Source organism: Buteo buteo, unplaced genomic scaffold, assembly GCF_964188355.1.
Source record: "Buteo buteo unplaced genomic scaffold, bButBut1.hap1.1 HAP1_SCAFFOLD_76, whole genome shotgun sequence".
Taxonomy (NCBI): Eukaryota; Metazoa; Chordata; class Aves; order Accipitriformes; family Accipitridae; genus Buteo; species Buteo buteo.
This window is the reverse complement of record NW_027439240.1, coordinates 45326-114273: the sequence shown is the minus strand read 5'-3', so window position 1 is coordinate 114273 and position 68948 is coordinate 45326. Positions and strand designations below refer to the sequence as shown.

General features: G+C 51.0%; 3 protein-coding genes across 3 annotated transcripts; 2 read left to right on the top strand and 1 right to left on the bottom strand.

Annotated features, from left to right (window-relative positions):
- Window positions 1-16632: 16632 nt before the first annotated feature.
- Window positions 16633-21246, bottom strand: LOC142027870 (T-cell activation Rho GTPase-activating protein-like). Its single transcript, XM_075022067.1, has 9 exons — window positions 21186-21246; window positions 19012-19262; window positions 18818-18927; window positions 18465-18660; window positions 18120-18237; window positions 17824-17966; window positions 17287-17378; window positions 17036-17200; window positions 16633-16657 (listed from the first exon to the last, which is right to left on the bottom strand). Exons 1-9 carry the CDS (start codon window positions 21244-21246, stop codon window positions 16633-16635), a joined length of 1161 nt encoding a protein of 386 aa, XP_074878168.1.
- A 12259-nt stretch (window positions 21247-33505) lies between these two features.
- On the top strand, window positions 33506-52355 carry LOC142027869 (maestro heat-like repeat-containing protein family member 2B). The gene is made up of 19 exons (XM_075022066.1): window positions 33506-34123; window positions 39877-40282; window positions 40806-40945; window positions 42193-42315; window positions 44099-44264; window positions 44651-44749; window positions 45328-45479; window positions 45807-45950; window positions 46469-46561; window positions 47056-47125; window positions 47237-47350; window positions 47810-47883; window positions 48208-48327; window positions 49340-49447; window positions 49641-50321; window positions 50500-50641; window positions 51330-51382; window positions 51822-51929; window positions 52178-52355. Exons 2-19 carry the CDS (start codon window positions 40207-40209, stop codon window positions 52304-52306), a joined length of 2592 nt encoding a protein of 863 aa, XP_074878167.1. The 5' UTR covers window positions 33506-34123; window positions 39877-40206; the 3' UTR covers window positions 52307-52355.
- A 1148-nt stretch (window positions 52356-53503) lies between these two features.
- On the top strand, window positions 53504-60468 carry LOC142027880 (maestro heat-like repeat-containing protein family member 2B). The gene is made up of 12 exons (XM_075022073.1): window positions 53504-53614; window positions 53842-53964; window positions 54293-54360; window positions 54707-54842; window positions 54948-55043; window positions 55501-55942; window positions 56878-56984; window positions 57426-57578; window positions 58688-58833; window positions 59080-59242; window positions 59537-59712; window positions 60327-60468. Exons 1-12 carry the CDS (start codon window positions 53504-53506, stop codon window positions 60466-60468), a joined length of 1863 nt encoding a protein of 620 aa, XP_074878174.1.
- Window positions 60469-68948: the final 8480 nt, after the last annotated feature.

Below are 68948 nucleotides of genomic sequence, written 5' to 3'. Positions count from 1 at the left end.
TTATTGGCCTTGGGACCTGAGCTCAGACTGATGCATGAAAAAAACCTGCAGAAAATCACCTTATACAGCTGGAATTGGAATCGATAACTTATCAACACTACGGAGAAGGGGGGGGAAAATCCCAGTTCTCTCTGGCCTAGTGGTTCTGCTTACTAACTAGGGCTATTCTGTAGCAGTCAATATTTTTGCAAACTGGACGTAATTCATGCACAAGTACAACATGGATTGAGGGTGGCTGAGGAGAAAGGGAGATAACAGAACAAAACCTTTGCCTGGACAGTATTTGGATTTGGAGAAGTTCTGAAGCACCTCCGTCAGATGACACAATTTCTTCCTCTATGACAGCCCAGAAAAAAAATGGTGTCACAAGGTCACCATGAATTGTACTCCCAAGGGGAAAAACAAAGGTTGTCATCATCAATGGTAGGTGAGACTAGGAAAATATTAAGTGCTGCCTTTGTGTGTTGCAATTGTTATTATACCTTCCCAATATGTAATTTGATTTCTAGAAGCAAGTATTACATAGTGTCTGTTTTGAGAAGAAATTTTCTGGCATACTTCAAAAACGCAAAATTCACAGAGAATTGTTTTTTAAAGAAGTTAATGTGTCTGAAAACTCTGTTTCATTTACAGTCTAAAGGAAAAACATAAATACCTTATCAACCCTTAAATTGCATGCAATTTGATGCACCAGTATCAAGTTAAAAATGAATAATTCCATGCCTAAAGGAAACAACTCTCACTTCATGTTGAGGGTCATTTATGTGAGTTGTGCGTATTTATCCAGATGAGGAGAAAAGTATAATACACACTCGCATTGCGGGGTGGGGGTGGGGGGATTAAAAAAATAATAACTATTTTTGTAATTCTATTGAGTTTTCATATTGTCACGCAGACAAATTGGTTCTATATTCCTGAGCCATGCTGCATTATGCCAGGGGAGGAAGGCACATCCCTGCTTCACTAAATTGTGGGGGAGTAGACTCAGTGGAATGAAGAAAGAAAGAAAAAAAAAAAAAAAAGCTGATGAACACAATCCATTCTCAGCTGAAGTTGTGGGTGGGCTCCAGGATATTTTGGTAACTCACTTGCACAATATACTGCTGCAATGTGCAAAAAAGAAACAATGCCAGCGTGCTGCACACACCACAGTTTTAACCTCCTGTAAACCGAGTCACACACCTTGGCCACACGGTGTTCATCTGGATGGAAGATGCAACAAGTGAGCCGGGGTGCCCCATCCTGCTGCCAGCAGCAGGCTGACCCCCCCGCCATGGGACGGCAGGCAGCACACCCCCAGGCTTCTCCACATGCAACCCCAATTGTAGCAGCACAGGGAGTTGCCACCCTTCCTCGCCAGCACCAAACCATGGGGGACACCGCTGAGGCTCTGTACACCCACAGCCGAGCTCAGGTGCTTGCTCCGCATCTCTCCAATGCCCAAATCACGGCTGGCAGTGGCCCAGGGCTGGCCCTAGGAGAAGTCCAGCTCCCAGGACAGGCCCTTGGCTCCCACAGCCAGCACCAAAATTGCACCCAGGGAACTTGCTCCCTACACAAACAGATGCACTCACTGAAAATATAAACCCATCTCCCTGCCTGCCCTGGATGCTCCAAGTTACTCCTAGAGAGGTCCAAAAGCCCACAAAACCCCATCTCCCGCCCAGGTATTAATACAGACTCTCTTGTACACACGTTTGATAATTTTCTGCAGTGAACAGTGGAACACGCATTGCAAAACGTAAAGGTGAAATAAAAGAAAATAGCATTTCTCTAATGGTGAAAAAGCGGACAGCCAAAGGCTGTAAATTGCTTTACAAGGTCCCACCAGGCATGATGGGTTGCTGCTGTCTTTTCTCAGAACTTAACTCCTCTTTCCTCTGTGAGCCTATAGGCAAGGAAGCAGGTTTTAAGGCAAATCAGAGACCTTCTGCCACCCTCATTCATGCAAGGGACCCCCTCTCCCCTCAGCTGGACCAGTTAGAAGGAATTTATCCGGCTACTAAGTGCAGGTTCAAGGTCCCTTAATATGTTATTTCTTACCTTGTGATAGGCATTTGTCATGGTTTAACCCTAGCCAGCAACTAGGCACCACGTGGCTGCTCACTCACTCCCCCCCCCCCACCCAGTGGGATGGGGGAGAAAATTGGGAAAAGAAGTAAAACTCATGGGTTGAGATAAGAACGGTTTAATAGAACAGAAAAGAAGAAACTAATAATGATAATGATAACACTAATAAAATGACAACAGTAGTAAAAGGATTGGAATATACAAATGATGCACAGTGCAATTGCTCACCACCTGCCGACCGATGCCCAGTTAGTCCCCAAGCGGCGATCCCCCCACCCCCACTCCCCCCAGTTCCTATACTAGATGTGACATCCCATGCTATGGAATATTCCTTTGGCCAGTTTGGGTCAGCTGCCCTGCCTGTGTCCCCTCCCAACTTCTTGTGTCCCTCCAGCTTTCTTGCTGGCTGGGCATGAGAAGCTGAAAAATCCTTGACTTTAGTCTAAACACTCCTTGGCAACAACTGAAAACATCAGTGTGTTATCAACATTCTTTGCATACTGAACTCAAAACATAGCACTGTACCAGCTACTAGGAAGACAATTAACTCTATCCCAGCTGAAACCAGGACAGCATTTTTCTCCACATCCTGAGTATTCAAAGAAAGCTAGGTAAATCCGACTTAAGACCAAAATTCACCTCTGAGCTCAGAGCAAGATTATCACGCTATTAGGATTCATTCTGGGGACCATTACACATACTGAGAAAAAAAGTGGCTATACAAGAGCAGAGTGCTCTCAACCTTCTCATCTCAGTGAACTTCAGCTATGAGAGAAGAATGGCCCAACATTGACAGAGAAGAGACAGTACAATAGAAAGGTGTCCAAACACAAAACTCTGTTCCAAAGTTTCTATGATGGTTTTGTTCAGCCCTGTGGAAAATACGCATATATCTGGGTTTGCTGATTTTATTTTCTTTGACATTTGAAACTTATAACAAATTGGACTCAATTTAATACAAGAATTTCTAAGCACGTACATGTGGCATTTCTTTCCAAGTAATTTTCTTCTCTTATTATCAGAATAACTCATTACGTACGTGACAAAGTCTCTGTGTCAGTACATTCTAAACCTTACAAGAACAGGATTGTACCAGAATTAGGTATTCCGTATCAAATGCATCTTTGACAGACTCAAGTAAATGAGGAACAAAAGTTTAAGGCTGTCTGAAACTAAGTGCAGTTGTCAGCTGCTGTTTTTCAAACAAGCCATGTAGTACTCACATCCTTGGAAAAGCAGTGATACAGAGCCAGAGAAATTAACTGTATCCCAGGGGCTTGAGATTGAACGCTAAAAAAAATAAAAAATAAAAAATTACGTGGTTCTTCCTATATAGAGATTCAAGAAGGTAGTGGAAAAAAAATTATTAAATGCTTGTTTGGGGAAATTTTTTGAACCAGAAAATTGCGTAGAAGATAGCTCAAAACAGTGAAAATTATTAGCATAATAAAAACAAAAACGTGCATATGGTACAGTCAGTTAACAATAGAATTTCATAATTGCACCACCATAGTTACTCTTAGCAAATACCAGCTCTAGACTCAACAAAAGAGCTCTTCCTTCTCCCACTGACTCGAACATAGCTACACACATGAATTTATCTAGTTATCTATCCTAAGTTTGTATAATTTTGGAAAAAAAAAAAGGGAACCCAACACACACACACACACAGAAACCCACCCTCCATCTGCAAGGTCAGATCAGAGAGCCAAAGGGTGCCCCACACAACAGAGCATCTCTGCCCCCATGCTCCCCCTGGCTGCCCCAGAGCCAGCTCCGCTTCCCAGCCCTGCTGTGCTCTGTGGCAGCATGCCAGCCTTGAGCAAGTATTGAACAGGACCTGAGTATTCAGTATCTTTTGGTTTCAGCTCATCTATAAAATGATGACAAAAAGCAGACTTTTTGTTGGGGGGAATTTTCAGCTGGATCAGGCCTATAACGTAGTACTGCAAAAAAGCCAAGCAACCGGAGGGGGGGGGGCAGGGGGGGGGGACATGACAACCCAACAAAAAAAAAAACCAACAAAAAAACCCCAAACACCACACCAACCCAGCCACTATGTATTCAGTAAGAGTACTACATCTATATGCCATCGCTTCTGAGAGGAGTGCAGGCAGAGGAGATCATCATCCGTGTTGGGCTGCAGGTTTCTCTCTGTTCTGAGCACCTCACCACATGCAACGTGTGCATGAAAAGGCATGGTGTGAAATGGAAAACCCTGCATAACAACATAGTGGCTTGGTTGATACAGCTTAACAATTGGCCATGAAAACAAACAAACAAAAAGACAGGACTGTACTTGAGAAATACCTGTTTGCTAACTTAATTCTTATCATACAGTCAGATCAGTCAACTGCAAACACAGTTACAGATATCTGTAATAAAATATTAATAGCTCTTGTATACTGCTTCCACAAGGTAATGTAGTGAAAAATGAATGTTGCTAACACACTTCCACATTTTCTCTTCTGTTACGGCTGAAAGCTTACACTGGAGAAAGCCAGTTTACTGCAGCATTATTCCTTTTTTCTTCCAGGAGGTATTTTTCCTTTAAACCTTAGAGAATAATTAAAATTCCTCACACAGGACAATGGTAAATAAGATTAGGGCATGCATTTCAAATGTAGCATACTAATGGCATTTTTGGACCTCATAATAAATCATCTCTATTCTCTGCAAGCAGTAGAGAAAATGGATAAAATATCTGAAATATACATCCCAATATATGAGTCCCATAACTTCACTCTTATCTTTCCATGTCTCTGACTTGCCCAGACATCTTGGCATTGTAGACAGAATATTAGCTTTTTTTATACATCACACAACAACCCAATAATCTCATTAACTGCAAATACTGTAGGAATGCAGCAGCCTGCTGATACCCACAAAACCATTTCAGCTTTTGCCAGGGCCAGTTGTCAGCAATAAGCAGCCAAACATACATTGCTCTATCTGATTCACTTTATCATTTCATTTTACAGCTTCTGTTTAGCACTGAGCTGATAGAAGAGAAATGTTTTAACATTCAATATGAGGACTGCTTATGTCAATACACTGAAGCTGCTTTGGTTTTGTACCTAACCTTTGGATGATCTCATCTCTTCCATAGGTTTCTGACTTTTATGTTTGTTCTGAGTAGCTGCAGTTTACCCTACTGCAAACAGTAGGATCATGACTGGATATTTCCCTTATCTGATAGGTTTTCTCTCAGCTTGCTTTTCTTTTTCCTTCCATATAACATCAGCAGAAACCATTGCAGTGTTTTCCACCTCCCCTGGGCTATATCACACTGTATCTATTGAGACAACTACAAACCTTGTTTCCTGGTTTGGGGCAAATCCATTTCTCCTGATTCAACTTTGAGTTCAGGTAAATCTCAGCCCTCTGTTAAACCCTGGGAGGGTGAAATGGCCATGTGTATGCTATGCCTGATAAACCCTGTCCTAGTTTGCAAGAAATCCTGCTGGTTTTGCACATTAGACATTTCTTAATATTTCTTTCCTCTAGGAAATCATTTTGGCTAAACAAGGATAACAAATTAGTTTGTCTTCTAGTTTTCACAACTAGTAGAAATGAAAAGAGGAATAAAAGATTAAGGAATATGGAGTGTGGGTGCTTTTATTTTCAGGAAATTGCATAGATAAAAGAGAATTTTTTTCTTCCAACAGACATTCTCCAAATCCCCTTTAAGTTCAATTTTCTGCTGTACTTCCCAGATAAGCATTCAGTACTTCTTGGTTTTAGCTCATGCAATCAATATAAATCAGAAAATTGTTACCCTCTGAATGCTAACTAACACATTTTCTCTTTTCTCTTCAATAACTTCAGGCTAGAGCAGGTACTCCTCACGCGGGTTGCTGTTTGCGGTCTTCAAAGATGAAATCTTTATCATGGACTTTTGTTACTTTACAATCTTTACTATTGACTTTCAAGTTCCTGTGACAATGGAAAGGCTGTCACTTTGAGGCCAGCCTTCAAAAAACTTCAGCTTATTTACAGCAGCATGAGCTGAGCGTGCCAGCTGACTCGTGCCTTATTTCTGTGTCTGTGGGAAGGCTCCTTTTCTGCACCAGATGCACCACCAGCATCACACCAGCCATCACAGCCTGAGGGCAAGCGCAGACCCCCATGGGGTTGGCATTAGTGCTGGCTCAGCTCCCTAAACCTACTGCCAAGTAGGCAGCTGGAAGCTGTGAAGTTTAGTCAGAAATTTTGATGGAAAATGCCAAAAAGATAACTAAAAGCTGCCGAGGCTTTTCTTACATCAAGGACTCAGAAGTTCCACTTACAGAAAGCTTAGAAGTGAGATCAGCAATTCAGGGAGCTGGAGAATTTGATTATATGATAGCTCAGTTATTGTGATTGTAATGGCAACTCCACCTGAGGCTACAACCACTTCCCAGGTCAACTCAGCTGTTCAGGATGTATCTGGTCTGGAGGATCTTGTTTAGAAATAGCTGTTAACTCTTTTGGGGAAGATTTCCACGGCAAGCCAGCAAAATCAGTGATACAACAATATTAACAAATCTCACTCACACAAAAATCCAGTTAAATGGAGAAATAAATGCACACTCATTTCCCAAAGTACAGCACACGTGAAGTCCTCCCCTAATGGATGAGCACCAAAGTGGGTGCCTGAATCATTCCAATGACTTTCTAGCAGAAAGTATCATTGTATGCAGGACTTGGTCACCATTTTCAGTTCAGCACTTGGAAAAAAGCAGTAACCTGCTTTGAAGGGGAGTCAATCCATTAATTAATAATGGGAGACAAATTAAAATACGGTAGCATTAAAACAGTATGAGAAGGAAGGTGTGACTGAGGTACTGTTCACCTAGACACAGGCAGCTCCCACACAAGCACAGAATTACAAACAGGCTAAGGTGACAGCCACACAAGTACACCCTTACCCCACTGCCCAGGGCACTGCACCTCTGGGGGTGTCCCCACAACACTGTGCCTCCAGTGGTGCTCACAAGCTATTTCAGATTCAGCAAACCCCATACACTCCTCCTGCAGCAATTCAGCATTTTTTTGGACCCCAAAACGACTTGACATTACTCTTGAAGCTATCCAGCTCTCCAGAAGCTGTTAAAAAACAGACACTCCACAAGCACAAAAACCCCTCCAGATTTCCTCAGTCAGCCACAACTTTTCCAGTTTGTGACACAGCCTTACTCATCGTCTAGCTACAGCACGTTTTTACAGCTACAATCCATTTAGCTACAAAATATGGGTCCAAGCCACTTCCAGATTTTTCCCCCCAGAGGAAAACCTTCTCATTTAACCCACTTCTCAGCTTATCCTTCCGACAACATAGCCACACTGCTTATCAGAAGGAGCAGAAAAGACAGGAATGAAGAAAACAGACAGAAATAACTCTTTTTCTTCCAGAAATTTCAAATGCTATCCTTCTCTTATTGCTAGGCATCCTGCTCACCTCCTCCTCCATGCAAGTGTGAGCACCAGCAAGGGTACAGGTCTCAGAGGTATTGCACATAGTGCTGCTTTATAGCTGTCGTTTCTGATTAAAAGCTGCAGGTGTACTCCACTCGAGCGAGGCTGGATCTCTCTCCGGGACTGCCGTCAGTCCGCATAAGGCCCCTACATAAAACAAAAAGAAAAAAAAAAAATGAAACGCTGCAGCTCTTTGTGTTCATCTGGCTCAGCAATGAACATCTAAATATAAAATGTTTATTGTCACTTAAGGTGAGCTCTGTGTCCCAAGCCAACGAGTTGGCATCCTGCAAAGCCAGGCATATATTTGCAATTGTTGCCATCCAACAGTTTGCATTGTTATGAACTAGATTTAATGGTTACACTCTGTATCTATTACCCATTTAAATTACTCTTCCAGCATGTGAATATTAAACACTGGAAAAGGCAGATGAATGCCTGTACAAAACTACAGTAAGAAAAGAAAGATTCTAACAAAATGTTTAATAGAAACAAGTGGCACCCTGACTCCAGTGATGTTTCACTCCTCTCTGCTGAGCCCAGAACTGGATGACATTGTTCCAAACTTGTTAGCGTAGAATCATAGAATAGTTTGGCTTAGAAGGGGCCTTCAAATGTCATCTAGTCCAACCCGCCCCCCCCCCCCCCCCCCCCGCAATGAGCACAGGCATCTTCAACTAGGTCAGGTTGCTCAGAGCCCTGTCCAACCTGACCTTGAAGTTTCCAGGGATGGGGCATCTACCACCTCTCTGGGCAACCTGTGCCAGTGTTTCACTACTCTCACTGTAAAAAATTTCTTCCTTATATCTAGTCTGAATCTACCCTTTTTTAGTGTAAAACCATTACCCCTTGTCCTATTGCAACACTCTCTACTATAAAGTCTGTCCCCAGTATGCCAGTAAAGAAAACATTTCCATCCTTACTATTGTCCTGTTTGAGTCTTGATTTATGAGATCTAAATTTTACACATGAAAGCATTCTTAAGAAAATCATACAAATTAGTCCCTCTGACCTAAATGGCAATAGGAAAAAAAAAAAATAAATAAATAAAAAATCACATCACCAAGCTGCTTTTGATAACTTTTTTCCCCACAAAAACTTTCCTGCAGACCAGGTGTTCTTCCATGTTTATTTTCAAATTTTTCTTCCATCTTTCAAACTTAAGGGGAAGAGATTCAACATTTTTGAGCATGATTCCAAGTGCCATGAAGAATTATTGCACTGGGGAGAAAGGAGGACTTTCCGCTCAAATTTTATTTTCTTAATTTGGGTTTGTTTTTTTTTTTTTTTAAATCTCATGCCCAGGACATGGACATCTTTCCATAGACTATTTCTAAAGCTGAGTGCTTGGAAAAGTCCTGTCATCAGGACACTGCAGCGGTGTTCAGATCATTCTGCACTGGAGAGTCCAACATCACCAAAAACTTCCTGAGAAATTTTGAAGGAAAAAAAAAAAATCTCTATTTTGAAGGAAAAAAAAAAAACCTCTATTTTGAAGGGAAAAAAAAAAATCTCTATTTTGAAGGGAAAAAAAAAAATATCTCTATTTTGAAGGAAAAAAAAAAATCTCTATTTTGAAGGAAAAAAAAAAATCTCTATTTTGAAGGAAAAAAAAAATCTCTATTTTGAAGGAAAAAAAAAGTCTCTATTTTGAAGGAAAAAAAATATATCTCTATTTTGAAGGAAAAAAAAAATCTCTATTTTGAAGGAAAAAAAAAATCTCTATTTTGAAGGAAAAAAAATATCTCTATTTTGAAGGGAAAAAAAATCTTTATTTTGAAGGGAAAAAAAATCTCTATTTTGAAGGGAAAAAAAAATCTCTATTTTGAAGGAAAAAAAATCTCTATTTTGAAGGAAAAAAAATCTCTATTTTGAAGGAAAAAAAAAGTCTCTATTTTGAAGGAAAAAAATATATCTCTATTTTGAAGGAAAAAAAAAAATCTCTATTTTGAAGGAAAAAAAAAAATCTCTATTTTGAAGGAAAAAAAATATCTCTATTTTGAAGGGAAAAAAAATCTTTATTTTGAAGGGAAAAAAATCTCTATTTTGAAGGAAAAAAAATCTCTATTTTGAAGGGAAAAAAAATCTCTATTTTGAAGGAAAAAAAAAATCTCTATTTTGATTTTAAAATACACCATTGTCAGGAACAATTATCCCTCATTTTTCTCATTCTCTTCTTTTGCTATAGCTTCTGGGAGGGAGCTATCCAGCTGTCATTTCCTCCTTAGCATGACACTGCATTTCTTTGTTGCAGCCAGCTCTAGGAAGTCATTTGGACAGTTAGTGTCCAGCCTGTAGAGGACAAGTCCAAGTCTCCCCACCAAGTGACACTGTAAGGACATCATGCTGCCATGGTCCATCCTCACCATGCAAGGAAGAAAAACAAGTCAAAAACGTTTTACTAGTTCGGGTTCCCCTGAAGACAGGGAAGGGGGCCAAGATTGTGCAAAGTTAATCGTGCCAGGGTGCGTGTACGAGGGGTCCCCGTACACGAGGGTATGACAGTCCCTTGGTACAAGACCCGGGCACAAATGTCCTTCATAGCACTGGGGTGGGAGGGAACAGTCATCATTCAAGCACATCCCTGCGTGGCTCCTTTGGACTGTACCCCTGATCCCTCCTATGTACCTGAACTGCTCGTCTGGATTTCTACAGCAGCTGTTGACACCCTTCCTTGGCCTCCTCCCAGCAGAGCTTCCCTGCTCCTGCAGGGCTGGCTGGCAGAAAGGGCCACAGGACCTCCTGCCATCTTCCAAAGCAACAATCCCCGTAAAATGCAATGGATCCCAGAGGTGTTCAGTGGCAGCAGGAAGAAGCAAACAAAAAAACAAAACAAAAAACCCCAAGAACTTTCTAGCATGAACAACTGAAAAAAGATCCTTTGAATCACCAGATCTTCTCTGCTGCCCATAGTCAGTTCTCCTAAACTCCCCTAAAAAAAAACCACAAACCACAAACCAAATCAAAAGAAAGAGAAAAAAAAAAACAAACACAAACCACAAAACCAAAACAAAAAACCCCCAGTGAACAAAGATCCTCACATTCAGCCTCCAGTGAATAAGGGCAGGGAATGAATTATGGGATAGCAGATCCTTCACAGACCAAGCCTGCCTGCTCTCTGCTCTCATTTTATTGCGCAGCATCTGCCTGCTGCTCCTGGCCCAGCAGTAGCCACTGCCACGACGCTACCTGTCATCGGAGAAGGGTGGCAGCTTCTCATAGGGCTTAGAGGCACAGTCTGACACATCATGAAAGTCATTCCCTTTCTTAGTCACTAATTGAAGTTGGTATTGCAATTTTCCTCTCTGACCTTTGGATTCTTGCAGCACGGGCATTACTGTAAAAATCTCCCAGCATTGTAGTCTGACCATTACAGGCTCTTATTTCCCATAACCTGCTCCCAGTGCAGCCCACTGACAATCCTCCCGATGCGGCAAACGCCAGAAACATCTGTGGTAGCAGATTCCCCCCAAGTTAAGGGAGAAGCTGGAGAGTGGATCAGCCTGGTTTGGTGAGAGCCCCTGCTAAATATTGCTAAATGCTTCTCTTCCCTGTCCCTCTGCTCCTGCCCTTGTGGGTGCTGTGGTCCCAAGAAATCTTCAGACAAGGGGTTTCACAAACCCTGGCCCTGGCTACAGCCCAGTCCCAGGGAGCTGCAGGAACACCCCAGATAAATGTGTGTGTGTGTGCACACACCATCCTCAGGCACTGGGACCACCGAGGTCCCCAAACACTGTGGTCCTCCCTCGCAGGTGCTGGGTAAAAGGGTGTTTTAAGGTGATTCCAACCAGTCTTGCACGAAGGAAACAGCCTGGAAAACAGCCTAAACATTTATGTAAACACCATGGAGAAGGGGTGCATGGGTATATACAGAGAGATTTTAATCTTCAGCTTTTCCAAAAGAAATAAGCACCGAAAACAAACAAAACCCACCCCAATTAGATGAGGGGTAAGCTTTCAACACCTCTGATTTGACCACACCACCTAAAAATAACCGACAACCATCACACCCTAGTGATCATCATAAAAAAAATTGTATTGAAGGCCTCCCCAGTACTAAGTTCCAATCAGATAGTTCAGAAACTCAGATTAAAAATAGACAGAACTCCACTTTTTGTTCTGAAACAAGTGCAATCATTTAAACTACTGTTAATAATATGTCATTGCCAGGTAGTTGCCCTCACAAGATATCTGACACCTAATCTACTACCATCAGCTTATATTCAACTAAAAATGAGATGCAACAGCATTTAAAGCTATACAGAGCTCTTTCAGCTGGATAAAAAAGCATGAACACATTTTCTTCACTCCTCTCAGTCTGGCTCATACCTCAAGGTCTGCATAGGTTGCAGAGGGTGATTTTTAAATTCCTACAGTCTTCTCAGAGTTTAAGCTTTAAGTTAACACGAAAAGATAGATTTGAGCTTCCAACACTGCAAGATACCGCTGTAATATGGCATCAACAGTCATGCCATTTTAATCAACAATGTTCCTATTCAGTGAAGCACATTTCTGATCTTCAGCCAAATCATGCAAGAGAAAATTGCATTCATACTCCCTGGTACTGCTGCTTCTCAGTAATCCATTACTGCATTGAAGCAGGTCAAAAAACCTGTCTCAAAGACACTTCTGCTATCAGATCTTCAGAGGAGGGGCAGAAGGGGCAAAAAGCAGCACATCTCCAGCCCACAGTCCCACCAGGGCTCTTTTACTCACAACTAGGGACACTCATGGACCTCAGCAAAAATGGGACAGTGGTGAAACACACTCCCAGAAGGCAAGCCTTCTTGCCTCCCCCGAAAAATGAAGCCAGACCTGCCTAAAGCTGAAAACAAGGCTGTAGAAAACATTATTCTCTGCAAACCGCAGAGAGCCGTGCTCTGCAGAGGGAAAGCTCCCATCTAGCTGCCTGCACAGGCACGTACCTGGGACAGAGAGCAGAAATCACAATTTGGCATCTCAGACAGGGACACAAGAACCCCCTTCCCTGCCTGCTACTGATATTCAGCACGATACCGAGATGATGAAGAGTCAGGCAATGTCCGAGATTCTGATTCATCTCTGATAATCAGAAAGTAGCTTTACCTGCACCCTGGGACCAGCAAGCAGCCAGCTCCTTCAGCACCTAGACATTTTGTTGGCAGTGAAAAGCTTCATAATCTTAAGCCTTTACTTCCAATTCAAATACTTCATTTACAAACAGCAAATAATATTTAAGTGCTGTTAGTACTGGGCAGATAAACATCTAGTATCTTTGGAAGAGAGGCAATCCACAATCTGAAGGAAATACAGCATGGCTTCTTCTGCCTTTTTATTTATTTTATACTTAATGCATTATTATCATCCTACAATATGTGTACTATTTTGGTTCAGTAATTAGGTTTCTTCTCACAGTTGCATCCAGGAAGACAATCTCTTCTGGAAGTTGTCTTTTCTGTCGGTGAATAATTAAAGGAGTATTTTTGGCAGGACATTTTTCTCTCTTCCATCATCTTGGGTTTTGGTTTGGTTTGGTTCTTTTATGCCTAAGCTCTTGTTTCCAGCTTTTGTATCCACCTGTGTTTGCACTGTGCTTAGTCAACACCAAAGCCCAGACATCACATATTTGCAGTCTTGGCAAGTTTTATGAGTCCTGACAACTGTGTAGCTGAATTTCTCACTAATCTTTCAGCAGGACCATAACCCTCAGAACCTCTAAAAGAACTTTTACCCCTAAATTCTTGTGTGCCATGCGCCCATCGACTGAATAGCACTCCACAAAGCACTGTTAAATCTTTCAATTTCCAGGAAGTACATACAAATTTTATGCCACATTTGAGATAAGAAAATCAGCTCAGTAGTAGAGACAAAACAGAGAATTGGTCAGATGACAGGAGTGATTTAAGGTTTCAGCAGATCACTAACTGCACTCAAGTCAAAATCTCAATGAAAGCAAAGATAAATCTCTTTTTGGACTTATTAGCAAGTGTGTCACCAAAACAAGAGTTCTCAAACCAAATCCCTAAACCTCAAAAGTGTTTTGGGAAAATGTATTTTCCCCCCCCCCCCTCAATGTTGCTTCTTTACTTACAGTTGTGTCTCATTTTTTTAGCTTTCCCCTCTACCACAGGATCACAACCCTAAGAGATGCCAATACCCTGACACAGATTTCCCCAAGAGCTTTGGCATTAGCACCAAATGCCACAATGCCAGTAAAGTCATGAGAGTCAGCAGAACCGATAAGCAGTGGAGATCCCTTAAATTACCTTTTCCTGGCACCCTGAACTGCCTCTCCACACAGAGAATGAACTGGGGCGACAGCTGGGGTCGACAGGTGGCGACTATTCCTGCAACTCCATCCCGACTGCTTGCTTGATTTCTGCCTTTGGCTTCCCGAGGGCAGGCAGATGTTTGGCCACTGCCAGGGAAGCAGAGCTTCCTCACGCGTAATGGTGACCTGGGAAGAGAAGCACCACAACCCTCAATGCCCACCCTTCATCCTTGTCTCCCTGAGCGACGGACCTCCCCTCCCACGGCATTCCTGCGAGCAGTCCTGTCCCATTCCCTGCCCGCTGCAGACCACCCACCTGCAATTAGCAAGGGCGGGCACCAAATGAACTCCTCCTGGAGCCTTGCACAAGTGCTTCCACTTCAAGAAGCACAAGAAGAAGCGGGAGGGCAAGACGGGTTCCCGCCGAGCCCCCCTCGTCCAAATGCCTGCCGCTGGAGAACGCCCAGCTCAGCCGCTTGCCCTGCGCCTGGCACACTCAGCTCCCAGGACTGCCGGAGCCCTCGGCACTGCAGGTGCCTAGAGGAAACTCCTGGCCCCAGGAGAAGGCCCCACCTTCTTCTCCCATGGGTCAGCACAGCTGGGGAGGGCTGCCAGTCTCCTCCCTTCAGGCGGTGCTGCCTCGGAGGATCGCTCCCCTCGGCTGCCACTGTGCCCTGCTTTGGGGCCCGCCCTTCCCTGAGGCGATGTTTCCTCCGATTGGCTGCATGAGATCGCTCCTCCCATCCAGTGATGGGTCAGGCGGCTCATCAGTCATCTCTGCTTTGCTCTTGCCAGCTGTGATTGGTGGAGCGGGCATGCCCCGCCTCCAACCAACACCCCCCCCCCCACACACACCCGGCAGGGAGCCCGGCTTTTTCCCCTCTTGCCACCTCTCCTGCAGGCCTCGAAGCTTGACTGGTGGGTTACCTATCGATCACATGCCTTGCCCCCGCCTCCTCAAATGCGATTGGCTGTCCTGGGCCCACTGACTCCCCAGGGACTGCTGGGTGGAGGTTGCCAGGCAACGAACTCCACCTTTAGGGCTGAGAGCCTCAGCATGGAGCTGTGGGCCCTGAGGAAAGGCTGGGGGTCATCAAAGGCGGGTTTGGACCCGAAAACCGAGGATTTCGGCCCGAAACAGGAGGCTCTGGGCACTACAAAGGATAGGCGCGATGCTACAGCTGACGCTGGGGACCCTGCGAAGGAGGGGAACCTCTTGGTTCCTCTGCCCTTTGCCCCAGGGTGCCGTGTATGGGGCAGGACTCTGGACTCGGGGAGAGGGAAGCTTCCCCTGGGTCACGGGCAAGGCTGTGCCAGCCCAGAGCACGCAGGAGGTTGCCACCTCTGAAGACCGGGACGAAGGAAGACTGGCCAGCTTGGCCCTTGCCGGTGCCCCCGCCACAGCAGGAGCCCCCCTCAGCCTGCTGTTCAACCCAGAAAGGGGCTCCGTTCCCGCTTACATCCTCACCTTTACCAAGGAACACCTTTAGGAAGGACTGGGCAAGGCGGAAGCACGTGCTTCCTTTGAGCGAACTTTGCAGAGCGTTCCGTTTGGGTCACGCGCGTGTGGTGGGACCCGCGGGACAGGGGGCTGAGGCTCACGTGGGCTCGCAGCCGGGCCAGCGTGCACAGCAGCCCAAGGGACAAAACCACGTCTCTGCTGGTGGCCTCCCTGTGTGGAGCTGCCCCTGCCCCCTGCAGATGTGCGGAGGCTCGCTGGGGGTGAGGAACAGCACCAGTGGGGCCTGGGTTAACGGGCAGGGGTCCGATGGGCCAGCCAGATGCTACTCTCCGTCCCTCTGCTCGGCCCCTGTGCCGCTGCTGACCCTTTAAGGTCCCCCCGCCATTCCCCACTCGTCCCCCAGTGCCCCCCTTCCGCCCCCTGCCCACACACCTGTAACCTCCTGTGACCCCCTCGGTTCCCCCCAGTGCCCCCTACTCCCCCCAGTGTGTCACTGGGCAGTGCTGTGGGGGGTCCCAGCGTGATGGGACACCGGGAGGGCGAAGCCTGCTGTGGCGATACGGTCGGGGCTCTCACCCTTCCGATTCTCCCCCGCCATCCCCCTGGGGGGCAGGGAGCAAGCGGCTGTGTGGTGCTCAGCCACCGGCCAGGCTTAAACCACCACAACCTGTGAGCAAAAGAGTTACCTACCCACGGACGGACGGACGGGGAGAGTGCTCATCCTTCCTCCTCCCTCAGGGTGCAGGCATCCCCTGTATCACACCGGGGCGCACAAAAGCCTCAGCAGTCCGGCTGCTGTTGGAGCCCCTTCCAAAGCTTTTTGGGGCGAGCTGACGCATTCCTACCGCCCAGCACGGCGGTTGGGTTTATACCGTTGCCATGAGCGAGGGGATTCTGCAGAAACTGCCCGGCACTCGCTGTGCAAGGGTGATGGCCGCAGGGAGCAGCAAGCTGCAGGTGACGGTGGCTGCATACGGACCTTCAGCCCTTCCTGGCCACCGTGTCTGCCTACATCTTGCCCTCGCTCGGAGCTCATGGGGCTGCTCCTCCGAGGTAGCCCAAACGCACCAGGACGTGGTCCTGGGCAACCTGCTCTAAGGGAGCCTGCTTGAGCAGAGGGCTTGGACGACCTCCACAGCTCCCTTCCAACCTCCACCCTCCTGTGCAACTCTGTGCCTTGCTTTCACTCCTAAAGCACCTGAACCCAGCCCTCATGCGCGCCGGCAAGGATGCTGGGACAAGGCACAATCCCAAACTCCTCCCCGAGGGGTCATCCTCAAACAGCAGCTGCCCGCTCCAGAACAGCCGATGGCGGACACAGTCAGAAGAGAGAAAAACCGTTTTATTGAGAACATTAACTGCGGTGGGGGGCGGGCCCAGGGCTCACAGGGGTTCAGCCAGTAACAGGAAAACGGCACCTACAAGGACAGAGTCAGAGAGCGCTGCTGAATGCACAGCGCCAGGAAGAGGCAGGGTTTGGTTGCCCTCTCTCTGGGGAACACCGTTGACGAGGAATTGCTCATAGCCCAGAAGAGAGCGAGCTACGGCTGGCATTGCCGAGGGGAGGGCTCTGGCGCCTTATCCCCACGGGGAATGCCCTTAGAGAGCTGTGCGCGCGCAGAGATGCACAGGGCCCCTGTGCCACGCAGCAGGGCTCGATGGGGAGCCCCTGGGGAGCGGCCACGGGGTTCTTGCCAGACCCTGCGCAGCACCATCCTTCGCCGTGCCTTGCCAGCGGGTTGGCCTGACTTAGAGCAGTGCTGAGAGTTGGATGGGCAGCAGAGCCTGGTACACACCTGGGCTTCTTGACCTGCCGGACCTTCCTGCATCTTTTCCGTTTGCGATCCCCCAATCTGTTTTCTCTCTTCCTCCTCTTTTTTTCTGCACAGCTTTCATCTCCCCAGGCCTGTTTCCTCCTTCGGTTCCTTCTCTTTTCCTTGTCCCGAGGAGAGCCTGCAAACCTTTCCATCCCACAGTGTGCTTAGATAGGTAAGGCCACGATCCAGCGGAGACAGTTCTGATTTTAACCCAAAGTGACTCGTTTTACCTTCTTTCCTCTGAAAGGCTGCCCAGTTGTTGCGGGCGTAGCAGGGGCTCTGCCGTGCTCTCGAGGGTGGCTGGAGGCAAAGCTGGAGGTGCCTAAACCAGAATTGTTGGAGTTCAGGGGTGGCAAGGGACGGCCTGGAGTAGTAAGGGACTGCTTGCCAAATTACCACCTTAGCTCTCTGGGGAAGATGCTGCTTTGCATCATGCATCCACATTTTGCACAGTCCACCTGCCCCAAAACAGACTTGATGAAACTGTGATGAAGTAGGATCCGAGCAAAAGCCCTCTCAAGTTGACAGCTACTCCCCGCTGTCTTTTTGTAGGTATTTGGTTGGATTAAGCACATGCTTAATGCATTTGAGAAAGGACCTTTCCAGTTTTCCATACAACGTATGATTCCGTGGGGGAGGAGGAGGAACCCCAAACACACAAGCCATCGGCTGGCCGGAGGAGGCCCAGCAGCTACTTGGCCTCCTCAGAAACTACCCTCCTACCCGAGAGACACTGTCACGGTGCTTGTGGAGCAGAGCTGACATACCTCTGTCGTTTTGGACTCCGCCACCATGTCTCCCCCAGCTCCTTTGAGGACACCCAGAGAGGGGGATGCATGCAGAATGGCTTCTGCCTGGTGGCCCTGGTCTCCTCTGCCTGCAGGGCCACTTTGCTCTTCCAAAGGCAGGTCTAGAAAGCAAAACCATGTGCAGCAGTGACGCCTTGGAAGTAGCACACCCAAAGCAAAACCCACCCCAAGCCCTACACCGGTTTTCTTCTTGACGTTGAGGTTTCTGGTATCCCGAGCCCCAGCCTGGGACAGCCCTCAGTTCCTCCTCATACCTGTGGCTCCGTCCGTGGGGGCTGGCGACTCCCCAGCTGATGGACAGGAGCGGCCAGCCACCTCCTCCCCAACAATGTCGCCGCAATTTTCAATCATAAACAGCGCCAGCGTGTTCACCTGCACACATCAAACCCTTGCTCTCAACCCAGCTGCCTGAAGTTGTCCCAAGCAGCCTTTCCCACTCCCGACCCTTGCCTCTGCACAGATGGCTGTGGCTGCGGGGCTGCCTTTGCAGGCAGCCACCCCACCGGCATTTGCTCAAGGGAGGAGGCAGCCAGGGACCTCTGAGCAGCCAAGCTCGGATAGGCCGGCAAGGCTGCAGCCGGCTTGCCAACACAGCGCACCTTCTCGGTCACCTCCAGCATGGCCTGGAGCGGGAGCAGGTCCTCGTCGGGTGGGCTCAGCAGGTTTGGCCCAAGGCAGATGGCCAGGTTGCTGCAGCTCATCCTGCTGGTGGCTGCGTTGCGGCCGATGTGCTGGAGGAGGGACAGCAGCCGCTTGAGGAGGAAGAGGTTGGCTGCAGGCAACTTCTCGGCCACCCTGAGGGAACAGGGACACTAGGTTGACAAAGCAGATTTTGCCCAGGCCTGTTGTCCAAGGCAGGGGGGAGCCAGCGGCTGAGTTGCCCAGCTTTCCAGGTGCTCTCAGCCAGCGGCCAGGGCTCCTGCTCAACAGGCAGGCTGCTGCCCGCACTTACGCTTTCAGCTCGGAGACCTTCTCCTCCTTGCTGGTCCTCTCCATGGCTGCCATCCAGTCCTCGTAGAGGTGGGTCACCAGCAGCTTGTCGGGGATGCTTCGGAGGAAGTCCTGCAATGCCAAGGGCTCTGGGTGAGCCTTTGAAGTTTCCAGGCCGGCCAGGAGCTCCTCCAGCCGCAGGTCAGAAGCGCTCACCTTCAAGACGGCGGCCAGCAGGAGTGCAGGCTGGTTGCCCAGGTCGACATCGGCGTCGCGGTCCAGGGCCTCCCGCAGCTCCCGAAGTTCCGTCCCGCTGGCAGCTTTGCGGAATATCCCCTCCGTCGACGGTCCTTCCCGGCGCAGGACAGCCAGCAGCTCCTGCAGGAGAGGCAGGAGGACAGTTGCTTGGCCGAGGAGCTGCCTTCCGACAGCGGTGGCCAGAGCACTGCCCCAGAGCGGGCTCCTTGCTGGGGGTGAAGAGCCCAAGCCGCCATCCCCGGAGCTCCTGGGGACACCCGTGTCCCCTGTGGAGCAGCCGGAGGGAGGGCTCCTACCGCCTCTAGGGAGCATCTGGAGGGCTGGGGACCCCCCCGGCCAGGCTGGCTTACCTGGATGGGCCGGGGCAGGGAGCCGTCCTCCCCGCAGAGGGCTGCCAGGGGCTGGCCAAAGAGCGCCCTGCTGCAGCCAGAGCCCACCTGCCCTGGCACCTGGGCAGCGGCCGGGGTCCTCCGATGAGCAAAGGGCCAGGGCAGCCCCCTCCTCTTCCTCCTCCTGCTGCTGCTCCCTCCTGCTGCAAAGGAAAGCCGAGCAAGAGCCCGTCAACGGAGACCGCCGGGCCAGCGCTCCCGGGGCCTGCCCTGCCCGCAGCGTGGTGCTGAGCGGTGCAGCAGGACGGGCAGGGAGCCAGCAGCTGGACCTCCGAGCTCCGGCTCAGCAGCTCCAGTTGGGAGGCTCCTGAGAGCCGGCACGCCACCAGGAGAGGAGAGCCTGGCCCAGCCCTCGCCCTGTCCTCCTCCAAGCTGTGGGCAGCAGCAGAGGCTCCGTGTCCCCGCAGAACCACGTCCAGCGGCCGCTGCCCAGCGGGTGTCCGTCCTTCCTTCCTCCTGGAGGTGACATCCTGCCTCGGGCTGCCCAACCTGCATGGCGACACTCGAGGGACAAGTGAGCACAGCTCCAGCGCTTGCAGGAGCTTACCGTTCTTCCCGAAACTCACCCGGTGCGTGGCAAAGTCCCCCTCCGCTGCTCGGCGGGACCGTCGGAGGCCCTTGCTTGGGACCAGCCTGCAAGAACCAGGCTGCGCTCAGAGAGCAGCCCCGCGGCGCAAAGGGCCGCCGGCGAGCTGCCAGCCGGCACCGGCAGCCTGAGCGTGGCAGAGCCGGGACCCTCTGCCCTCCCGGGCTCTCTGCCCCGCGGGGCAGGTTTCCCCCCAGCACCGCCGGCCAGGATGTGCCGGCATTCCCGGCGGCTCCCCAACCCTCTCCGCTCCCCGAGCGGCACCACCCTTCCCTCCATCCCTCACCCCACTGGCCGCACGTGCCGGCACAGCCAGAGGCGGGCGAAAGGCAGCCCTTCTCACCTCGGCCTGGCCCTCCATCAGCCTCTCCAGGCTCCCGGCGCTTAATGTCCTCCACTGGGCAAGAGAGAAGGAGCGGAGGCAGGTGAGCAGCGATGCCTCTGCCGCTCGCTCGGCGGGAGGACCAGGGCTCGGGGGCAGAGCCCAGACCGGGCAGGCACTCACGGCGTGGCGGCGGCCCAGCTCCTTCTCCAGGAGCCTGATGGATGGGACAGGCGTCACCCGGGCTCTCTTGGCTCCTTCTGGTGTCCTGTGCACCGGGAAGGGACAGGGAGAGAGCTGGCTGAGCCCCAAGCCGCCTCTTCTCCCTCCTGCGGCAGCTCTGCCCGAGCGAGAGCTGCCGGCAGCCACGGGGGCACCTCTCCCCAGCTGAGGAGCTGCGTTCCCCCGTCCGGCTGCACTTGCAGCATCCCCGCGGCTTACCCCAGCAGCGTGCCCACCCACAGCTCCTTCAGCGCCCGGGAGCTGCAGAAAGAGAGGAGAACCAGCGTCAGGCCCCGCTGCCCCCCAGCCCGTGGGCAGAGGCGGGCGCCTGCGCAGCCCTGCCCCGTGGGGAAGGACGCCGGAGCGGGACGAAGCCCCGTGGGGCAGGACAGAGGCGCTGCCCGAGCCCTGGCTCCCCGTGTCCTGCCAGAGCAGCTGCTTTCGCCCTCCCCTTCTGGGGACCCAAAGGGGATGCGGGACCTGCCCATGCCCCCATCCCTCCCTGCCGGCGTGCTGCTCGATCCCTGCCCAGGCTCTGCACGCAGGGCAGAGGCCGTTCTCACGATGGTGCGGGTGTGCTTGGGAACGTCTCCCGCCTGGCCGTGGCACTCACCCGAAAGTGGCGACGCAGGAGCCGCTGGGCCAGACGAGGAGGATGGAGGTCCTGTCCTCATCGCCGCCTTCCTCCTCTTCCTCGTCCCCCGCCGCCTCCTTTCCGCCGCTCAGCACCCACAGCTGGTCCAGGGCCAGGCGGAGCTGTGGGCGCAGGCTGGTGCCGCGTCTGCAGAGAGCAGAGAGGAGAGGCAGGCGGTGAGCTGGGGGTGTCCTCCTCGGGGTCCCCCCGGGCCGAGCCCTGTCCCCCACCTGCCCTTGGGACAGACATCGATGGGCGCATCCAGCACCAAGGGGCCGGGGCCTGGGGCTGGGGCCGGGGTGTCCCGGGGCTGGGGCCAGGGCCAGGGCTGGGGGAAAGGCAGCTGGGCTCTGAGGGTCTTACTGCAACTTGGCGATCACCAGTTCCTCCTGGAGGAGGAGAAGGCGTCTCTCGCTCCTCTTGCGGCCCCGGGTCAGCCGCACGTCCACGCTCAGCACCGCCTCGGCGTCGGCGAGAGCCTCCCTGCAGAGCAGAGAGCGGCGGGCATGAGAAAGGCCGCTGCCACCGCGGGTCCCGGCCGTGCCCCCGAGGCACAGGGAGAGCTCACCTGGAGCCGCAGCAGCAGTTGGCCTGGCCCATCCTGCCCGGGAGAGGAGGACCCTCGCCGTGGACCGAGGACGCGGGCCAGTCGGCGACAGCGGGGATGGGAGGCGAGGTGCCGGTGCCGGTTCGGTGCCGCTCGGTCAGATCCTGCCTCCTCCCAGCGCTCCTGCGTGCCAGCACAGCTCCGTGCTGCTGTCTCTGGCGGCCGTGGGCTCCAACTGACCAACATTCCGAGCCCAGCGACCAACATTCTAAGCCCAACGACCAACATTCTAAGCCCAACGACCAACATTCTAAGCCCAACGACCAACATTCTAAGCCCAACGGAAAGTGGGAGGGGCACTGGGGGGAGAGTTCTTTCCAATGTGGCCGTCTCTGCCTGGCACTGGGGAGCCCAGGGCTCGACAGAGCAGAGGGGAAGGGCTTGGGACTTCTGCAGTCTTTCTTGCTAGGACCTTCATGCCCCAGAACTGTGCATTTCCCTAAGCCACTGTGTCTTAGTCACAAGTGTGTGGCTATCCCTGGATTCCCCTTGCTTGTCTATGTAGCACCCTTCCCATTCCCGCCCTTCATGCACATCTCCCTGTGCCACTGCGATGAGGATTAGAATTGTGTGGGTTTTCTCTAGCCAAAGCAGTGGTCAAATTGGGGAGGCTCTCTCTTGGCATGGGACAGTGAGAAAGAAGATGACCATGCTGATAGGGTGCAGATACAGTTTCCAACTTGGTAACGGTAACTTGGTGTTTTGTGCTTTCTGCATTGCTCTGTGTGCCTCAACACTTCACACTGCAAGAGAAAGGGAATGTCATGGTCTGGACCCAGACACCAATATGGACCTCCCTCCCCACGAGAGGGAGAGTCTGTGCAGCATCACACTTTTGCTCTGCCCTCATTAAGACGAAAACCACTTTCACCCTAGACGATTCGTCCCTGAGAAAGACAGCTCTCAGACCATGCAACACTAGCTGGGACAAACATCCTCTCCTGGATAGTGGCATTAAGATAGGCTGTGTATTTTGAACCGTCTGAAGGTCATTGAAGAATGGCCTTGTGAGAAGGTAATCTTGGTGAAGCTGTCGACGGGGCTTCTACGGACATGGGCTCACACACTAACAGACATAGCCATGTGCCATTTATTCTCTTGATCAGCTAAAATATATGATCCATTCGTGAATTGATCTCTTCCTGAATAAACCTCAAACTTCTAAAACAATGACCTAACCAGCTTGAAAAGGCCCCAGGACAGAAACTGAAGCCATAGTCTTAATGGTCACTTTCCTGAAGAGAGATACTGACTTTACAACCTCACTCTGGTTATAATCACAGGATTTATCTTTGCTGCTGCTGCTGCTTTCTCCTCTGAGGCTGGGATTTTGTTAGAGCTATTTTAGACCAGGTCCATGTGATGCAATGCTGACTCTGGTCAGGACTATTCCATGCTCCTGTCTAGAGGCTGCTGCTCACTGTTTGGAGGGAGGAAGGGAGCCTAAAACTTCCTATTTTATCACAAAACTGTCTTTTTATTGGTAGCCCAAAATATTATTGTTTTATGATCTTCTCCAAATAGAAAAATCCCTTACATAAGTCATTTCACCTGCAGCTGGTACCACTTTCACAGCCCTCTCGATCCTCTTCTGTGAGTGCATTACAGGTACGAGCACGTGGCCATCCCGTGGGGTAGCATGTGAGCAGACAACAGAGGGCTGAAGTCTTTGAAGTGGTTTGTTGGCAGGCAAAACAAGCAGGAGAGGCTTTCCAAGCGCTCATGGTGCTGCAGTCAGAAAAGCGTCTCAAGAAAATGTGTGGAGATGAGCTGCACGGTGAGCGTGGGGCTGCCTGTTCCCGTCATACCCAGAAAAGTTACTGTAATTTGTGGTTCTCCTATTCTGGGCCAGTGGGATGAAGCTGGGGTATAACCTTGAGAACTTAACTGGTCGGGAACACAGAGGAAGCAGTCAAGCACAGAATCTGAGAGAAGTGTAGTCCTGAGCATGTCCTTTATCAAGGTGCCTTGAAGACATTCTCATAGTACAGCACACAAAAAAAGAATTGGGCAGCACGTGGAAGAAGACTCAGAAGAATGCCAATACTACTGCAACTTACCATAAGAAAAGTTGCAATTTCAGCATTTCTTTCTGTTCTCTGTTCATTCTAGCACTGTTCAAGACAATCTGGAATGTCCAAGAAGTGACTGTGTCTGGTCCCGCAGTTAGATGAAATCTCCCAGCTGTAAAAACAGCTGCTGCTGCCTATTTATCACACAAAAACATGATTTCTTGATGGTAAGTCTAGTTCCATGTTGCTCTTTGCCAATGTCAGCAGATGTTGATGTTAATATATACAGCATCAGGAGCAACAGAAGGAATCACTGTGGCAGCTGTATTTTTTCCTCTGCAATGAAGGGCATTCCTGCCTTTTATTTGGACTTTGTCTTCAGAAGTAGAAGCAATGCACTACAGTGTACAGGTTAACATCACTTCAGTAGGCTTTTGTGAGTAAATAACAGTCCCATAAGCTCTAACGACATGAGAAATGTGGGATGTGAACTAAATATGATAAACCACTGAGTACAATTTTTTTTGGTAAAGTACTTACACATGAAAACACAATGTTTTGGGATACAATTGACATTTTCCAGCAGGAAAAATTCACTGTGTGCAGCAGAGTTCCTGCTAGGATAGCAACAGTGCACACTGCGGTTACTCTTTGGACAGTTCATGCTAGCTCATCCTACAGAATGGCCGTCTTGCCAGGATGATTCTGACTAAGAAGTTTTACTGCCTGCATGCTCTGTTAAGTTAGCCCATATTTGGGGTTTTCTGTTTGTTTTGGTTTTTTTTCTTGATGTTTGCTTGCTGTTGTGTTGCATTACAAGTTACAGGAGCCTTACATTGAAGGGAAAGAAAAACAATGTTAATGTATGAAGCCCTTTTTGTTACTCTAGTGAGCACTTACTTATGCCACTAATCCCATGAAGTTGCTTGCATAATTATGCAGCCAAGTTAGAAGTTACCCACATGAGTCAATTTACTCATGAAGGTACATCATTGTTAAGGATGATGTTGTTGTTCCAAACAAGGCAATACATTTTGCTTTCTCTCTCAGCACCTGCTCCTCAATAAATAGAAGAGGGCTGATCTGGAGTGAGAATTGCAATACAAACACCCAACTACCTGGAGTTTTGTTCTGCAGAACTCATGTTAAAATCGGGACTCATTCTAATTGGGGTCTGTCAAACAAATAGAAAGATAAGCCTTGCTTTTGTAAGACAAACATGAAAGAGGTTGATTATCAGGCCCGATTTCCCTTAGATAGTTCACTGCATCCCAGGTTACATACATCTTTTCATTTAGAAGTCTGGAGGTGAAGTGAATGCTGCGTGTGCTTTTTTGTTTATTTATTTTTTGTTCTGTACAAAACAATCATCTCATGTGGAACCTTGCAGATGGCTTTGCAATAGATTGTAGTGGGTATATACCCCCTTACTCTAGTCTCACTTCTAGATTTCAAGTTAATTGTTCTTTTGTATTCAGAAGGAGAAAGCTTGTTCAAATACCAACTGCAATTGCCGGGAAACTGGCAGGCAGGCCTGTTGCTTTCTTTGGAGGAAAAAAAAGCAGCTAATTCTTGTATTCACAGGCAAAACATTCATAGCTTTTTAGTAGGTGATTTTTAAACTATAAAGACATTAGAATTAGGTGAACACATCTTTGTTTTAATGTGCCTCACTCAACACTTTGTATTGTTATGTGTGAGGGATACATTTTTCATGGTCAAATTTCAGCTATGTTGCATGTAAATATAGCAGCATTTGTAAAAGCTGAGAAACACAGCATGTTCAAAGTTTCGTACAGATATGTGATGGTAACCTACCTTAATTGTCATTTTAATCAGTAAGTACATCCTCACGTATCATTCCTGAAGCAAGTGAAGTGAGGTGACAGTTAAATAACTCAGGCAATTAGACATGAAACACTGTGAAGTTTTCAGGTGGCTGCTTTTGTTTCATAAACCAAAATATCAGAAATCCATATACCCAGTCAACAAGATTTGATATAGCAGTTATTTATAGTTTATAAAGGGAAAATGGGGTTTATATGGAATATACACTTTAAGTGAATTCAAGGCACAAAAAGTTTAAAAAAAATTAGCAGAGGAGCTATAGGTATGTTACCGATGGATAAACAGAAAGAACATACATAGGTTTTTTCCCTTCATTTCTGAAGGAAGAAAACAGCTACAGTGAAAAGAAGGATGCACCGAACTAACTTACAACCAAGGGAATGTGGAATAAAGCAGCAGGAAAAAAACGGCTTTGTGAGACAGGGGTAGCAATCATCTTAAACGCCTAAGCATTTGTATGTGTTCCCTACTTTTTGTGGGTAATCGCTCATAGTGTAATAGTGTGTGTTCAAAATTCTATTCATCTTGTACTTGCATTTCACATTTTAAAAATTCGTAAGCAAGAAGTTTTTTATTGTTCTCCTGCAGTAGAGGTGAAATCCAGAGGCTTACAAAAGTCAGGAATCTCAGCAGGAAAGAAGAAAAAGATCATTTGGTTGTAATCTTTAAAACTAGAGTTATTCACTAAAGCCTTTTTATAAGACAAGCATCTAGAACACTTTTGTTTCACGGGAAAATACTAAAATCGGTAGAGGAATGGAAGTCTTTCAAGAAGGAAAGAAAAAAGGTGGTGTTGATGTTACCCAGCAAAAATTGTGATTTTTATCTTGGATCTTGTGGTGTTTGGTAGGGTGTTTTAGTCCTGGTTTTTGTATTGCTCAAAGTCTGTGAAAAAGCTATCATCTTATCTTGAGATACAGGCTGAAAATATATTGGCTATTGTAAAATCTCTCTTACCTCATTACATGTGGGATTGGAGGTATGGGTCTGATTTGCATTTCATGAATGTTTGGGGTTCTTTGTGTCAGGACAATATCTCACAAGGCCTTTCATGCTGAGTGCAGAAGGGAACCTGACTCACAGGTTCCTGCCCCACGGGGCTTCATCGTCCTGCCCCTTTGTCCTTCCCCTCCTCCTTGTCCTCATCCTCGTCCTCGCCCTCGCCCTCGTCCTCCCCCAGGCAGGCGGCCATGAGGCCTGCGGGGGCCGGGGCCGGGCCGGGGCCGGTGTCCCTGCAGGGTCAGGCAGCAGGAAGGAGCGCCCCGGGGCATGCTGGGAGCTGTAGTCCTGGGGCACGGGGCTGCCGGGGGCCCTGGTGGTTCCCGGGGCATGCTGGGAGCTGTAGTCCTGGGGCACGGGGCTGCCGGGCGGCCATGTTGGTCTCTGCAGTCTCTGCTCCAGCTGCGGCCCGGCTGAGGTGAGGGCTGGGGCTGCCCGTGAGGCGAGCGAGGCCCTTGGGCGGGCGTGGGGGTGTGGGAGCCGGGCCCGGCTGAGGGAAGGAGAGAAGGGGCAGGGTGAGGGGGGTCGCAGTCCTGGGTTTGTGGGTTTCACACAGACTCCCTCTTCAGAAAACACAGCCTCTGTGTGGGTCAGCGGTCCCTGCAGAGCTTTAGTATTTGTAGCCGTTTTTATAAATACACAGCGGGCTCACACGGTGCTGTGCTTCTTGTAAACTGCATCGCTTTTATCCCGGCTACAGCCTGGAGGGAGCAAGTGCCAGCCGGCAGATTAAGATGGAGATGAATGCAAGCGATACACTTGCGATGGTGATCCTGCCACAAGGCACGCTGCGTCTTTGTTATAAGTTACGACGAAAATTTGTATGCCAGCCCGGGGATAAACCAATCCAGGTTTATTGTAGCAAGCAACAAGCAGGCAAAACAGCGCTGGGTGGCCGGGGAGTCTCCGCTCCACCAACGGCACACACCTGATGTGGTCACGTGTTTGACAGTTAAACAGTTAAGTGTTACATATGTATGGGAGTTGCAGGTACGCCTATACATATGCATGACCTATTCCCGCTTTGCATTAAAATTAATTCCAAGAGGTATTACAATTAGTTCCGAGAGGTATTACGATTAGTTCCAAGGGGACACTCCCTCAAGTTTATCTATCCAAGCCACGGAATCGGCCTTGGCCGGTTTCTGGGACCAGTTCCTTATTTTCTCAGAAAACTGCTCTTGAGGAGCTATATGATAAGGTAATCAAGACTGGCTCATCCTGCTTACTTAGCTCAATATCTAGTTTCTGCACTTGTTACTGTGGTTATTACAGTTAAAAGCAGCTTAGTTACTAAGTTGTAGAGATCAATATATTTTAACAATCAACAGGTTTCATGAACAAATTGGTTATGCAAAGTTTATTACAATTCCCCCTTTTTGTTTTTCTTATTTTGTTCCTCAAACTGGGCAAGAGCTTCTCGAGCTAGGGAGAGAAGGGGAGTTTCTTTAACAATTTCGTCTTCTTCTAGGTGCTTATAGTGTCTTCTTATCAACATTAGGTGTACAGCTTCTAATCGATTTTTTATCAATCCAGTAATTCTATTCAATATACAAGGTGCAAAGGTTAATATTAACATTATGAGAACTAGGACAAAACTAAAAGCCTAAGTTATGTAGACATGGGTCTCTGGGTACGAGTTGACATAACGATTGATTAAAACTTGGGGCCCCGGTAGCAATTACTTGCTGTAATATCATTTGATCCTCCCACCTATAGAGCGTCCATTTATAAGGTTGGTGGGGGTTCCCTTTACCTTGGGTTATCCCTATCAGCATTAGTAACAGTCTTATCATCCAAATGCTTAATCTTAAGTTCAAGAAAAGTGGTGTACCCTTACCCTTGCGACAGGTATTCCGAGGTTGTTGATAATCATTTTGGTTTTTGTCTTTACCCCTGGTGAGAGATGGGAGACTTCGGGGAAGCTCTGAGGACGTTTTGTTTGGGAGTAATAAGTCAAGAGGCTCCGTGAGCCTTCTCTGGAGGTGGTTCATCAACTTTAATCCGAACAGCAGTACGTCTCTGCCTTCTTCTCTGCCTACTCTGTTGCTTAGAGCAGTGAGGTGTACCATCTTCTCGGCAGCAGTCGTATTCTTCAGGGGAACCTCCTTTATATTTGATTCGCTTTGACTTATATGCGTCCCAGTTTTTATCCTTCACTTTCTAAGCTCCCCACCCCACTCTGACCACTGTTCGTCTGCAAGATATTGGCAGTATTTCAGCCTTCGTTGAACACGGCTCGTTGGCGTAAAGACAACACCTCTCAGGGTTTATGCCTTTAGCAAAAATATCCCACCACTCTTTGGAGTCCTTTGTAATTTTCCCGGTTGATACTCCCACACGTAATGCTTGCTCAGTTAATTCCCGTTTGTAATAATAACATTCGTGGCAAATACCACTAGAGGGGAATACCCATAGGAGCAATGTGTCCACCACTTTTCTCTACAGAGTTTACACCTGTAACATACAAAGGGATAACATATACAGTGAGGATCTTTACAAAAGATAGCCTCACTCATCCGCTTTTCTTCGGAACTTAATTTTCAAGCTGTCAGGGTCTCTGGTCGCCTCCCAGTGAGAATTCTGCATTGGTCTTTTGATTCTGCTTGCACGAGTCCATGCTCTTTTGGCAGTCCGGACTGCAGGATCTGTAGTAAGCAGAACAAGAAACGGTCCCTCCCAACAGGGAGTTAGAGATGATTCTTTCCAAGTTTTGATCAATACGTTATCTCCAGGCATAATTTTGTGTATTGCAATATCTAATGGTGGCCTCTGCACTATCAGTCCCTTCTTTATTAGTTCTTGCCGTCTCTTCATGAGTTTAATGATATACTCCTGTAAGAATTTTTCTTCTATCTTTGGGTGTTCAATCGGCATTTCTAGGTCATAGGGCATCCCCTATAACATTTCAAAAGGAGAGATCCCAGTGTTTGCTCTGGGTTGCGTCCTTACATTTAATAGTGCTAATGGTAAACATTTTATCCGGTTCATTTTAGTTTCAATGATTAATTTAGTCAAATGTTTCTTCTACTATAGCTTGTAGGCAAGTAGGCCATCCCCTACTAACTGGATCTAATAATTTGGAAAAATAACCTACAGGTTTCTTTCTTCCAGCCCATTCTTGGGTTAATACCCCAAAGGCTGTTCCTCCTTCTGCATTCACAAACAAATAAAACGGTCGTTTAGTATCGGGTAAACTTAATACCGGAGCATTTACAAGGTCAGCTTTGAGGCTTTCTAGACTCTGTTCATCCTTCTGAGTCCGTTTTATTAATCTTACTCCTACTAATTTCTGATACAAAAACTTCACTTTGTTGCTGTAATTTTCAATCCCTTGTCTACAGTACCCTAAAAGTCCTAACAACTGCCTTATCTGTCTCTTGCTTGTTGGTGCCTGGAGGGATAAGATACCATTCACTCGTTCAGGATCTAATTTCTTAGTTCCCTTACTCAGCCAGTGTCCTAAGTATTTTACTTCCTCTTCAGTAAACTGTAATTTAGACTTTGAAACCTTGAACCCCTTCAGGCTTAAAAAGTTCAATAATCTAATGCTCTCATTTCTAACAGTCTCTTGATCTTCCCTAGCTAACAACAGATCATCTACATACTGCACTAAAGTTACCTCTGAGGTTGATTCAAAAGTTTCTAGTACTTGTTCCAGAGCTTGCCCAAACAAATTTGGTGATTCTGTAAATCCTTGTGGAAGTACAGTCCACCTTAATTGTTGTTTCCGGTGGGTTTCTGGATCTTCCCATTCAAAGGCAAAATAATTTCTACATTCCTCCTTCAAGGGGCAAGCCCAGAAGGCATCTTTCAAGTCTATAACACTGTATCACTTCAATTCCGGGGAAAGTTGGCTCAACAACGTATACGGATTAGCTACGACTGGAAACCTGGTAACAGTTCTTTTGTTTACTTCCCTTAAATCTTGAACTAAGCGATAGGAGCCATCTGACTTCTCTATGGGCAGAATGGGGGTATTGTGTGGTGACATGCAAGGTTCTAATAATCCCTGCTGTAACAACCTTTCGATTACAGGCTGTAATCCATGTCTACCTTCTTGTGCCATGGGATATTGTTTGACTCTAATTGGAATTTCCGTGTTCTTAATAGTGACTTCAAATGGAGCAATGTTTAATCGTCCTACTGACTCTGGAGTGTACCACACTTCGGGGTTAATTTTACTTCATCCTCCGTTGTCAAGACACACAATTTTACTGCTATTTCTTTGGTTTTTATTTCCAAATTAATTTCCAATTCAATCATTAAATCTCTTCCCAGTAAATTAGATTCTGCTTCAGGTACCAACAAAAAGGATCCTATTCCAAGTCGAGATGGAGCTTCTATTTTTACTCCCTTTATTAGTGGTACCTGAAACGGTTCCCTTTTTGCTCCTATTACTTGTAATTTCTCCGAGGACAGTGTGCATCTTCGGGGCACTAACTGGACACTAGATCTCTCTGCCCCAGAGTCCACAAGGAACTCTACTTCTTGATGCTGGGGACGTAATTTTAATTTTATCAAGGGCTCTGTTTTCTTAGGGGTCCCCAGCAAATAGATCCCCTGACTCCCCTAATCTTCTTTAAGCATTTAGTGGGGGTCTCATCTTTCTTCTGGTGTTCACTAAATGCTTTATTAATATTCTGTCCTCGAGGAACAGATTCCTTAATGCCTTGAACAATTATAATGCGCAGATCTGCCATATGAGTTCTATGTTCTGCATTTTGGTTATCCCAGTTTGGCCGCTGTAGTGGCCATTTAATATCTGCGCCTGGACCGTGTTGGTGCTGCTGATCCCAAACTCTCATTCCTGCTCTTCGAATCATTTCCCTTTCCTCTGTTGTGAATAGTATACTTAAAATTGCCTGTAACTCTTCCCAGGTATATATATATTAGGACCCAAAAACTGGTCCAACCTTTCGGATACTCCCAAGGGGCCTTCTAAAAGGTTCCCCATCTCCTTCTTGAATTCCCTTACATCTCCGGAATTCAAAGGTACTGACACAAATCCCATGCCAGGCTGTGGACCCCCTATAGCTATTTCTCTCAAGGGGTATAATCTTTCTTCTAACTGCTTTTCTTTCTGGTCTGACTCCTCGTTATTCCCCTGTTCTCCTCAGGGGAACTCGGAGGGTCTAAGTCTGGGGCTGGGGCTGTCGGGGAAGAGGAGGAAGGGGGGGGTTGGGTCAGGTGCGAGTGTAGGGGGAACATAAGGGGGAGGAGGTGTGGGAAGTTCTTCGGGGTTTTTAGTTGGTTTTTTTTTTTTTTTTTATGGTTCTTTTCACTTAGAGCAAATACATGGATTTGGGTATCTAATTTTATCCATAAATGAGCATATTCACTCTCTTCTAAACTCAAGGGTTCCTTAGAATTTACATATATGTTTAAGGCTTGACATATCCAATCGTCAAACGTCCCCAAAACAGGCCGAAATACCTGATCTCCTCTAATTTGTTTACCACCCCACCCCTGTATGCATTAAGATATCATTTTCTCTCTGCTTTTGCCCTGTCTGGGCAGCCAGTCATCCCAATGGGCAATCATTACCCTAAAGGACTATCTGGCGGTATCATAGGGAGACTGACCTTAGGATTCCCTATGGAGTCATCCCTCTTCCCAGGCGACCTACACCCCGGGGAACCCACCATGGAGTCAGAAGGCTTGCTTTTCTTCTGCCCCATCTTCCGAAGTGCCTCTCTCTCACACACACACACGTGCCCCTCGTTCGTGGCTCATGCCCTCGTGGGAAATGAGAACCGCACTACAAGAGGGTCCGCACTCACTTTGCTCCTCTCGGGAGCGTCTCGTTTATGCACACTTTGGGAAACCCACCCCGACTGAACGGGAAACGCTTTCAATACTCACTTAACCTGGAGTCTTCGTCCGGATCCTCGTGCACGAAAATTATGGGGTACTGCAGTGTTCTTTTGCCTGCTTGCCAAATTTAGAGTTCGGAGGTAAGGGTCTTGGAAAGGATATCGTCCACTCCGGGGCCATCCAAGGATGGGGCGCCTCCCCAGAGTTTAGATTCCAAACGAAGTTAACCTTATCCGAGTCACGGCACCAAATTGTTATAAGTTATGATGAAAATTTGTACGCCAGCCCGGGGATAATCCAATCAAGGTTTATTGTAGCAAGTAACAAGCAGGCAAAACAGCGCTGGGTGGCCGGGGAGTCTCCGCTCCACCAACGGCACACACCTGATGTGGTAACGTGTTTCACAGTTAAACGGTTAAGTGGTTTTCAGTGCCTGCTTTGGGAAAGAATATCCTCAACTAGTCTAAGGTACAGATCTATTAGAGGAAAAGGAGTATGAGGTAAAGGAGCATCATGCTGCATTTATTGCTAAACGTCTGCTTTCATTTCATTCAAACTAGAAAGTAAACAAAGATTGGACCTGCCAAAGAATTTGTTTCCCAGAGTGAGCATTCAAGCACTGGGGAGCAGTTTGCAGGATCAGAACTTCAGCCTGCTCTGGGTGATAAACCCTCAGGAGAGGAAAGAGAACCCCCACTTTTTTAAATGCATCTCTACTTATCTTAATAGTTCTTCTTGTTAGATTGTGTTGGCGGTCAGACTCTAAGCACGTGACTAAACTGTCAAAAAATCAAGATATTTAAGGATTATTTGCTGTATTAAATGCTCTTACAAGCAGTGCACTCTATTGCCCTGTGGATAGTATAACGTCATGACTGGCAATTTTCCTTTTTTAGTACAAGGACGCATGTGTGAAGGCAAATCGAGGGTACAAGTGGTGCCCCACAGCAAACCAACCTGCCAAAACCCAGGCATCCACTGTTACAAACAGGAAGAAGCTATGGGCCTTTGCTTCAGACTCTGCAAAGGCTTTACCAAGCCCGAGGAAAGTGACAAGAAGTGACGAAATGCCACAGCGTAACTTCAGGATGGCAGGTGAGATTTCCATCCACGTTCCTCACACGTAGCTGCCTTGTTTTGTTTGCGGACGCGGTGTTGGAATCGAACTGCAAGACCAGTTTCCTTTACTGCACCTGGTACTGTAGTGCAAATACCTTTCATGTCCCAAATTGAGTTGCCAAGACTCTAGTTAAACCTCTGCATAACAGCCTCAAATTTCCTAAGTGCATGATTGCTTTCGATAGTCGAGTCCAGATGTGTGACATATCATAAGCCATACCCTGTTTGGGGTCCAGATTTGATTGATGTTTAGTTCAGGCTTATCTGCTGTTAGAGCTTTTCATAGTCATAAAGGGAAATGCTGATTGTGTGCATTCTTTTTGTCTTTCATAGAGTGTTGTACTATGTTTAGTAATTTGCTGTTGACAGAAATAATTTATGGTTGTCTATGAAGTTGGAAGTGCTAACGTTCCTGTGGATGAATGTACCAGTGGAGCTAACTTCTTGTATTTAAATCAAGAGAAGCGTAATGATAGCTTGGAGGGCTGGATTCTCACCATTTTAAACATTAAAAGGTAAAATAAAATCATATCCATCAAGAAGTGGATTGCCTGAGCTGGTGAAAGGCAGATAATCTCACACTGATATCCACAAATGGCAGAACTGTAGCAATCATGAGCCTGAAGTAGAAACATTAATGTTAAATACTGGCAGCTTAAGAGCCTAACAGTCAAGGTAGAAACTGATTTTTACCCCACCACCCTTTTTTTCCTTTTTATTTTTCTTTTCTGCAGTTTGACATTTCTAATTTTATAAATACTGATGTATTTGAAACTTTGTCATATCCTACCTAGGTTATGACAAGTGTGTGGCAGATAGGACTTTCCTGCTTAGAGAGATCGTGAGCTGGAGAGTGGGAAATGGTTTTATGGAACAAGTATAAAAGGAGAAGAAGGAATAAAAAGGCTTGTATGCCTTTTTGCCAGTTTAGTGGTTTGAAAATTCCTGTAATGAAATTTCTTCTGGCTATGAAGGAACTGTGAATTGGGATCAAAAGAAAGTGTTTCCTGCTACATCGTTCTGATATATGGGAGACCAGTTCTAAAAATCTCAGGCCCCTTCATCCCATTCTGGTTTTGCTCTCAGAGGAGTCACTTTTATGCTCCTTCAGGTTTATCGACTTAACGGAGAGAACAAGGAGTAGGTGTTGGTCTGCCTGGCTGCTGTCCCCCACTGCTCCTGCCGGGGTATCCAACTGTAGAGCTTCTGAGTACAGAGAGATCTTGAATCAACACCTATCAGAGCAGAGGACAGAGAACTTAAAGAGTTCCTGAGAAACTGATCTAATCCATTGTTTTATCTATGGAGCCATTAATTTCTGAAGAAGGCCCTCTTTTGTGCTACATGTGACTTTGAAAAGATGACAGAGATCGGCAGCTTCAGCAGTTCCCTGGATAATATTCTAGCTAGGATGTTCCCTGTCAACCTCAGCTTCATCAGTTCTTGTGTCTTTACATTTATAGTTTCTTGCCAGATCTGCATAAGGCTGTATGACTTAAATCTTCATATGAAAAGTAGCACTTGTCTTGACATGTGAAAATTGGGACCCCAGCTAGTGCTTATACAAAAAGAGGTGAAATTTGTGCCAAGAAATACTTTTCTAAAGACTCCTCAGTCTGACTTCGATACTGCAACTGAGTCCTGCTGAGTCTTGTATAAGCACATGCATCATAGCAGGCATACAGAAATCATGCTGTATGTTAGAAAAGCAGTGACAGTTTTGGTGCTGCTGTTTTCAGTAAGACAACTTCAGTGCATTAGTCTTGGTCACCTAGCTTGTGTATTTACAAGTGAGTGAAACAGTGAATGGCAAGGGCTCGAGCACTGCTGAGAAGTCATCCATGCGTTTTTATTGCTAGCATACTCTGGCATAGTTTTGATCTGCTCCAACCTAGTAATCTCCCAGACAGTTCTCAGGAGTGGCTTGAGTCAACAGCATATGCTAGGATCTGTTCCCAATAGGCACTTTAGATGTTACTGTACTATTTTGAGGACAAAAAAAATTCTGGCAAGTGAGTAGAAACTGCTGTGTTGCCAACCTGCGAACCAGAGATTAGTCCCTAGCCCATTTTATTTACTCTTTTCCTTCTCTAGACCAGTGTCAATCTCAAAAGCATCAGGGATTTATCTGGAAGTGATACAGTCTATCTGTGGGGCTTTTTGAGTGTGGTAGCTGTGTGATACATACAGGACATTACTCTTGTCCGTTTAGTTAGTTGAGACTATCTAGTGGCCTAGTATCTCTCACAGGTTGCTCTTTAGTCCAGATGGTGTTCTTTATCTCAACAGTACATTCACTGACTGGAGATCCTTCCCTGAGAGCATTCTCGTATTAACATTTTCATATAGTAGAAGTTGTTTTGAAATTTAGGTCCATTTAGGTCATATGGAGATCTCGAGAGTGAACATACAATGTTAGAATCCTTACTATCCTTACAGTATCCCTTTGGGTCCTATTGGAGTTCCCAAACTATTGCAGATGAACCTTCCACATCTCCTTGGAGAGTCCATCCATTCCTGCTCCCTGAGATCCGGCTCCTGTTCAAGAGCCTGAAAGATATTACAAGATCTCATGTTTTTTTAAAACTCGAGAGTCTCAAACCATGACTGCAAACAAGCTCAAGGAAATGTGAAAATACCAGGAAATTCAAACAAAAAACATAGAGATATTTAGAAGAGAGTGGAAAGATACACACAAGTATTATGATGCACTAAAAAATGTCATCATAGTAGGAAAATGTTCTCCATCTGATAAGCTGAGTATCATTAATGCTATAAAAAGAAACAATGTACATTGCATATACCAGTACGCAGATCATCAGTATATCTGCAGATACTATATGATTGTAAAGAACCTAAGGATGGACATGTGTAATTGAGGTAATGCAAGGAATAAAGTTTCTCGTCTCCTGCAATGTGTCCTCATGAAGAATGCTACTGGGACGTATAAGCGTAGTTGAACAGGGGATTTGGCAGCAAACGTAACAAATCAGGCAGCACACAAACTGTGGCAGTCAGGCAGCCTGAAATTAGTCTAAAATCTGTAAAGATGTGGAATTTTTGAGAGTTGAAAAGCAAATTTGTGTCCCTGTATGGACACAAAGCAAAAAATGTCGTCCTTACTGTGAATTTTATAAGAAATGGCTTGCTGAAGAGCTCACAAAACAATATTGCTGAAGATAGGCAGTATGAGTTTTGTTTCAAAGACTTGGTTTCAGAGCAAAAGCTGGAATGGGAACTTTTTATAATTGCCATTTCTAAATCTTGCAAGGCAAGGAAGTAGTCATTTTCCCCATTAAATTGCACATTGCTAATCAACCCCTAGGGGGAATTCAAAGTTAAAGGAAGTGGTAAACAAGACAACAAAAACCAGAAACAATAATACCAAAGCAAAATGAATAGCTAACTCTGAAGTTAAACAGAAGAAAATTAAGATTAGACAAAATGCAATGGGGTAATCCCTTCCATTAGTGTTAAAGTGTCAGACTTAATTCAGCTTCTGATATCAATGGGTAATAGAAAGTGGGAATGCAAAACCATGCACGTGCTCATAATTTAGAGAGTGTTTCTGAAGTGATGACAAGGGAAATTCACAAAAATTGTGCTTCAAGAGTTAACAGGCTGCTTGAGTTGCTTCTAATCCAAATCTTGTTCTTCTTGTAACTGTGAAGCCCTTTTCTGCTCCTGTCTTCTGCCCTCAATGTCATGCAAAAGAACTTCATCCCTAGTATTATGTTAACATACATTTATGAATTTTAAATGCACTGTGGTTGTTCAAGTGGTCAGTCATCAAGTATGGGAAAATGAAATGATAGAACAGAAACATGCAACTGCTGTAGCTGTGATGCTTCATTAAGGTTCCTGAAATAAAAACGTTCCTGAGAACTTGACTTTGAAGTCCTTATCCATAAAGCTATTTTTCAGAAGTACTACCAGAAGTACTACTAGGATGAGCTGATCAAGTCAGACGAGGTCTTTTAAGGCATAATGAACTATATAGTATCTTCCTTGCAGCTGCGTCAGCTTCCATAGGAGTTAACAGGGGGTTATTTAAACAGGATGTAGACACAGGCTGGCAGAAATTTGGATTCCTTATCAGCTCTGTCACGTGCACTACTACTTACAGTCATCAAAAAAAACAAACAACAGTTTAGTAGAAGAAAAACATAGAAGGACAATTGGTTTGATATCAGGATATTGGCTGCAAATCAAAGTAGATGTGCTTAAGTACACAAGACCACTGTAGCTAAGAGGCACTTTTATTGTAAGCATCTCTTTACAGACACACATGACTTTCTGAAAAACTCTTTTAGCTGAAGTCTATCATTTTTTTTTCAGCAAAGAGATGATTTTTATTTTTTTTTTCAGATTTATGAAAACTGATTTGATACATGAGTTGTGAGCTTAAAATGAATACCTCATCAGATGAGATCTTTTTCAATTTTTTAAATCCAAACTGTGGGATAAATTACTATTCTGAGAATTTATAATTTTTTTAAAAATTGCTGTTGGCTTGTCAAAAATATGTTTTTCATACAGTGAAATATTTTCATTCAGATGCACCAGCAGCATATAGTAAGAGTTAGGGCGGAGCAAGTAAGGATCTTGGTTTTTTTGTTTGTGAGACTGCATATTAGGAATCTAGAAGAAGAAAACCAACCAGCTGGATAGAGAGGATAACTGGTAACATTTGTTTGCAATAAAGTTAAGTCTAAAATCCATTGGAAAAACCCCCGCAGTGGTTTGTTTTAATCCCTTAGTAGAGAGAAAAAAATGGAAATCATGTAGAAAGGTAGGAAATCCTGCTTGAAAATTTGAAATCCAGCAGATGAATTCCTCCCCAAAGTAATAAATATGTTAAAAGTAAGTTAACTGAACAAGAAATTCTTTGAAGCTTTAAACTGAGCTTCTCCTGTCTCTCTGTTCTTCTTCAAAATTGTATTTGAAATTTTTCAGTTTACAGAGAGATTGTAATCATTGTCTCTGAAGACACAGCCTGAGGCTGGAGCTTTAGGCTAAGATTTTATTTTCTATATATTAGCATTCAGAATGTTGGGGAGAAGAAAAATACCATTTTCAAAGTGTACATTCAACGCCATGTATGCAATTCCTTTACTGTCCACTGGTTTGTATAGTGTTAATTTACTGGCAAGTGATCAATCAAAATCATAGTGCACAAAGAAGGATGGAATCTTTTTTACTCTCTTCTACCGGTGCTGGAATTAAGCACTTCAAAAACTTTGAAAACCTAGAAAAGCACTTTTACAGCTTTATTCAGTAGGGTGAACAAGTAAGTGTTACAGATATAAGCATATGTCATATCTACTGAGTAAAAACATTTTTTTTGTTTTTCCTGGTCCTGAGAGGAAAGATATTCTAAATATACTGCTCACTAGTGTTGCCTATTCCGTAAAGCTCACATACTTTGTTTTCCACTAATATTTTTAAATGACACAGAAGTTACTGCTCTTCAGTCATATCCCTGCATTCAATTACACAAGAACCTCATTCATTAGGTGGTTGAGAAAAGCTTTGTATTTTAGACTGTGAAATGATGGTAATTAAATGACAAGGATACAGGAGAAAGTTTATGTTTGTATCTCTACTCTCTACCTTCTTTGTAGAGCAAATAATTAAAATTTAGAGCCTAATTACATACAAATGAAAAAATCCGAAGCTTTCTGCACTCCAAATAGGAATGCACTGAAATATCAATAGCTCATTTTATATAGCTGAAGTATTAGCCACTACTTATAGAGCATTAAAATAAAACACTTCGAGCAGTTTGTGCTCTATTTGGCAGTCAAAAGATAGCTTTCTACATTGTTGATTAATAGGCTGGGATTCAACTATACAACTTGAAATATATTTCATTAGCAAAATATACAATGGTTTGTCTGTAACAAGAAAAGAAAATCAACAACAAATGCTGAACGGAAAAGCAAAATAAATATATTCTCTTTAATAAGATGTGGCAGGAAGAGGTAGGTCTACCACAAGTGTATAAAGCCCAAGAAGCTGGTTCTCTGCAACTTACTTGGTTCCAGACCCCTTTGCTTGTGTACTTTTCTCCTTCTCTTATCCTGTTTTATTCGCAAATAGTACTTTTTTTCTGTGAGCACTACTCCATCTGCGTGCTCTACAAACATTTCTCCTTCTTCTTGATGGTCCTAAGACTCATTTCTTTACTCTTAGTAAACTTAATTGCTTTAATGTTCTGCCTTTCACCTGACTTGATCCCCATCCACTGCTGCTTGTTCTTCTCCAGACTCCTGCCTTCAGGCACAAGGGCCTGGGACACCCCACCCGTATCAGTCCCCTGCCGAAGGAAAAGTCTTCTCTTCTGAGAGAGAAAAGAAGTCCCAGTCTTCCCAGGGACAGAGCTGGGAAGGGCTGTCTGGAGCAAGTCTTTGCTAAAACTGTTTGAGGACCATGAGCAAATTCAAGGGATGGAAAATCCTGCATTTCTGGGCCTGGGGGGTCCCCAGGGTGCTGCTGCGTCCCCAGCACATGTCCCCATGTCACCGGAGCCCTCTGTGAGGTCACAGTGGTTGGGCTCTACATCTTCCTCCTGGGGCTGGTGCTGCCCCAGTTGCTCATGGCTTTTGCCTGGAGGAGCAGCGTGTCGATCCGTGGGATCCTGCTGCCCATGCGGAGGATGAGAGCGCTCAGAGGTGAGGGGCTGGTGGGAGGCTGGGGTCTGATACGTGCTGGAGGCAGTGTCTGTCCCAGCCGGGTGCTGGGGGCTGCGTCCCATCACCTCTCATCCTGCTGCCAGGCACGTCCCAGAGGGTCCTGGATCCATCCTCTCCCTGCCCTCCGTGAGGCAGCTGGGGACCGCTCAGAGGTGACTTGGGCTGGCCGGCTCTTGTCAGGGCTGCCCAGCCCCAGCCCTGCCGGCCTCTCCTTGCGGAGCCCGTGTCCGTCCCCTGGCCAGCTCAGGGCCCCTGTGCTGGACTCACTCCAGCGCATCGCTGCCGTTCTGTCACTGAGGAGCCCAGGATGGGCCCAGTCCCCCAGGGTGGTCTTCCCACTGCCGCGGTGAGGGGAAGACTCCCTCCCCTCATCCCACTGACTTCCCTCTTGCCAGTACAGCCCAGCACAGGCTGGTAGTGCTGGGGCAGTCTGGGAAGATCCTCACCCCTCCCTGGCGCGAAGCCCTGCAGCCAGCAAAGCCATTTCTTTCTTTTCTTGCAGCTCTCTGCTCATGCGTGCGTTCCCAGTCCAGACCTGCGCGTTCTGAGGACAGAGGCGGTGTGACGGGGACTGTCCCTGCGGCCGTCACTACCTTTGTGGCCGTCGGGACTTCTCTGCTAAAGCGACTGCAAGACCATGAGGTGAGGTGGGGGTTGAGGGCTCCCCTCCATGCCCCTGGCTTCCCCGGGTGCCGTGGCAGAGGGGCGTCTCACCTGACAGCACCTCTGCCCTCCTGCAGGCGCTTTGTCCCCAGGCGCCGATCCTGCTGCTCAAGCTGGACTAATGCCATTGCTCCCCACTCCTTTCCCCGGGAGCTCCCAGTGCTGGGGCTCCTGCCCGTGCGAGGAGCAACACTGGGCCCCAAGGCGCAGGGTGCTCACGGCTTCCCCTCCTCGGGGCATGGTCTCGTTCCCATGCCTTCCCCTTTGCCACGGTCCATTTGGATCTCTCAAATGTACAGGACAACATACGCTGTGATTTCAACTTTATTTCATGAGCTCAGTAAGAAATACAATGAAAAAACATGACAGGGGCTCAATTCCCTTCTCCCAGACTCGTCTATCATGTGAATTCACTCCTTCACCAGTCAAGTCATAAGGTTTCATAACTTATAATCTGTAACTCTTAATATCGTGCACCTATGAGCAAAAAAAAGAATTTTTTTGCTATGAACCTATGAGCCAACCGAGAGAGCGCTCACCCTTCCTCCTCCATCACGGTGTGGGCGTCCCCTGTGTCGCACCGGGAAGCATGAAAGCCTCAGCAGTTCAGCTGCTGTTGGATCTGCTTCAAAAGCTTTTTGAGTAAGCTGATGTTTTATACCCTCCAGCTTGGAGGCTGGGTCTATACCATTTCCTTACGTTAGTGGATTCTGAGGAAACTGCCAGACAAAAGGTAATGGCTGCCGGAGACAGCCATCCGCAGCTGGTAACGGCTGCATCATGGCCCTTTAGCTCTCTCTAGCCACGCGTCCTGCCTACGCGGTGCTCTCGCTTTGACCTAATGGTGCTGCTCCCAGCATACACCAGGCCTTAGCAGGAGCTGGGTTAGCCAAAATCTAGGCAGGAGTTGAGTGAACAGTCACACCCTTCCTTGTCCGGCACTTTCCCCCTGACCTCCGCCATCCCCCGTTTTCAGGAGTGACCGCCCAGGCTCCCATGTGGCCTTTTGCCCCGGTGGAGTCGATCTCCCTGTCTGACTCTCTGCTCGTGTCAGAGGCACCGCGGAAGATCCTGCTGTTCCCCGTGGCTGTCCTGACCGATGCCTGCAACTCGTCCCTCGTGCCCGTGTCACGCAGATGATTTGGGGGGCAGCAGGTCTCTGTCGTGGCTCCCTGGGAACAAGGGCAAAGCAAGTCCCATCACTCCCCTTTGTGGTCCATCCCCAGGGTGACCGAGTGGAGACGTACCGGGAGCTGGAGAGCGTCTTGTGGGGAGACGACGGCTGTTTGACGAGTGGCGTTGTGAACCGCCTGATAGCAGAGGCGTTGAGTGACATGCGAGCAGCCCAGGTGAGCTTGTTCTCTTTCAAGGCCACCCAAGCAGCCTGCCTCTGCCCCTGGTTTTGGGGGAAATACAGAGTGGCGCAGAGATGTTCCTCGGTTGTTCAGACCCAGCAGAGGTCCTAAGGGAGAGGCTCTGGGGACTCGTCGTGACAGGGAATTTGGAGAGGGGAGTGTTGTGTTAAAGGGTAAAGACTTTGGGCAGAAAATAACCCCCCTTGCGTTCCAGCTTGTCTTTAGATGTCCGAGGGGCTGGGGGCGGCTAGGCTTAGATTCTGGGTGATGCCCAATTCAGCACTGTAAGTCCGGTCGCGTTCAATATGTTGAACTAACACGATTACGGACGCACAAATAGCGCACTGTACTTTCAGTTTAGTGGCGTTCAATGAACTATCACAGCCAGACTTAAGGAGCTTGGTTGCGTTCAATGAACTATCACGGCTAGATTTTAATGAATAGTACAGTTTATTAAAGCAACAGGAGTACAGGTTCTTTTGGATTGCCGATGATAAATACACTGTCTGCAAGGCACGTGCAAATAATAATACAGTCGACTACAAGCGCATTAAATTATGGAAGGAAAAGAGCTCTAAAGAATTCTAAGTTTCCCGGGAAAGCACTCGGTACAGCCGAGTGTTCGAATCTCACCCAAGAGGTGTCCCTCTGGGGGGAAGAGAGGTTCAGCCTGTCGACTGACCCCAGAAGGCAGTGATGTCCTCCCAACTTGTCCACGACGGTATCTTCCCTAATAGTCACCCTTTCTTTGGGCCTTTTTACACTATTTTCCTATTTAGGTGGAGCTCGAGTGACTCCAGTCATGCATGCCTTTACTTTGATTGGTATTAAGTTCTCTCACTTTGCTTTTAAAAGGACATGCTAGAAAAAAATTCAGAGCGCAGGCTCAGTGAGGGGTGGTTGCACTTTGGAGGTGGGTAGCTTTTGGGATGGAGGTGTGTTTTGGTATTCTAATGAGCAAAGTTCACCCAGAGGACGTGATGTTGCGTGTCAGTACCCCAGGACAGGGCACTTAGGAGATAAATCAGAAGTAGGGCAGTAGATCGACAGAACCCCCATGATTTTACCTCCTTGCTTCCGTGGATTCAATGCAGGGACCTACCCTTCCTATCGTTCCAGTTCCCTATCCCTGCGATAACATCACAGAGACTGGCCGTGGCGTCTCCGCTCCACTCCACCCTCCGTGTTACTTCTCTTAGGGTCAGCACACCAAACTGCCTTGGTGTTGCTAACATCTAAGGTTGCAGGTTACATTGCACAGAGAATTATTAGGGAACCAATTCCTTGCGTGTCCACTGCATTCCACCCTGGAGGTTTTGCCTTCCCTCAAGGGGGTGCGGGGAACATACTGATAAGTCACTTCTAGCAGTCACTCCACAGGGAGGCAGGGAACTGTGCAGAGAAGCGGACTCGGGGCTGTTTCTAACTGAGCGACAGCTGGGTTCAAGCTCAACACTGTTTGTCCTGCTTTGAGGAAGGGCCGTGGCAACCCACCAGCCCCACGGAGAGGTCCCAGGGGGGTCTTGAGTCTGTGGCAGTTTGATCCTGGCATCTGCATGGAGAGGGAGAGGGGGCAGCAGCACAAGGCTGTTCTGGGGCAAAGCCTCCCTCATTTCGCCAGGGAACTGCTCGCCTATCCCAGGGTACAAGAGGCAGCAGCCGCTCGGCCCCGAGCACAGCTGTCCCGAGGGGTCTTGCAGAGGAGATGGGGTCATTCAGCCTGCCCTAGTGCCTCAGCCTTTTTCTCCGGAGTGTTTAACCTGTGACGCTTTTGCAGGGTGTGACAGGTGACGTGAAGATGGCCGCTAGTGACGTCCTGGTAGCTCTGGCCCGCTCCCACTTCCACTTTGTCATGTCCGAGCTCCAGAGCCACCTGAAGGCCATGAGGAAGGTCCCTGATGAGATTGTGCTCCTCACCTTGGGCAAAATGGCCCGCAGCTATGGTATGGCACCCTGGGCCTTGGGTAGAGATCTGTGATAACAAGGAGAAGGGATCCTCCCCCTCCCTAAACGCCCTGTGTTGAACTGGGGGGCTACGGAGTTGCCGTGCCTCCTTGCTCCGCGCCAGGGCCAGTTGGCAGCTCTGCCTTATCAGCCCGATCCCAGTTCCCAAAGGGTGGGAACCTGTTGGAGACAAACCCGCGGGGTCTTGGCCCCCCACCGTCCTCCCCGTTTCCCCAAAGGGCTTCCCCCCGGGGAAGGCAGCCCGTCCCACACCCTCCGGCACGTCCTGCGTGGCCCAGCAGCCCCAGCCCTGGCAGGGATGGACCCCAGTCTCCCGTGTCTCTCACCGACCCTCTCGGTCCCTCTGTCCCTGCCTCCTCTGCAGCCCTGCGGTGCATCCCCTTTGTGGGAATGACGCTGCTCGCCCTGCGCACCGTGCTGACCCAGGTGGGGAGCGGCGAGGTCCTGCATGCCATCTGCAGTGGTGAGTGTCGGCTCCTTGGCTGGGGTCTTAGGGGCAGGGGCGGCCTTCGATGCCTCCATGTGATCTCAGAGGGAACGTGGTGGGTGTGAGCCCGGGGCAATCCCAAACTGCAGCGAGTGTGTAGGAGGAGCGGGGGAAGGCCAGGAGGTTTCTGTGGGTGGGACGCGGCAGCGCTGCACGGAGAAACTCCTGGGTCCCTTCCCACGGTTTCTGTTCCCCCGCTTCCCTCTGGGATTAAACTCCCTACTCTGAAAGGGCGAGTATGAGGGAAGGGAAGGGAAAAGGGAAGGGAAAAGGGAAGGGAAGGGAAAAGGGAAGGGAAGGGTGTGCAGTTGGAAATGCTGGAGGGGAAGGGGCCGTTGAGGAGGAGAAGGTGCGATGGGTGTGAGGAGGAGAGAAACGGTGGGGTGTTTGAACCCAGGCACCTCAAGAGCACAGATTGCCCTTGGATCCAGATCCAGATCCAGGGAAGCCCTGCTGAGCCTGGGACCGTCCTTAAAGCAGGCTTGGGCGTGAACGCAAGGTACCGTCCCTGCTGCAGACTCTCACATGCTCCCTTTTCCTTTGTCCTGGTGCAGTCCTGGAGCAATGGTCGAAAGGAGTCAGTACATACCTCTGCAGCTGGGAGCAATGCCCCTTCCCTCGCAAGGGGGTAGCACAGTTCTGTGAAGCCATTTACCCGGTCTTCCGCTATGTGGTGGCAAATTGGCTGGACTGCAAGGAGGAAGAGGTGAGAAGTACTGCTTTGACGCCCGGGGCTGCAGCAGGGATGTCCATGGCGCTGGGTCCGTCTGTGCCCAGTGGGGTGCGAGCAGAGGGCCGAGGGGAAGGGGGCTTCCCGACGGGAAGCAGCCGAGCCTTGGGGCCTTTCTGCAGGGAGGGCTGGGGTAGCAGGGTGGGGAAGTGCTCTCTCTCCTCTGGAGCGAGCCCTTCTTCTGCAGGGCAGAAGGGAAAGGGAAACCCCTCCCAGTGGGAAGGGCAGACCGGTGTTCAGGGGATGCTGAGCACTAGGCAGACCTTCAGCCCTCCAAGCGGAGCCTCTCCCTTCCCTCTTCAGGACAAGCAGGCTGTCCTCGGGGCAGTGGCTGCCATGCTGGGGGTCCTTCTGCATGAGGAGCAGCACCGAGAGCAGACCTGGGAGCAGCTCCTCTGGCTCCTGCAGCAATACCAGGAGGTCCGAGACAACTCCCGGCTCACCGAGGTGAGATGTTGCGCAGGGCCTGGCGTGGCTGCTGGGGTGGGTCTGCGCGAGTGCTAAGAGGCACTGGGGAGCTGTGGGGTGCCAGGAGGAGCTGGGAAGCCCTTAGAGAAGGAACAGGAAGAGCAGAGGAGGCCTGAGGTTTCCTGGGCTCTTTGGGCAGAAAAGGAGAAACCCGGGGCAGGGCGGGAGGGAGGCAAGAGTCCCTGGGGCTCATCTGCTCAGGAAGGGAGGCACTGCCAGCTCCCTGGGGCTCTCTGTGCAGGAAGAGCTTTGCCCGAATGCCCAGGGCCACGTCCAGTCCCATGCGGCGACTGGCGAGGTCTGATGAGTGGGAAACTGAGTTGTCAAGCCCGGGCTCCGTTCCGAGGAAGGAGACCCTCTTGATGCTGCTCTGCTCGTCAGGCTTTTCCCTGGGAGCTGATGTTAGGGGCTCCCCTTATCCCAGACGTGCTGGGTTTCTCCATTCCCAAGTGCCTTTAGGTGGCTTGAGCCTCCTCTTCCCCCCCGTTCTCTTGTAGAGCCTCAGCTATGTCCTGGAGATCCTGGAGGGAGTTCAGACCCCAATGCCGCAGGGCACGGCTCTTGCCATCAGCACCGCTGTGCGCCGCCAGGTAAGGGGAGCCCTGCGCCCTGCCGCAAGCCTGGGGCCTGCACCCATGATTGCCACGGAAGGGAAGGACCTGCCGGCTGGCAGGGCAGAGCAGGGCGTTCCTCCACTGGGACCTTCCTGCAGGCCTGGAGCATGCCAGGACTTCGATCCAGGTGCCATCTTAAGGCTGCAGGAGGCCTGATCCTGGCTGTTTGGAACGGGCCTGAGCGGCAGCCCGGTTCCCACAGCCATTTCCCTCTCGGCCAAGTCGCAGGAGGACTCTGGAGCGCCAGCACCCTGAGGGCAGCCTTTCAGCGCTGCTCAGCCTCAGCTCCTGGGCAGCCTGGGCTGCCGCAAACCTCTGTGTGTGCCCGGGGCCACCGTGGGGTGGGCTGGGTTTCGGCTGTGGGTCCCATGCCCAGAGTGCCCAGGGAGAGGAGAACGGAGAGCGCCATTACTTTTCGGTCCCTCTCAGCACTGATGCCGCTTTCTCTAAAATGGATCTTGCTCCCACAGCTCCCTGATGTGACCGAGGAGGCTGGCCCTGCCCAGAAGGCAGTGCTGTCCCGCTGCATCATGCTGCAGGGTAAGGAGAGGAGACTGGGCGATGGCCCGCCGTGCCGTGGCAGCTCTCTCCCTGTCCTTGGCTGTTGGGGACAGCTGCCTGCTGATGCAGAATGCGATTTCTTCCCCGCAGCACGAATGCGCCCCGAGGAGACAGGCATGTTTCTGCACTCCCAGCTGAGCGGTGGGAGTGAGGCCGGTCGCGTGGCAGCCCTGGGCCTGCTGGGAGCGCTGGCCCGCGCTGACGGTCAGTGCCACAGACCAGGGACGCAAGGCAGGGGTTGGGGCTGCTGGGCTGACAGCAGGAACGGGCCGAAAGTGGTGCACCTGCACCCAAAGGGAGCTGCGAAGAGCGGGTCCCCCAGCCGAGCTGACGCCCCGCAGCAGGGCTCTCCCCCGGCAGTTAGAAATGCCGGCACACCAGGGACGGCGCTCCACGGGCGTGTAACACAGGCAGGCTGGTGGGCGGGCAGGTGGGCTGCTTTGCACAGGAGCTGCTCGTACCCGTGCTGTTTCTCTTGTTCTCTCTGTTGCCATAGCCTTCGGTCCCTGTAAAATAGCCTCTGGAAGTGGGGTTGCTCCGACTACGCCGCTGCTTCCCGTGAAGCCAGTCAGGCCCCGCTCTTCTGTCCCAGTGGAAGCTTCAGGGGATCCCTTCTGCCACTGGGGCTCTGCCTCAATGCACACCTCTCCGTATCTCTTCCAGCACCTGCGGTGAGAGAGAAGCTGCCCCAGCTGGTGGAGGCCATGCGCGCCTTGTGCAGTGACCCCAGTGCCCAGGTGAACTGGTTTGGGAAGAGAGGGTGCCACCAGGGGAGGCAGAGAAACCCTTTCCCTTGGGACAGAGCCAGAGGGCCTGGGGAAGTGCTGGCGCGTTGCCCAGGTGGTGGCTGATGGCTCCTCCCTGGGGAGAGCTGGCAGGGCAGAGCGGGGAGGTCTCTGGGCTCTGCGGGGCAAATGCCCGTCCAGCCTGGTGCTGAAGCCCAGCCCTGACGCCAGGAGCGAAAGCTTCTGCCGTGGCCTTGCCACCTCTCTGCGAGCCACAAAGGCGCAAACTCTTTGGGTTTTGAACAGGAGGGTCATAACCACACTCTCCCCTGGCAGGTGCGGAGGGCAGTTCTGGAGTTCAGCAGGGAGCTGCTCAGCTCCAGATCCCAGAGCTGCTGGCCATGGGATGTGGTGGGGCACATCTTCAGCGAGTTCAGCCGGACCTCGGGCACACTGGTAAGGGCAGAGCAGGACACCCAGGGCTGGTTGTTTTGACCAGTGCCTGGACCGTGCTGAGGGCTCCTGCCAGCGGCCTTGGCCTTGGAGAGCTCCATGCTGCAGAGCCATCGGCGCTGGCACTGCCGTCAGAGCCGCTTCCGAATGGCCGTTCCTCGTGGGTGTCTGTGCCGATGTTGGTGGAGATGTCAGTGGATGATGTGGGTTTACACCTCGGCATGCCACCCAGCACTGTGGTGCCGAGCTGTGCCCACGGGCGCCTTCGGCAAAGCCGCCTTGCAAAGGGAGCGTCTTGTAGGGGCAGGACATCTTCCGTCCTTAAATGCTGATGGACGGTGAGCAAAACACAGCCAGTGCGGACAGGTGGGCCTGGCTAGAGGAGCTTTCTGTGGTGTTCTCGTGCTCTGGCCCTCCAAAGCACACCCTGCCCACCCAGTAACAGTCTGGGGGCCCACATCCCTTCTGGCAAGGGGACGGGCCGTTTGGCAGTCCCTGTGGTGAGCGTTTCCCAGCATTCAGCTGGGTGCCCAGGAGGTGAAAGCTGGGGATGGCCGAGCCTCCCGCTGACTCGCCGAGGACATTCCCTCTGGCCGCACCTTCCCTCTAGCTGGGAGATCCATGTGCGTCACTCTGAGGCTCGGGGAGGCTCTGCTTTGGGAGCAGGGCAAAGGAAAGGGCTTCTGGGTGCTCCTCCACATCTGTCGGGCTGGGTGTGCTGCCTCCAGGGCTGGCACTGAGCACAGCCTTGCTGAAGGGCACGTTCCTCACCTCTGCTTTGGTGGCACGACAGCAGCATTTGGGCCCCAGGGGACCGAGTCGGCAAGCAGCGGCACTGTCTGCTCCCAGGCTTCCCAGTCCTTCCCAGGGTCTGGGACCCGGTCCTCGAGCTGGGTCCGTCTGGCCATCGGGAGGGGGGCAGGCACAGGAGCAAGAAGAGCACTGGTGAGGGGTGCCTGAGCCTCATCAGTTGGGAGCTGAAGGTAATTGGGGGTTTGCCAACTCTGTCTTACAGGTGGCAGGAGGCCTTTTTGCCTGGGAAAACCCAGAGGATGGAGCAATTCGAGCCCTGTGCCTGGACATCGTGGGCTCACTGGACGTCACTCTGAGAGGGATGACCAAAGTAAGTTGCCCTCTGTCCTGCTGCTGTGGCCGCTTCTTGCCTTCAGGACATTTTTCCGTGTGCTCCCCCATGCCCTGAACCTGTCCCCTCCTGCGCTGAAGCGCACCAGGCTCAGTGAAATGCAGACCGTCCTTTTCGTCTTCGCGCTGAGCGGAAATGCCAGTGTGGCGAATTGCCCGGTTCTTCTCTGCAGCTCCTGTGGCCGAGGCTGCTGCAGTACGTGGTGCCAGCCCAGTACAGCGGCATGCTGATCCCGCTCTCCCGCTGCCTCCGAGCCCTGGTTGAGAGACGGGAGAGAGCGGGGTGCGAGGAGGAGGAGCCGGATGCCATGGACTCCCAGGAGCAAGGTAGGAGCCCCAGCGAGTGCTGCTGCTGGGTTTGGCCAGGGGTCAGGCCAGCCCGCGTCTCCCTGCGCCCCACCAGCCCTGAGCAGGAGCCCAGGAAAAGCAAAGGGCAGAGACAGGCTCTGCTGCTGGGCACGAGGGGCTCTGCCCTGCGTGGCCCCTTGCCCGGCGCAGAGGCCTGGCTCTCCTGCTCGCAGCGCTCTCCTGGTGAGCCGGGGCTCGCTCCTGGCCGTGCTGGAGCTGCCTTCATCTCCTGCTGGGCAGCCCTGGGGAGCCCCCCAGCCAGCGCTATTGCAGCGCAGCTGCTCTCAGCCCTCAGCCCTGTGTGGGGCTATCGGAGGCGTGAGGCTCGTCGGCTCACCCAGCCTTTCTGCCTCCCCACAGCCCGGCTGCCGGCTCCCCAGGCCCTGCTGGCTCGACTGCTGGTGAGTAGCGGGGCCCTGGGGAAAGAGCTTTTCTGGCCAGGGGTGGTGGGAGATCCCGGGGTAGAGATGCTGTTGAGGCCAGCGCCGGGAGCCCCCAAGGAGGAGGCAGCATGCCCGAGCCCATCAGGGATCCCACTCCGTTCTCAGGGCTGGCAGCACCCTGGGTGAAGCCGTCGGCTGCCTGCTGCCAGCCAAGCGGCACCGAGCTCCCTCCCGAGCTCCCTCCTGGGAGAAGCTGTGGCTCTGGCGGCAGGAGCGACCCTTCTCTCCTGCCCTCCTCTAGGTGGTGGCGGCAGCTCCTTACCCGAGCCGCGAACGCGCAGTCGCTGCCTTGCAGCTGCTGCAGGCCCTCCACGGCAGGATCCACAGAGGCTTGGGGGCGGCGTGGGCGACCGAGATCCCCCTCCTGCTGCAGTACCTGGAAGGTAAAGTGCGGGTGGGGAGGGAGAGGCTGGAGGGGAGGGAGGGGGGCAGGAAAACGCAGCTGCCTGGCGCGACGGAGGGCAATTGTCCCCAGTTCCCCAGCACTTGCTCTGCTGCCTTTCCCCTTCCAGGGAGCCGGTGCTGAGGCTGGGGGCAGCTGTCCCCTGGCATCAGTTCGGCCCAGGGGATGGAGGGGGCCGTTGATGTCCCCTCGGAGGGCAGGTGTTGGCATCACCCAAGGATGGTGTCTGGGAGAGGGACGTGACTGGTGCTCCTGGAGGGGGTGCAGCCCTCGGCTTTGGAGGACCAAGTCCCCAGGCCAGGCGAGGTTTGCAGCAGCTGTCCTCGGCAGTAGCCTGGGAGAAGGGCTGGAAATGGGCAAAAGGCAATGGGTGGTTCGGGAGAAAATGTGTGTTGGGACTGGGTGGTTGGAGTTGTTGTGGGAGCTGCAGTCGCTCAGTGGGAATCTGCTGCGGCCAGTGCGTCCTTCCCCAGATTGAGTCAATGCCTCTGACGACCGCCCCTGGGATCCCTCCTGTGTCTTTGGCCTCGCAAGGGCTTTCGCGTAGGCCCTCTCTAGCCTGATGGCCTGGGACTTTTGGGAGGTCGGACTGCAGAGGAGAGCGCCAGACTCGTCTTTGGTGTGAGCTTAAATAGCTGCGAGAGCTTTTGCTTCCTCTTGCTTCCTAGGCAGAACTGAGAGCTCCCTGGCCTCTGCAGAGTGGGAGCGCCGTGTGCTTAAGGTATAGCATCCTTGCGGGGGGTGTCACAAATCGAGGGGGGAGAAGAGGCAGCAAAGTTGTGGGAGGAAGCTCGGGGCTGCTTGTGTAGGCACCAGGAGGTGGGGGCACCTCCTGAGCACCCTGCGCCTCCCCCGGCAGTAGGTGCCTGCCCACTCAAGAGGAGCTGCTGCCTGCACACGTGCCACGGCTGATGGCTAATGCCCTCTAACGCTGTGGCACGCGCCTTAGCGCTGCCTCCTCCTCTAAGTCCGGCCTGCCGGGGGGTCTCACATGAGGCGTTAGGAGAAGAGGGAAGCTGGTGAAAAGAGGCTTGGGTGGGGTGAGGGAGGAGACTGCCGTTCCCGGCAGCTCTCCCCCGCAGCATCCCGGGACACGTGAGCGTGGAAAGGGCCCTGGCCAAGGTCTGGGGAACACTCGCTTCCTTTCCCGTTCACACCAGTTTCTGCGAGCGTCGCTGGAGCCCGTGGAGGACAAGGCCTGGACCGTAGGCCTGAGCCAGGAGCTGAGCCAGCGGCTGGGCAGCTCTGCTGCCGGCTCCTGGGAGGAGGTGTGTGTCCTGCCCGGCACTGGGGCTGGAGCTGGCGCTGGTGCTCTGCCCACGCAGGCAGATTTCACTGCTTTCCTTTCCCTCGTCCCCAAAAGGCGTTTCCCCTGGGCTGCCCCAGCGGCTGGCCACAGCCTGGCATCGTGGCCGGCTCTGCCTGCTCCCGGAGGTGGTGGGGTCCATCTGGGGCCAGCCCTCTCCTGACGGGTCGGGCCATGACTGCATCTCGGGCTCGGCTTCTTCTCTTTCAGCTTTTCCTGTACAAGGCTCTTGGGACGGTGCTGGCAGCTTGTCAGGACCTCAGACACGTCCAAGGGCAGGTGCTGAGGTTCCTCCAGGAGACAAACCCTGTGGAGCTGTCTGAGGCCAAGGTGAGGTGATGCTCCTGTCCTGAGCAGCCCCTGGATTTTCCTGGGGGAGAGGGAGGGCTGCTCCTGGCCCAGCTCCAGACCTCCTTCCTTTCCCCGTTGCTGCTGTTTCCGGCTTGCTGCAACGTCCTGCCCGGCCACGGTCGCTGGCCACGGCTGAATGCCTGGACTGGAACCGACTCCCCGTTTCTCCGTGGTTGCAGGGAATGATTTCTGTTGTGTCCCACGCTGCCGAGAGCCACTTCCACCTGGTCTTGGGCACGGTGACTATGTTCTCTGCCGCTTTCACCAGAGACTGGTCCCGCCAGGCTTCCACGGGCTGGGAGGTAAAGGAACGAGGGGCTTGCTGGTTGGCTTTCCTTTTTTGGCCTTCTTTCCACTTCTACACCTGCAGCAGCCACCCTGTGGCAGCTGCCTTGAGATTAACCTTCTTGGAAGAGCTACCCGAGACCTGTGTTTCAGAGGGGACATCCTGGCCTTGGGGCCCCTGAGGTGTCTCTGGAGAGGATGGGGTTTGGCACCTGGTGGATCAGAGCCACCCAGCTGGGGCAGCTGCAGCAGTTGCTTGCTTGCTTGCTTGCTCGCAGCCACATTGCCCTGACTTAACTTCAGCAGGAGCTGGTGACAAGGGGGTGGGCACAGTGTGACACTCTGCCCCTTCCTCAAAGCTGAGGGCTGGGAGCAGGAGCCTGGTGAGGTCTCGTTGGCTCTGCTCCCCACCTGGGGGCTGTGGGGAAGCCTTTCTGGGCAGGGCAGGGCCCTGCAGAGAGAGCAGTGCAGCCTGGCCTGGGGAGGTGAGCAGACCGGGCTCATCTGCGCCACTGACCCGCACAGGCTGCACGGCTCTGAGCAGGACCGTGACAGGCTATGTCGGGTACCTGTCCGCAGAAAGGTTCCAGACAGCTCCCCGGCCTCTCGAGTCAGTGGTATAACAGCCAGCAGCGTGTGTGATGCTGGCTGCACCTCCTCCCTCTCCGAGAGAGAGAACTCAAGCTGCGGGGTGGGAACAACTCCCAGCCCCAGCACTCGCAGCTCGGGGAGCTGCTGGGAGGTGCTGGGGGAAACAAAGAGCTGGCGAGGGTGCGGGGCAGGGCCTGCCGCAGGAGCCCGCCGCAGGAGTCCCGGGGCTGATGTCTCAGGGCATCTCTGTCGACACAGGTACAGCGGCGGCAGAAGATGGAGCGAACCCGGACCATTCGTGCTGCTCTTATGCGCACCTACAGCGGCATTGCGCTGCATGCCCCCAAGGAGCAGCTGCTCACCTGTGTGGATAAAGAAATCATGGGCAACATCCTGAGGCTCTCCAGAGATAAAGAGAGGGTAGGAGCACAGGGCGCGTAGGGTGGGGATGCCCGGGTGCCCCAGCTCCGGCCCCTCGGGGCTGGGGTGTACCGAGATGGGCGGTCTCTTCCTAAAGACCTCCCAAGGAGGGGTTTGTCCTCAGTGTCCAGATGCAAGCCCTCTGTGGCTTCTCCCTGCCCGTGCTCCTCTTCCACCTCTCAGCCCTTCAAAGAGTTCAAGGGGTGCTTTGCTCTCTTTGGCCTCAGGACTTGCAGCTCAAGCTCGCCCTGGTGCAGAGCATCACCGAGGTCAGTTGTGCCATCCAGGCTGTGGGCGACTGCGGCAGCTTTGAGCTCTCCTTAAAGCAGGAGGCGATGCGGACCCTGCTGGTGAGTGTCCGTAGCTGGAGCCGTCACACGGGGGAGTTTTGAGCTGTGCCGTCAGCCTGGTTTCCCCAGAGGCATGATGGCCTCTCGGCTTCACGCGAGCTCCTGGAGCTGTGTCCGCAGCTGGTGGGGCCCTTGGGTGCTGGTACTGGGTGGCTGTGGCTGAGGAGCAGGGTCCCTCCTGCAGTGCCTTTGTGCCTTTGGGGTTCCGTGGGGGAGATGGGGCAGCGTCTGCCCAAGCCTGGCAGCAGAGCCTGTCCCCGGGGCGGCGGGAGGGCTGTCCCGTGTCCCTGCCCGCTGCCAACTCTGCACTTGTCTCTGGGACTTGCAGGACTGGATAAAGAGGGAGCCCTGGGACTCCCTGGTGTATGGGGTGTTTCAGGCCCTGGAGGAGTTGAGGTGAGGTCTGTTCCCCAGGCTCTGGGCACTCCCAGTGTGCCCCAGCCCAGCTTGAGCATGGGGCCAGGAGCTGCTGGGGCTGTGGAGTGGGAGGGTGTTCCCCATTCCAGGTGTCTCCCAGAAGAAGGGAGCCCCAGGGGTTCCTTAACCTGGGGGGGGTGGGGGGGTTGCCTGCTGCCTGGGAGGAGGTAGGAATTGCTGGAGCTGAAGGCAGTGCTCGCTGGCATGGGCTGGGGGGGTTGGATTTGGGGCCCTCGATTAGGAGGGACTCAGTTGTGGTTTAAACCACCCTGGAGAGGGCTAGTAAATCCCCTTTCTGTTTTGTCTCCCTTCTTCCTCTGGCCAGCAAGCTGAGGCCGCCTCTGAGCGGGAAGGAAAATGGCAACCTGCTGGCAGTGTGCTGCCAGAGTGTTTTGTCCCATCCTTCCGAGGAGCAGATGAAAAAGGGAAGGAAGAGTGTGAGGGCAGCTGTGAACATGGAGGTACCCACCGGCCAGTGCCTGCCCACCTCTGGGTCAGGATCCCACCTCAGCACGCCCTGGCAGCCCCCATGATGCATAGCCTCAGCTCTCCTTTGCTGCTTTTAGCTTCTGCACAGGAGAGGCATGGAAGATCTGGGCCACCTCATAGAAACCCTTCTGGAGGCTGAGGCGACCTCTGCCTGCTTTTGCAAAGTGTTCCACGTGAGTAGCCACGGGGCAACAGGGAAAGCGTTGCCAGGGCAGAGAATCGAGACCTTAGTGGGTGATAGGAGGTGGATACCTTTCCTCCAGACAAATGGGGCTTTGGCTCCTTGCTCTGGGGCTGTGCATCTGGCCGGGGCTGGGGGTCAGGAGTGCCTGGCCACTGCAGCCTCAGGACAGGCAGCAAAGTGGGCCCTGGTGGAGGGAAAGCCAAGAGCCAGCCCTGAGCTGGGCGAGAGCAGCCCTGGGGGGAAGGCCGGAGCAGGGAGACGCCAGCAGGGAAGCAAGACCTGACACAGGGCAGAGGCGGCTGCATAGCGCGAGGCGGTGAAGGCTGCAGGGCCGGTGCTTGGTGGGGCGGGGGATGCGCCAGGAAGGGGCCAGAGAAGAAGGGAGAGGGAGAGGGATCTTGGGGAGAGAAAGATTCCTGTTGCGAGAGAGATGCCCCCTGCCCCAGGTCCTGAAGGGCTGGCTCACCTCAGCCAAAGAATGGGAGCGGGAGAGAGCCCTGCGGGTTTGCACCCACGTGCTGGGCGCTTGCAAGGAGCGATGTGAGCTCACGGTGAGTAGGGACCCTCCGCGTGCCCTGGTGCCCCATTCCCACCATTCGTGGCCCTGGAAAGGAGCCCTGCCCAGCTGGGTGCTGGCTTTCGGGGCCCCTGGGATTATGGGGCAGCCCTTCTGCCTGGTCGCTGCCCAGGGAGCAGGCTGGGCAGTAGAGGCGAGCGGGCGCTGGGACTGCCTGCAACGTTTTTCCTGCTGCTGTCCCCTGCAGAGAGGATGTCCCTACAAGCAGTTCGGCTCCCTGGTGGGACTGCTGGGGTCTCTGACCAGCGACTGCCTGGACACGTGCCACCAGAGGGCATGGGTCTGCCTTGGCTACCTTCTCCAAATGCAAGGTGAGGAGAGCAGGCGCTTCCCAGCCTTGCTCAGCCCGATCCTCCCTCCCTCCCTTCCTGGCCTGGCGCCACCGGGGTCCCGTGGAGGGAAGGGGGAGGCAACGTGCTGGGCTGGTTTTGTGCCCCCACCCTGTTAGCCCTCTGCCCCCCTGCCCATCTCAGGAAGGATCCCTGAGAGAGTGTTGCCGAGTCCCACCTCCCCGGGGCGTGCGTGAGGTTGAGTGGTCAGGGCCATCCCTCACTGCTGTCTGAGAGCAGGACGTCGTCACCAATGCTGGGGACTGTCCCCCTCCACGTCTGTCCCTCTCCACGGTCCAGGCAGGAGAGACAGAGGGTGGTCAGACAACTCGCTCGGATGAGGTCCCCGACGTTTCAGAGGGTGCCTTCCCCCTCGCTCCCTGCCTTCAGCCTGGAGAGACAGGCAGCTACCCAGGCAGTCTCCAAAGTCATCCCTGGCAGGGAAGAAATCTCCTGGGGAGCACAAGAGAGGAAGCCAATTTGCTGCCCAGAGCAAACTGGGCAGGGAGGAGGGATCTGAGCTGCAGGCCCAGAGCGTGCTGCAAAGGGTTGAGTTTGCAGCCTTTCCTCTTCAGGCAGCAGGGTCTGCCTGTGCTGAGGAAGTCACAGGGAGGTTTCCTGCCTCCCAGAGACGATGGCGGCCTGTGTGGGAATAGGGGACGCAGCTGCTAGGAGCAGAGGCTGCTGAAACCCTGAAGCCCCAGCAAAAGGTTTAAGGAGGAAGAGGGCTCTTTCCAGCCCGGGGTTTGTCAGCCATTTATCAGGCTCAGGAAATCCCGCTGCCCCAAGTTCAGGAGGGCCCTGGCTTTCCCTGTGGCCTTCCCTGCCACCACGGGGGTTCTCCTTTATTGGTATCTGGGGCCAGAGGTTGGCTTTCTGTAGACGTGACTCCTCTTCTCTCCTGCTGTTTGTTCCAGCCAAGAGCATGAAGGTGCCGCAGGCAGATGAGATCCGGTGCCTTTGTGAGGAGCTGAACAGCCCGGACACCGAGACTTTTGCGGAGACCTGTACCCAAATAACAAAGGTAACTGGCCCCGAAACAGTGGGGTGGGGGCCCAGCTCCTGGGCTCCTGCACGTCTCCCTGCTCCCCTCCAGAGTCTCTGTCTCCAGAGCGGGCTGTCCAGGACAGCTGTTGTTAGCAAGTAGCAGGAGGCTCTGAGGCAAGACCGTCCTTTAAGGCACGCTGGAGCAGACACCGTGATGTGTGCGTTTGCACACACGTGTGCGTGCGTGAGTGCTCTTGTCAGAATACCAATTTGGTATATAAGCAAACAACAAGGGGGTAGACACTTCCAAATCGGTTAGCTGCACCAGATGTAAACAGCACTGTAGGCACAGCAGGAGGGCCAAGAGACTGGCCCCTCCATGACTGCTGAACTAACAGTCCCGTCAAGTTGCCTTTCCTTTCCGAATCGCTGGGGCAGAGCTGTGATGCGGGCTCTCCTGTTCCTGACTTCTCTCCAGGCTGTTTGCAGGTGCATCCCTGCAGCACAGGCTGTGGACTTTCTGACTGCCATCCTGGACAGCTTGCTGCATGTCATGCCCCCACGTGCAAGAGCAGTGAGAAAGTGGGTGTTCATCTTCCTGGTGGAATGCAGAGAGGAGATAGTCCAGGAGGTAAAGGAGAGCTTTTTTTCCATTAGACTTCGTCTTTTCTCCTGTTGGCTGTTGCACTGCACCCTGTGCAGTTGGCATGGGCTCAAGAAATGCCGCCTGTGTGCCGAGCCAAGGGGCTCCTGATGGTCCGAGTCGTGCATTAGCACCCGCTGCTGGCACCTGCTCCGGCTGGTGACAAGGCTATGGGCACTTCTTGTCCAAAGGCTGCCATTGGTCCGGGTCCTTCCCATGAGTGAGGCACTGGGAGGCACCAGCCTTGCCATTCCTCCCCTTCCTCTGGGGTCACTGTCAGTCCTCCCTGCCCTGGGACCCACCTCACCCTTCTCTTTCTTCACTGGTCCCCAATTCCATCTACTCTGAGCTTTGCTGGGCACGCTAGGTTTTCCACAGGTTGCATAGTTGTTCATTGCTCTCACTGCTTTCCCCGACTGTGGTGTTACCCAGCCTGTGAGGTGCCCTTCCTTTAGCCACTAGTTGCTGCCCATCTGTAGCCTGGGAGCCTCTGGCCTCGTGCTGTGCCTGCCCTTTCAAGGCTCCTGTTCTCCTCCGCTCACGCTCTGCTGCGCTCCGCTTGGGCTCTAGGGCCACCAGTGGCTCAAGCAGTGCAGACTAACTCAGTCTCAGGAGGGTAGAGGCAAGGAAGAGCGTCCCTGGAGAACGGGGTTCCTCTGGAAGGAGACACGTGCGCTTGCAGAGGCCCTGCAAGGCATCTGCGGGGTCTCAAAGAGCGTGTTTGGTCGTGGTCTTGCATCGCTACGGACACATGGGGAGAGTTAGCCAAGCGCTGAGCGTGAAATGGGTCCGTGTCCTCTGTGTGCACACAGGGCACGCAGCCGCTCATGGGGTTGGGCCTGGGCACATGCAGCGACCGAGGCTGTGCATGTGAGCGTGTGCATGCGTGTGCGTGTGTGCATGCAGGTGCACGATTGCCAAGAGCACACTGGGCTCCAGATGTGAGCCAGGGTCAGGCAGGGTGGAAGGCGTGAGGTTTCGAGCTGGATCTGGACTCTGTGTCGAGGCAGCAGGCATCGCTCATGTGCCGAATGACTCTGCCTGGGCCCCACAGGAGGGGGTAAAGGAGCCCTTCTTTCTCCTCTTCTTCCATTCAGGTGCCAAAAATCCTGAACACCCTTTACAGCTACATGCAGCAGAGCACCCACAGGCCCTTCCTGCTCCGTGCAGTGTTTCTCCTCACCCGCTTTCACCAGGAGCCTGTAATCAGCAGTCTCCTCCAGAAGAGTCTGCTCATGGACAGGTACGGGCACTACCCACCTCCCCACTGTAGTCAAACAGGGACCCTGCAGCTTCCTTGCCCTGGGGGGGTCCGGTTGAGAAGCAGGTCTTTTTTTTCTGCCCAAGCAGTCTGGAGTGTTGCAAGACTGCGTGCTTGTGTCTCTGCTGTGAGTGGGGCATTGTAAGCCGCACTGCAGGTGAGGAGGTTTGAGGGCACCGCAGGACCGCAAGGATACGGGCTCAGGGGTGAACGTCTCTTCCCTTGCAGTGACACGGTGGAGCTGTGGAGGAGCCTGGGGAGAAGCATCCTTGGGATTCAGATCCTGAGGTGCTTAGTGGAGAAATTAAACAGAGCAGGAAACGACCGCCTGGGGACGGACTCCTCCCCTTGTGAGCAGCACAGCTGTCAGACTGCTCTGGAGACTCTGACGGTACGTTCAACGGCAGACACCTTTCTGCAGCTCGGCATCTGCTTGCTAACTCACGCTTGGGCGCAAGGGAGTCAGGTGCCCTTTGCGGGTGCCCGTGGAGATTCGCAGGGCGCTGTGCTGGGCCGGCCTCAAGGAGTGCGGGGAGCCAGGGCAGTTTGGTACTCCTGAGCCACAAGGCTGTCGCAGAAGTGACAAGTGCGGACAGTGACCCCCCACCCTGGGCAGGCGGGGGAACCAGGCTGGTGGGAAAAGGCCTTCCCTGAACAGGTGGTTCTTGGTCATGTTTCTCTGCAGATCACCCGTGCCATCTCCGAGGTGGTGTTTGCCCTGAGGAGCACGGAGGAGCTCAGGCGACTGCTTCCCCACCTCCTTCCCAGCCTGCTCAGGTGGGCCAGTGAAATGCTGGGTGGGGAGAGGCAGCTTTTGCTCATGACCAGCTGGAAACAACTGCATGTGGAGAAGCCGTGCAGGTAAAGAGCCGAAGGGGCAGATGGAGGGGCTGGCTTCAGTTCCCCGTGCCAAGGCATGTGCCTTTGTGGGGCTGAGGGAGGGCTTCGCCTGCCCCACTTCCTAGATGTGGAAAGCGGTCGTCGCGGTTGGTTTTACTTCTGTTCCTTCGTGGAGCAACTCCAGCTCCCAGGCAGGAAGGTCTTACGCAGCTCATACTGCGGATGGCCGTCCTCTTGCCTCCTGCATACCCTTGTGTGCACAATAGCATTGCACTCCCTCAACGGACCCCCGCTGGAGCAGTGACTCTTGCGGGCACTGGTGTCATTCTTGGCCAAAGGCTGGTGGGAAGAGGTATGAGGTGTTGGCCTTGGTTGACACCTAGCGTGGAGTCAGTCTAGAGGCGTGGGTTTTCTTCTGCTTCGGTGGGTCTGGGGCATGAAGAAAATGCCAGTGTCGTTAGCTGCAGTCTGGAAGGCTGTGAAGCATCATTCCAGGGGTATTTAGCTCTGCTGCAGATCAGTCTTCCCCGAACCTGCTGCGATTTGAGAGTTCTTGGGGTTTCTGGCGGTGGTGCTCTTTGGACTTGTTTTGTTTGATTGGGTTTGTTTATTTTGCACTTTGTTTCTTTTGCCAGGATTTTCCTTTCAGCTATAAAGTTGGTGCTGGGCAAATGCATGGCGCAGAAATGGACGCAGCTGCTCGAGATTTGGGGAGTGTGGGCTCGCCTGGAAGTCCCCGTGGCTCACCCTGAGGGGGTGCGTCTCCTGACCAGGTAAGAGCCCCAGGGATGCATCTGGCCAACTCCTGCAGGGCTGTGCCCAGGGAAATGGCCGCTGGGACCCTCCCGGCGTGCCCGGGAAGCCGTCGGGAGCTGAAGAGTAGTGTCTGCATCAGCGCAAGTGAATTTTGGAGGCCCGGCCTGTGGCCTTCCTGGGTAACTGTGTCCCTCGCTTGTGACCCCTGCGCAGTGTCCTGCTCAACGCTGGAGTCGTCTCCCCCTGTCTGGTGAAGAACCTCTTGCCGTGGCTGAATTCCTGCTCAGTTCAGCTGCGGATGACAGCTACAGCTTTCTTTGCTGAGGTAAGGCAGGAGATGGGGAAGGAAGGGGTCAGAGGACTTTTACCGAGATACTGCTGCTTGGGATGTCTTTTTTTGTGGGAAGATCCCTGGCGAACGGGTCCCTGGAGCAGGGTGGCCAGGGGAGCACCTGGCCGGGACCAGGTCCCCACGGCGCTGCCTGTGGTGTTGTTCCAGATCTCTCGGGACCGCAGGACGACAGGGACCTCCGAGCGAGGCAGGCACTAGAGCAATCCCTCCGCAATACCTGGCCCCAGCCAGCACCACGGAGTTAATTAAAGCTCATCAAAAGACACCGAAAGGGGAGTGTATCTGTTCTTTCCCTAATAGCACCCTGGCAGCTGGTGAGACAACGTGTGGGTGACACCGAGGCTGGGGGCTGCCAGCTGTGGGGCCCCTCTCAGATCTTCCCGGGCTGGGGACAATGGAGTCATGCCAGGACAGAGCCCAGAGCAGGGGTCTCCCCGTGGGGTCCTGGGGCCTTGGCGTGCCCTCCCACTGCCCATGGGGATCCCCTCGCCACCCCTCCCACCGCGGCACGACCACCTCCAGCACCAGCCCGCGCTGGTGCAGGGAACAGCCCGCGAGAGCCCCGACCGTATCGCCACAGCAGGCTTCGCCCTCCCGGTGTCCCATCACGCTGGGACCCCCCACAGCACTGCCCAGTGACACACTGGGGGGAGTAGGGGGCACTGGGGGGAACCGAGGGGGTCACAGGAGGTTACAGGTGTGTGGGCAGGGGGCGGAAGGGGGGCACTGGGGGACGAGTGGGGAATGGCGGGGGGACCTTAAAGGGTCAGCAGCGGCACAGGGGCCGAGCAGAGGGACGGAGAGTAGCATCTGGCTGGCCCATCGGACCCCTGCCCGTTAACCCAGGCCCCACTGGTGCTGTTCCTCACCCCCAGCGAGCCTCCGCACATCTGCAGGGGGCAGGGGCAGCTCCACACAGGGAGGCCACCAGCAGAGACGTGGTTTTGTCCCTTGGGCTGCTGTGCACGCTGGCCCGGCTGCGAGCCCACGTGAGCCTCAGCCCCCTGTCCCGCGGGTCCCACCACACGCGCGTGACCCAAACGGAACGCTCTGCAAAGTTCGCTCAAAGGAAGCACGTGCTTCCGCCTTGCCCAGTCCTTCCTAAAGGTGTTCCTTGGTAAAGGTGAGGATGTAAGCGGGAACGGAGCCCCTTTCTGGGTTGAACAGCAGGCTGAGGGGGGCTCCTGCTGTGGCGGGGGCACCGGCAAGGGCCAAGCTGGCCAGTCTTCCTTCGTCCCGGTCTTCAGAGGTGGCAACCTCCTGCGTGCTCTGGGCTGGCACAGCCTTGCCCGTGACCCAGGGGAAGTTTCCCTCTCCCCGAGTCCAGAGTCCTGCCCCATACACGGCACCCTGGGGCAAAGGGCAGAGGAACCAAGAGGTTCCCCTCCTTCGCAGGGTCCCCAGCGTCAGCTGTAGCATCGCGCCTATCCTTTGTAGTGCCCAGAGCCTCCTGTTTCGGGCCGAAATCCTCGGTTTTCGGGTCCAAACCCGCCTTTGATGACCCCCAGCCTTTCCTCAGGGCCCACAGCTCCATGCTGAGGCTCTCAGCCCTAAAGGTGGAGTTCGTTGCCTGGCAACCTCCACCCAGCAGTCCCTGGGGAGTCAGTGGGCCCAGGACAGCCAATCGCATTTGAGGAGGCGGGGGCAAGGCATGTGATCGATAGGTAACCCACCAGTCAAGCTTCGAGGCCTGCAGGAGAGGTGGCAAGAGGGGAAAAAGCCGGGCTCCCTGCCGGGTGTGTGGGGGGGGGGGGGTGTTGGTTGGAGGCGGGGCATGCCCGCTCCACCAATCACAGCTGGCAAGAGCAAAGCAGAGATGACTGATGAGCCGCCTGACCCATCACTGGATGGGAGGAGCGATCTCATGCAGCCAATCGGAGGAAAGATCGCCTCAGGGAAGGGCGGGCCCCAAAGCAGGGCACAGTGGCAGCCGAGGGGAGCGATCCTCCGAGGCAGCACCGCCTGAAGGGAGGAGACTGGCAGCCCTCCCCAGCTGTGCTGACCCATGGGAGAAGAAGGTGGGGCCTTCTCCTGGGGCCAGGAGTTTCCTCTAGGCACCTGCAGTGCCGAGGGCTCCGGCAGTCCTGGGAGCTGAGTGTGCCAGGCGCAGGGCAAGCGGCTGAGCTGGGCGTTCTCCAGCGGCAGGCATTTGGACGAGGGGGGCTCGGCGGGAACCCGTCTTGCCCTCCCGCTTCTTCTTGTGCTTCTTGAAGTGGAAGCACTTGTGCAAGGCTCCAGGAGGAGTTAATTTGGTGCCCGCCCTTGCTAATTGCAGGTGGGTGGTCTGCAGCGGGCAGGGAATGGGACAGGACTGCTCGCAGGAATGCCGTGGGAGGGGAGGTCCGTCGCTCAGGGAGACAAGGATGAAGGGTGGGCATTGAGGGTTGTGGTGCTTCTCTTCCCAGGTCACCATTACGCGTGAGGAAGCTCTGCTTCCCTGGCAGTGGCCGAACATCTGCCTGCCCTCGGGAAGCCAAAGGCAGAAATCAAGCAAGAGTCGGGATGGAGTTGCAGGAATAGTCGCCACCTGTCGACCCCAGCTGTCGCCCCAGTTCATTCTCTGTGTGGAGAGGCAGTTCAGGGTGCCAGGAAAAGGTAATTTAAGGGATCTCCACTGCTTATCGGTTCTGCTGACTCTCATGACTTTACTGGCATTGTGGCATTTGGTGCTAATGCCAAAGCTCTTGGGGAAATCTGTGTCAGGGTATTGGCATCTCTAAGGGTTGTGATCCTGTGGTAGGGGGGAAAGCTAAAAAAATGAGACACAACTGTAAGTAAAGAAGCAACATTGAGGGGGGGGGGGGAAATACATTTTCCCAAAACACTTTTGAGGTTTAGGGATTTGGTTTGAGAACTCTTGTTTTGGTGACACACTTGCTAATAAGTCCAAAAAGAGATTTATCTTTGCTTTCATTGAGATTTTGACTTGAGTGCAGTTAGTGATCTGCTGTAACCTTAAATCACTCCTGTCATCTGACCAATTCTCTGTTTTGTCTCTACTACTGAGCTGATTTTCTTTTCTCAAATGTGGCATAAAATTTGCATGTACTTCCTGGAAATTGAAAGATTTAACAGTGCTTTGTGGAGTGCTATTCAGTCGATGGGCGCATGGCACACAAGAATTTAGGGGTAAAAGTTCTTTTAGAGGTTCTGAGGGTTATGGTCCTGCTGAAAGATTAGTGAGAAATTCAGCTACACAGTTGTCAGGACTCATAAAACTTGCCAAGACTGCAAATATGTGATGTCTGGGCTTTGGTGTTGACTAAGCACAGTGCAAACACAGGTGGATACAAAAGCTGGAAACAAGAGCTTAGGCATAAAAGAACCAAACCAAACCAAAACCCAAGATGATGGAAGAGAGAAAAATGTCCTGCCAAAAATACTCCTTTAATTATTCACCGACAGAAAAGACAACTTCCAGAAGAGATTGTCTTCCTGGATGCAACTGTGAGAAGAAACCTAATTACTGAACCAAAATAGTACACATATTGTAGGATGATAATAATGCATTAAGTATAAAATAAATAAAAAGGCAGAAGAAGCCATGCTGTATTTCCTTCAGATTGTGGATTGCCTCTCTTCCAAAGATACTAGATGTTTATCTGCCCAGTACTAACAGCACTTAAATATTATTTGCTGTTTGTAAATGAAGTATTTGAATTGGAAGTAAAGGCTTAAGATTATGAAGCTTTTCACTGCCAACAAAATGTCTAGGTGCTGAAGGAGCTGGCTGCTTGCTGGTCCCAGGGTGCAGGTAAAGCTACTTTCTGATTATCAGAGATGAATCAGAATCTCGGACATTGCCTGACTCTTCATCATCTCGGTATCGTGCTGAATATCAGTAGCAGGCAGGGAAGGGGGTTCTTGTGTCCCTGTCTGAGATGCCAAATTGTGATTTCTGCTCTCTGTCCCAGGTACGTGCCTGTGCAGGCAGCTAGATGGGAGCTTTCCCTCTGCAGAGCACGGCTCTCTGCGGTTTGCAGAGAATAATGTTTTCTACAGCCTTGTTTTCAGCTTTAGGCAGGTCTGGCTTCATTTTTTGGGGGAGGCAAGAAGGCTTGCCTTCTGGGAGTGTGTTTCACCACTGTCCCATTTTTGCTGAGGTCCATGAGTGTCCCTAGTTGTGAGTAAAGGAGCCCTGGTGGGACTGTGGGCTGGAGATGTGCTGCTTTTTGCCCCTTCTGCCCCTCCTCTGAAGATCTGATAGCAGAAGTGTCTTTGAGACAGGTTTTTTGACCTGCTTCAATGCAGTAATGGATTACTGAGAAGCAGCAGTACCAGGGAGTATGAATGCAATTTTCTCTTGCATGATTTGGCTGAAGATCAGAAATGTGCTTCACTGAATAGGAACATTGTTGATTAAAATGGCATGACTGTTGATGCCATATTACAGCGGTATCTTGCAGTGTTGGAAGCTCAAATCTATCTTTTCGTGTTAACTTAAAGCTTAAACTCTGAGAAGACTGTAGGAATTTAAAAATCACCCTCTGCAACCTATGCAGACCTTGAGGTATGAGCCAGACTGAGAGGAGTGAAGAAAATGTGTTCATGCTTTTTTATCCAGCTGAAAGAGCTCTGTATAGCTTTAAATGCTGTTGCATCTCATTTTTAGTTGAATATAAGCAGATGGTAATAGATTAGGTGTCAGATATCTTGTGAGGGCAACTACCTGGCAATGACATATTATTAACAGTAGTTTAAATGATTGCACTTGTTTCAGAACAAAAAGTGGAGTTCTGTCTATTTTTAATCTGAGTTTCTGAACTATCTGATTGGAACTTAGTACTGGGGAGGCCTTCAATACAATTTTTTTTATGACGATCACTAGAGTGTGATGGTTGTCGGTTATTTTTAGGTGGTGTGGTCAAATCAGAGGTGTTGAAAGCTTACCCCTCATCTAATTGGGGTGGGGTTTGTTTGTTTTCGGTGCTTATTTCTTTTGGAAAAGCTGAAGATTAAAATCTCTCTGTATATACCCATGCACCCTTTCTCCATGGTGTTTACATAAATGTTTAGGCTGTTTTCCAGGCTGTTTCCTTCGTGCAAGACTGGTTGGAATCCCCTTAAAACACCCTTTTACCCAGCACCTGCGAGGGAGGACCACAGTGTTTGGGGACCTCGGTGGTCCCAGTGCCTGAGGATGGTGTGTGCACACACACACACATTTATCTGGGGTGTTCCTGCAGCTCCCTGGGACTGGGCTGTAGCCAGGGCCAGGGTTTGTGAAACCCCTTGTCTGAAGATTTCTTGGGACCACAGCACCCACAAGGGCAGGAGCAGAGGGACAGGGAAGAGAAGCATTTAGCAATATTTAGCAGGGGCTCTCACCAAACCAGGCTGATCCACTCTCCAGCTTCTCCCTTAACTTGGGGGGAATCTGCTACCACAGATGTTTCTGGCGTTTGCCGCATCGGGAGGATTGTCAGTGGGCTGCACTGGGAGCAGGTTATGGGAAATAAGAGCCTGTAATGGTCAGACTACAATGCTGGGAGATTTTTACAGTAATGCCCGTGCTGCAAGAATCCAAAGGTCAGAGAGGAAAATTGCAATACCAACTTCAATTAGTGACTAAGAAAGGGAATGACTTTCATGATGTGTCAGACTGTGCCTCTAAGCCCTATGAGAAGCTGCCACCCTTCTCCGATGACAGGTAGCGTCGTGACAGTGGCTACTGCTGGGCCAGGAGCAGCAGGCAGATGCTGCGCAATAAAATGAGAGCAGAGAGCAGGCAGGCTTGGTCTGTGAAGGATCTGCTATCCCATAATTCATTCCCTGCCCTTATTCACCGGAGGCTGAATGTGAGGATCTTTGTTCACTGGGGTTTTTTTGTTTTGGTTTTGTGGTTTGTGGTTTTTTTTTTTCCTCTTTCTTTTGGTTTGGTTTGTGGTTTGTGGTTTTTTTTTAGGGGAGTTTAGGAGAACTGACTATGGGCAGCAGAGAAGATCTGGTGATTCAAAGGATCTTTTTTCAGTTGTTCATGCTAGAAAGTTCTTGGGGTTTTTTGTTTTGTTTTTTTGTTTGCTTCTTCCTGCTGCCACTGAACACCTCTGGGATCCATTACATTTTACGGGGATTGTTGCTTTGGAAGATGGCAGGAGGTCCTGTGGGCCTTTCTGCCAGCCAGCCCTGCAGGAGCAGGGAAGCTCTGCTGGGAGGAGGCCAAGGAAGGGTGTCAGCAGCTGCTGTAGAAATCCAGACGAGCAGTTCAGGTACATAGGAGGGATCAGGGGTACAGTCCAAAGGAGCCACGCAGGGATGTGCTTGAATGATGACTGTTCCCTCCCACCCCAGTGCTATGAAGGACATTTGTGCCCGGGTCTTGTACCAAGGGACTGTCATACCCTCGTGTACGGGGACCCCTCGTACACGCACCCTGGCACGATTAACTTTGCACAATCTTGGCCCCCTTCCCTGTCTTCAGGGGAACCCGAACTAGTAAAACGTTTTTGGCTTGTTTTTCTTCCTTGCATGGTGAGGATGGACCATGGCAGCATGATGTCCTTACAGTGTCACTTGGTGGGGAGACTTGGACTTGTCCTCTACAGGCTGGACACTAACTGTCCAAATGACTTCCTAGAGCTGGCTGCAACAAAGAAATGCAGTGTCATGCTAAGGAGGAAATGACAGCTGGATAGCTCCCTCCCAGAAGCTATAGCAAAAGAAGAGAATGAGAAAAATGAGGGATAATTGTTCCTGACAATGGTGTCTTTTAAAATCAAAATAGAGATTTTTTTTTTTCCTTCAAAATAGAGATTTTTTTTTTTTCCTTCAAAATAGAGATTTTTTTTCCTTCAAAATAGAGATTTTTTTTCCTTCAAAATAGAGATTTTTTTTTTCCCTTCAAAATAGAGATTTTTTTTTCCCTTCAAAATAGAGATTTTTTTTTCCCTTCAAAATAGAGATTTTTTTTTCCCTTCAAAATAGAGATTTTTTTTTCCCTTCAAAATAGAGATTTTTTTTTCCTTCAAAATAGAGATTTTTTTTTTCCTTCAAAATAGAGATTTTTTTTTCCCTTCAAAATAGAGATTTTTTTTTTCCTTCAAAATAGAGATTTTTTTTCCTTCAAAATAGAGATTTTTTTTTTTTCCTTCAAAATAGAGATTTTTTTTTTTTCCTTCAAAATAGAGATTTTTTTTTTTTCCTTCAAAATAGAGATTTTTTTTTTTTCCTTCAAAATTTCTCAGGAAGTTTTTGGTGATGTTGGACTCTCCAGTGCAGTATGATCTGAACACCGCTGCAGTGTCCTGATGACAGGACTTTTCCAAGCACTCAGCTTTAGAAATAGTCTATGGAAAGATGTCCATGTCCTGGGCATGAGATTTAAAAAAAAAACAACAAAAAACCAAATTAAGAAAATTTGAGTGGAAAGTCCTCCTTTCTCCCCAGTGCAATAATTCTTCATGGCACTTGGAATCATGCTCAAAAATGTTGAATCTCTTCCCCTTAAGTTTGAAAGATGGAAGAAAGATTTGAAAATAAACATGGAAGAACACCTGGTCTGCAGGAAAGTTTTTGTGGGGACAAAAGTTATCAAAAGCAGCTTGGTGATGTGATTTTTATTTATTTATTTATTTATTTTCCTATTGCCATTTAGGTCAGAGGGACTAATTTGTATGTTTTTCTTAAGAATGCTTTCATGTGTAAAATTTAGATCTCATAAATCAAGACTCAAACAGGACAATAGTAAGGATGGAAATGTTTTCTTTACTGGCATACTGGGGACAGACTTTATAGTAGAGAGTGTTGCAATAGGACAAGGGGTAATGGTTTTACACTAAAAAAGGGTAGATTCAGACTAGATATAAGGAAGAAATTTTTTACAGTGAGAGTAGTGAAACACTGGCACAGGTTGCCCAGAGAGGTGGTAGATGCCCCATCCCTGGAAACTTCAAGGTCAGGTTGGACAGGGCTCTGAGCAACCTGACCTAGATGAAGATGCCTGTGCTCATTGCGGGGGGGGGCGGGTTGGACTAGATGACATTTGAAGGCCCCTTCTAAGCCAAACTATTCTATGATTCTACGCTAACAAGTTTGGAACAATGTCATCCAGTTCTGGGCTCAGCAGAGAGGAGTGAAACATCACTGGAGTCAGGGTGCCACTTGTTTCTATTAAACATTTTGTTAGAATCTTTCTTTTCTTACTGTAGTT

Bases quoted from the DNA above. Each gene is read 5' to 3' on its own strand.
- LOC142027870 (XM_075022067.1), bottom strand. From the start codon at position 21,246: ATGAGGACAGGACCTCCATCCTCCTCGTCTGGCCCAGCGGCTCCTGCG. The intron at 19,263-21,185 runs GTGAGTGCCACG...CTTCACCCCCAG, and splicing joins TCCTGCGTCGCCACTTTCGG to CAAGGAGCCCGCTCTGGGGC. The intron at 18,661-18,817 runs GTAAGTGCGGGC...CTGTTCCCTCAG, and splicing joins AAGGTCTCCGAGCTGAAAGC to GGTGGCCGAGAAGTTGCCTG.
- LOC142027869 (XM_075022066.1), top strand. From the start codon at position 40,207: ATGGCTTTTGCCTGGAGGAGCAGCGTGTCGATCCGTGGGATCCTGCTG. The intron at 45,480-45,806 runs GTGAGAAGTACT...TTCCCTCTTCAG, and splicing joins TGGACTGCAAGGAGGAAGAG to GACAAGCAGGCTGTCCTCGG. The intron at 51,930-52,177 runs GTGTGTGTCCTG...CTTCTCTTTCAG, and splicing joins CTGCCGGCTCCTGGGAGGAG to CTTTTCCTGTACAAGGCTCT.
- LOC142027880 (XM_075022073.1), top strand. From the start codon at position 53,504: ATGCGCACCTACAGCGGCATTGCGCTGCATGCCCCCAAGGAGCAGCTG. The intron at 54,361-54,706 runs GTGAGGTCTGTT...TCCTCTGGCCAG, and splicing joins CAGGCCCTGGAGGAGTTGAG to CAAGCTGAGGCCGCCTCTGA. The intron at 58,834-59,079 runs GTACGGGCACTA...CTTCCCTTGCAG, and splicing joins AAGAGTCTGCTCATGGACAG to TGACACGGTGGAGCTGTGGA.